The sequence below is a fragment of the Hoplias malabaricus genome, chromosome 3, assembly GCF_029633855.1.
Source record: "Hoplias malabaricus isolate fHopMal1 chromosome 3, fHopMal1.hap1, whole genome shotgun sequence".
Taxonomy (NCBI): Eukaryota; Metazoa; Chordata; class Actinopteri; order Characiformes; family Erythrinidae; genus Hoplias; species Hoplias malabaricus.
This window is the reverse complement of record NC_089802.1, coordinates 37,667,698-37,731,494: the sequence shown is the minus strand read 5'-3', so window position 1 is coordinate 37,731,494 and position 63,797 is coordinate 37,667,698. Positions and strand designations below refer to the sequence as shown.

The following is a 63,797-nucleotide window of genomic DNA, read 5'->3' as shown; positions in this document are numbered from 1 at the left end:
ATTGCTTGAACTTTTCAAATATTTTACCCTGTATTTATAAATGGTTTTATCAATAGTGTAATACAATAACTTTGTAGTAAGTAAATACTTTGTAGTGATCAAATAGTGATCAAATAATCAAAAAATAAAAATTTCATTGGATAGTTACCACTGTGTTATTTTTTTTTTAATGCAATGTACAGAAAGCCGTTACAACACAACCATGAAGTATCTGTGGCATTATAGACATGGACCTTTTTAATAGCTTACATAACCTATCATGTAATTTCATGGACAAGTTTTGCATTTCGCAAAACACAAACTATTCAAACAGTTAAAACTAATCTTCTTAGTTGAAAATGAACTAAGAAAATAATTTTGTAGGGGCTTAAGTAAACATACACCTCATACTGTTAAGTTAATCAATATAAATAGAATATATCAACTGCACAAAACACAGTGATAGGAGTTAACACTAAAGTGCAGTTTTACTGTAGTTCTGAAAAAATTATGCAGTTCTGCTCACACATGCAGTTCCTTGGAAACCTAATATTGCAGTATTTTCAGTAGTGCAGTATACAAACTGCATGATAACTATGTTTTGCCCATGTGGTACTTCACTGAAACTGCTTTATACTGCAAAATATTGCAGTATAATTGTAGTTAATTGCAAAGTAACTGTAGTTCTTTTTTGTAAGGGTTACTTCATATTTATGAGGGTAATGAAACATGCTCAACCAGTCACTCACCACTCATTACACCTGTGGACAGATTCATTCAGACTCACAGAACTATGGACATTTTCACACACTTCAGGACAGTTTCACACATTCACACACGTACACACATGGACATATTCACATAAACATGGATAGTTTGACAGATTCACCCAGTCACTCAAACACATCTGAGTGTGTGGAGATTTTCACACACTCACATTAAACATTTTTTAACTTCCATTGCTGTGTTTATGGATCCAGTCAGATCGCACTAGCACTAACTAGCTACAGACTGTCTGTGAGGTGCAGGAGTGGAATATAACAGAGCAGCAGGGGTGTTTCTTAATGCCTCTTCAATTAAAATTGCAACCTCCCTTAAGAGTTCAGGAAAGCTTTTTGACAGTTTGCCCTCATAAAACTATTATTTGTAGACGGACATATTAATCGAACGTAAATGATCGATCTGTCTTGTCTTGCTGCACAATCTAGCCAATCAATCTGATGGGATCAGAGTTAGGCCTTCCCACTGATGGATGATGTTGACAGATTTCAGTATTTCATAGTGTAAAATGCATAGAAATATATATATATATATTAATAGTTAAATAATTAATTAAATGATTTAAATAATAAAATGTAAATGCGGTATGGTGGTGCAGCAGGTAGTGTCACAGTCAAACAGCTCCAGGGACCTGGAGGTTGTGGGTTCAAGTCCTGCTTCTGATGACTGTCTGTGAGAATTTGGTGTGTTCTCCCTGTGTCTGTGTGAGTGCTCTGTCCAAAAACACACGTTGGTAGGTGGATACTCAAAAAGTGTCTGAATGTGTGAGTGTGTGTTGCCCTGTAAAGGACTGGCGCCCCCTCCAGAGTGTGTTCCTGCCTTGCACCCAGTGATTCTGGGTAGGCTCCGGACCCTCCGCCACCATGAACTGGATAAGGGTTACAGACCATGAATGAATTTATAAATAATATTTAAAATGCACATTTAAAAAACAGTTAAATAAATCACATTTATTATTTAAGCTTTTATTTCAAAGTTTAACAATGAAATGAAACATTGTAATATTGGAATATTTATGTAATTACATAATATTTTAAAAAAAAACTCCATAATTGTTTCAGCATAATGGTGTCACAAACAGCTTTACAAAAATTGAGACATAAAACAAAATTTAAATGAATAACCCCAGGGGAGCAGCCAAAGGCCACAGCAGCAGGAAAAACTCAGGAAAAAAGCAGGAAAGCTGGAGGAAGAAATTAAGTCGTAAATTGACATATCTTGCATTTAGTTTCATAGGTTCATGGCAATATTTTTTTTCTTGATATCAGCAACTCAATTTACATTGGTGACTTTTCAATTCTTACTACTAAAAAGTAATATTCTCAGATTCTTGATATCAAGAAAAAAGATTAAAAGCTAAAACTGCTTGCCATACTACGGAGCCCCTAAAGCAGGGGTTGGCAACCTGCAGTTCCAGAGCTGCAAAGCTCTTTGATCCCTCAGCTTTTGAAAATAATTAATGAGTATTTAATTAAAATGGATTTTATTTTGGTTCATTCATTTTCAAAATGTAATTCTATGAAGATTATGGCGATCTTGTAACATCTAAAATATTTTAATATTTAAAATATTTTGTCGTTCTTAATACACGTCACAACTTCCAACGTGCGACACCCGCCAGTGTGCGGTTTCTTGAACGTCTTGACAGTTGACTGAACGGCGCCAGTAAGTGGATAACGGCATGCAGAGAGAGGACAGCATTTTTGTTTGCTGCCAGTGGATAATTAAAATTCGGCATTTTTTTTTTCATTACTACAAGGGCTCAAATAGACATTGAGTAGTTTACTTAACCGTCAACACGTCGTCTTTTTTTCGGAGTTAAAATGTTTTGTTGCATGCAGAAATGTTATTTCATTTTCATGGACTAAAATATAAAGACAAAGCATCTCTTCTCAGCAGAAAACATGGATGTGTTATTGGGGAGCGCCAACTGAAACGTTTGTTGCTGTGTTGTTAATTGCTCTGAAATGAGGATGAGAGAATTTAAAGTGCAAGCGCATGGACAAAGGTTATTTGAACAGTACAGAGACACAGACAATGAACACAGTTTCCAAACAGTGGGAGAGAATGGAGAGTGAACACCTGAATAAATGTGTAGCTATCGGTAGTGTATTGGAGTAATGTGTGTAAAAGTCAGTTCTGGCAGAATTGCCAAATAAAACGAAATGCATGGTGTAGTGACCGGCTCGAGCTCCACAGCCGTGTCTGGAGTCATCGCTCTGAGCCATGTCTCTGTAAAAATCAGTCCGCTGCGTGCCCTGAGATCTGTGTGTTGCGCCACTACCTTACACCCTCCATCTTGTTATTGATTGACCGGATTTTTTGCTTGGTAAAGGTTTTTCGTTAAGATTCTTATCATGACTCCTACCCCAGTTAATAATAAAAAAAAAACCCAGCCGTCCACACTTTTACTTTCTTTCACGAAGCCGCCTACGTCTTATACACCTTTTACTGTGGAGATACGTGGAGCTACGGCGTTCTGACTGCACTTTCAGGATGCTACCGAATGTATATAAACTTGTGGTTCACAACTTCCTCTGATGTGAGGCAGTTCCTTACAGATGTATGAACGATTCGCACTGACGACACTGTGTGTTAGTAGAGATAAATAAATACATATACATTCTCTATTTCAAGTGGCTGGATTTCCCTGGAAACTGCAGTGTCCTGATGTGTTGACTGAGCCACAAAGACAATTAGGTATCATAAAACAATTGCAAAGGAGCACAATGTATTTGCGAGGAAACGCAAAATCAATAGTCTTTAAGGGGCACCGTACCATACAGGTTAGTCAAAATTCTAATTAAAAATATCCAAAATTCCCTTGAAATTAAAGACTTTAAGATAACTGAAAATAAGTTTTCGCTAGTGACAATTAAAGATATCATGAATAATCTTTTTTGATTAGCAACAGTACAGCAGACATACACTGTAGAAAAAATTCCTTTGTTTTTATGGAAAAAAAAAACTGGCAGCTGTGGTTACCGGAATAATTTTGTTAAAAATACAGTACAAACGTAAAACATTTTACAGAGCAAACTGTATATTTTACTGTTTTAAACTTTTAAAAAAAGTTTAAAAAATACATTTTAAATTGGCAAACCCAACAGCAGTTTTCTGCTAAATTAGCATAATCATAAACTAATACATTCAGTAAAATGTACATGCTGTTGTTGCTTATTTTACAATGAATCCCTTTCAAATACATGGAAAAATACCAAAATAACATTGTTTTACTGTAAAAGTCTCATTATACAACTGTCATTTCACAAAATATTTGTGCAAATTTTACTTATTTTATATTTTTTATCGTCTTTTACAGTATTAATAAACACATTTACAGTAAAACAAATAATTTAAATACTGCAACTGAATTTCTTATATTCTTTAGCATTTAAAAGCATATAACCTGTTTTGTGACTCTATTGACAAATATCAATTTCATTTAAACTGCAATAGCTCCGTATATTTCCTGACCAGAAATGCTAAAGCATTTATAATTGGAAAAAAGCAAATACTAAATAAACTGTACAGTAAGAAAAAGAAAATCCAATAATATGCCTTTCCAAGGCTTTATTAACCTAAAAGTCAATAACAAAAAAACACATACATACTTAATAAACATTAGAATACAGAGCATGTGACATTATGATCATCTTACTGGAACAAAATGACAAAAGGATAAAGAATGAAAGAAAGAAATATAAAGCAGGAAATGAATTTACTGCACTTTAAGGATTGCTGTATTTTTGTAATAGACTAGACAGTACAAAATGTACCATTAACTTAAAACCAGCATACTAAATTGAGCCATGTAAATAAAAATGAATACAAAAGCAACTACAGAAAAGAATTTTGTAAAAAGTGTTTGAAACAGAGTTTGAAAGCCAAGGTTTTGCTAAGGTATCGTAGGGCTAAATGCAAGGATAAGGCTGTTGCTAGTGTATTGAAGCTGTTTTCTAAGGTATTGCTGTGCCTGTTAAGGAATTCCTGGTTGTTGGTGGTTCATAGTTGCTTATTTTGGTACTCATCTTTGTTACTATGGTATTGTGGGAGAGTCTGAATGTGGGGTCGGAGTGTTAGTGCAGTATGTGATAATCTGTGTAGTATAGAAGTCAGTGTCTGTGTAGTTTGAGAAACCTATGAGAATCTGTGTAGTGTTTGTGGTGTTGGGTATGTGAGTGTGTGTTTATGTGTGTGGTGTGGAGTGTGTCTGTGGATAAGTGCATGTGTGTGGCATATGTGTGGTGTGAGAAATATGTGAGTGTACGTAGTGTGTATCTGTGTGTGAGAATATATTTGTGTTATGGGTTGTATGCATTTTGTGGTGCAAGTGTGTTTCATTTAAGCTGTATATGTGTAGTGTCTCTGGATAAGTGTATGTGTGGCATGTAAATGGTGTGAGAAATAAGTGAGAGTCTGGTGTATGTAGTATGTGTGTGGTGTAAGCTGTATGCATTTTGTTCTGTGAGTGTTTTTAATTTAATGCGTGTGGTGTGAATTTATGTAAAGGCCTGTCTGTAGTGTTTGTTGTCTATATGTGTTTGCCAAAGCATATGTGTGGCTTGTGAGATGAGTGTGTGGTGTACATGGTGTGAGATGAATGCGAGAGTCTGGCTGTACTTTATGTGGTGTGTGAGAATGTGTTATGTGGTTCGAGTTTCTTTAAGGGGGGCTTGAGGTGTGCGAATGCCTGTGTTGTGTCTGTCTGTCTGATTTGGAATGCTCTTGAATGTGTGTGGTTTGTGCAGTGCGTGTGAGTGTCTGTTGCGAGTGGCCTAAATCTGTGTGTGTATTTATATGAGGTAAGTTTGAAATCTGTTTGTAGTATATAACTAGAAATAGCTAACTAAAATAAAACCTAAAAAGGAGCAGTGTTCAGGATTTTAAGTATAATACTTATACTAACAAATTACTGTTTGCAAAGTTAATAAAACCGAGAAACAATTTCAGAAGAGTTAAGCAGATAATCAGCAGAAACTATGGGTAGAGCACATCAATTGCCATAAACCTTACAGAGTTTAGTCCATAATCGGACATCAAGCCACTCCTGGCTCCCTCCTGGATCAAGGTAAAGACTCTACGGTTCACAAGACGACGAGATGTATTCGTCTTCTCCACTTTAGTGCCCATTTCTGGGTTAATGGAGAAAAAAACCCTTTTGATATAGAAGAAAAACAATGGAATTAATAAAAGGTGAAAAAAAATTAGGAAAATGAAAAACCAAGTATGAAAATAAACACTACTGTCACGGGGACGTGAAGGGTGGACTAACGGAGGCGAGACACACTCGCTACAACACAGAATTTATTATAGAAATAACAAAACAAACGAACTTGAGGAGAAACACGAAATAACACGGCTTAGAATATAGGAAAAGAACACAAAACAACGCTACAGGACTGGGGCATGAAACAGGCAAGAGACCGAACGAGAAACGAGCTAGAGAAACAAAACAATAACAACAATACGAACAAATGACCGGCGACAGGAAGTGACAACAACGGAACTTAAATACATCAACAAACAAGACACACCTGACACAGATAACGAGGGAAAATAACCAGGAGGCGGAACAAAGGCGGAGACATGGACAATAACAGACAGACAGAGCCACATGGCGGGGGAAAACTAACAAGAAAGGGCCAGGATGTGACAACTACAGAAAAAAATGAAAGAGCAAGAAAGTTAACTTAGGAACGTGGTCCATCTGTACTTCTCCAGCAAGGCACGTGTCCTCCACATAACAGAACATCACGTCTTCCTTCTCATCAAAGTAGGACAATAGAAGCAACACCATCTCTTTGATGTCTTCTGAGCATCCACTCACCTCTCCCACTGTTGCTTTATGCTTTAACAGCCTGTAGGAACTTTTTTTCTTGTTGACACAAAGTCTTCATGTAGTTGAGAAGCCGTTTCCCCTTCATATCCACAATATGTGTAAAAGTCTCTTTAAGTCCAATTCCAGTGAGCTCCTTGAAGTGAACCACCATGCCAAGCTCACTGAACAAAAATGGCCATTCCTCCAGTAGATATTTTATATCTTTCCCTGGTTGATTTCCTGTGTGTAGAAAGTGACCTTCATAATTAGTTTGACCTCCTCTGGATTTGCTTCAGTTTGCTGAGACATCGTTTCAGTTTTTCTTTCTTTTCTTCCTGGCTCTCAGGTGTCTCTCCAACACTCTCAGAAAAAAAGGTACTGTTCAGGTCCCTTTTTGTTCCTTAAGGTACAAACAATGTAACTGTACCCTCCCAAGTACAATGGTGGTCTTTAAGGTCTAATTGTGTACTTTTGAAAAATAAGAAAGGTACATTTATAAAAATTTCAAGTGCTAGTGCATAATTGTACCTTTCTATTGCAAATTTTCATCTTTAAACAAATAACTGCAATACATATTTTAAAATATTCATATACATAAAACTTTGAATAGCACTCCAAAATTATATTATTTAATATATTTTATTTATTTAATGAAGTTTGTTATTATTTATGTGCTTTTACATTACATTCAATATACATTCAGAGATAAATGTGAATACATACATATATATATATATATATATATATATATATATATATATATATATATATATATATATACGTGTGGGTGTGGGTGTGTGTGTTGGCATTCATAACATCACAAAAACATTTAATTCAACAAGGATTGTTTTTCTGCTTAATTTTTCATTTATGGAGAGTATGTGAACAGTAGAGATGCTTACTTAGATTATGTTTCTATACTACATTCATCTTTAAGGTGTGAGGATTTCCCTTTAATTCCCTTTCCCTTTATATGGGCACTTAATTCACATCATTTGAATTAGTTATTAATAAATAAATTAACATATGGTGAAATAGAAAAATCTCATTTTAAAAATATTCTAAACAAAAATCTATTAGCTAATCATTGACACAAATAACAGAATGGACCTATATAAAAATCAGCAGTTTTGGCGGATAGACATTCTAACCTATTCACTCCCGCTTTGCGGAGGGATATGAAAGGTAATAGTGATTCGCCATATAGCACTGCGAGATCACTTTTTGGAATATTCTGGAAATGGAGCTCAGGACGCTGACAACTGGAGATCTTATTAAGGAGCTTATTCAGTTTGGCATCGATGTTACTGAAGAGGAGGCAAATAAATTCAAAGGTGAGTGTATTTTGTGCAATGTTCATGGTGCTAATGTAACCATATTATATTTTTTATATTACTTCAAAGTGTTCTAGAATTTGAGAATTAAGGTAGTAATAGTTAATTTAATTGGCGAATGAGCCAAACTTAGCGGTAAAAATGTCGGTGGATTGTTTGGTTTTTGCCACGCGGTCTTTGGTTGGTTCTCTTACATTATCCACCCGAAGTGGAGCCATGCTATCACTAGCTAAGGTAGCGCTAGATAGCGATAGCAAGTTAACTTCGTGATAACAGATACCGTTCCCGTTCTATGTTAGCACACATCATTTCAGTTGATATAAGATTAAATAACAGTCAGTTTTATCAAAAATAAAGCTTTGTACTTTAAAATTATCTTTAAAAATAACTTTGCTGTTTTCAGTGTTTAACTGAGCTTTGAAATATTTTTGGCGGCAACAAACGTTACTGAGGGGAGAGCGTTCAGGGGCGGGGGAGGGGGAGCTACATTTATTTAGACCAGTAAACTGAGGTACAAGAAGCAGCAAGAGGTTGTACGCCAGATAACCTAGAAAATGTTGTAATTAAGGAATTGATAACTGAAAAGGTCTCACGAGTAAATGATGTCTACTCAAGATGTTTCTTGAGTTTTTATTAAAATGTTTTTCTTTTACAATATGTAACGGGCTACACATACGCCGTCTGCAAGGGAAGGTGGCGAAAGGGAGAAGGACTGGGTTCCACCGCGGTGTTCAACCGACAGAGGGAATTCCATCTCCCAGTCTTTTGTGAAATCAATGTAATGAAAGCCTAGTTTCAGCTGCTTACTGGACGTAAGCAGTGGCTAGAGATAGACGCGAGCAATTTGGCTTTATTACAAAACGTGCAAAGCGGAAACGCGATAAAACAAGCCGAGACCAACCCCAAGAAATATAAATCGAGAAGCATAAAGAGAGAAACAGCGAGAATTCCGGACACGGGAAGACGAAATGGAAGAAAAACATCATGGCCGTTCCTCACATCAGCAGAGTTGTTAAAAAATACAGTTTAACACTGCGCTATCCTGAAACAAACGCCGAGAGCTGCTGTAAGCACCTGCCCCCAGCGCTGCGCCTTTTCAAATACAGCCTATTAAAGCACATACCTAATATTGAACTGAGCATTTGTCTCGCTTTTATTTTTTTAAAAACGTACTAGTAAAAAGATAATTGCAGATATCTCTAATTGGAGTTTTTACTAGTAAGAATGTAATTACGGATATGAGAGTGTGAAATTCAATGTAAGTGAATGGAGAATTATGACTAGACAGATTTACATTAAAGATATGTCCTCCTGTTAAGGTGACTAGTCAGAATTTAATTATGGATACATAGGTCGGTATTCTTACTAGTAAAAAATGTTGTAATTGATATCTGAAATGGGAGTTGTTACTAGTAATCTACATTAGAGGGATCTTGAATTAGAGTTCTTACTAGTAAAAATGGAGTTAGGACTTTTATCGCAGGTGTCATTTTAGGCTAAATTGGCTTGCCATAGGTCTGTCAATAGCAAATAGGATAGCCAACTTAAATATACGAATGTGGCTAACCAAGGGGTAATTTACATAGAACTATGATTATATTAATTATTTACTCACTTAATAAATTGCACAATAGGCTTTCTTCTGTAGCTTGCTTAAGCTGCATTTTAGCCTAAATGCTATGTGTCAGTCAAATTTTGATTTTAGTTCTATAGATGTTAGCAGATACCCAGAAATATCATTTTGATCCGTCTGTTTGTGTTGTTTACCCATGGTATCATAAATATCGTTTATGTTTAAACGTTTGAGGATTTCTGTTTGTTTAATTTCTTTTTTTCTTTCCCCATGATAGACAATGACGTAGATGGAGAAGCAGTTGACTGTGGTCTCACGGAGTCGATGATTTCATATCTCTTCGAGGGCTCTTTCAAAAAACAAGCCAAATTTCACCGTTTTGTAAAAGAGTCAAAGGAAATAGTAACTTTAACCATTGAACCAGTGTCATTAGAGAGTCATTTGCAGTCCTCAGTTGGACCAAGGCATGTGTTTGTAAGTTTATTTGTATTTATGAACCACAAATATTGGTTGATGGGGTGGGAAAAATGGTAAAAATACATCTATCAGCAAAATGTGGAAACAACAAAGTAGTGTTACTAAAAAAAAAAATGAATACACAAATTTCACATATCACAGCTTGCAGTTGGGATTTGTTTTTAAAGACTGACATACCTATTGTGTGTTTCCATGTACAGAGTGTGATTTATCTGTTATTTTCTTGTTTATTACAGGCCATCAGCCACTTTTCCTGCCATTTTTGTTGTTCCAAAATTCCCTAGATTTCTTCAGACAAAACTGGACAAAAAAGAGGCTTGGAATATTGTGTCTTCGGATCGCCACAAAATTATAAGAACTCTGTATGAGAGCATGGCTCAATACAGCATGTAGGTATTTTAGCATACACTAAGTAGTCTAAGGTCTTATTGTTATTAGTTCACTACAGTTTATAAACTTGAATAGTTTTAAATTATGCTTCACAGGTATCCATCTACAAATGAGTATGTGCAAGTATGTAAAGCTCTGATTTTGAAGTACCCTTTTCTGAAGGACAAAGAGGGGAATGGATATGTGAGTCTAATAGTGGATTTAATTTTGTACTTGTATTTTTTTTATACTTGTTTTTGAGTAATTCAGTTTGGAAGCACATTTTTCTTTTCTTACAGCACACGTGGCACATGTCTCTGAAACGGAAGTTCAAATTTGAGCGGGTTCCACTGGTAGATGATGAAGAAGTTAAAATAATTAAACAGAGGTTTGGCCGTTCAAAGAAACCCCACCAACCTGAAGCAAGCAATTGCGAACGAACTGATGGTGAGAGACGCATGTTCTCTAATTTCTTGAACAGAGACAATTAATTGTAGTGAAAGGTGGAGACAAGTAAAGTCAGTGTCTTGGATATGGGCTTTGTGTGGACTAATTTACAACTTGTCTATAAATGACTTGGATGATTGTCAAAAAATGAAATACTACAAGCAGTAATAAGTGCTTGATGAAAAAATGAAAAACATCTTCAGGTTGTCAGATCTAGCTTTAGTTTTAGTATTTTATGGATCACACTTCTTTTGCAATTTATGTACGGTTTAATTGGGTTAGCTATTTTGATGTGCAACTGGCTTATGACCTTGATAAACTACCAACTAACCAACCATTACAAGTTGGTGTGTTCTGTTTCGTTTAAAACGCTGCTTTTACTTCATGCAGGGATACAGACTTAAGGGTATTTTATGGCTGGTTACCTACTAAAGACTCAAGGCTTCTCTCAGGCTTGCTCCCTAGTGACTCAAGTTTCAACTCAGACTCAGATGAACCAGTTGTTGAACTATGCAAGAGATGAAAATATGAAACTGAAAGGGCTTAGAAAATAGGTCAGTGACATTGCATTTTTGTTGTCAGTTCACTTATTTCTCTCTGTGTATACCAGGATATTAATGCTATTGGGGAGGATGAAACCTCAATAGACAGACATGTGAAAGTCCTGCAGGACCAATACAGAAGGACACAGCCAGATGCTCACATTGTAGAAGAGCGAATGAGAAGGACATTTGTCTGGAGAAGGAATGAGATTGCTGGTGGGATGACTGTGAAGGATGCCGTCAACAAATACCCATTTCTTAGAAGTCCACATGGAGTCAGTATAAACTTAGATAAACATTAAATAAATGTTTAGTTGCTCATAAAGCACTTTGAAAATGTATATTAAAATATATGATTAACTTCTGATTTAGTTTTCTTTTGTTTGTCTAATTATAGTTGCATCAGGAAATGGGTCGCCTTCATAAAGCAATGAATGTGTGCCGCCGTTTTCAAGTTGGCTTTGACCATATTGTGTCCAGTGTGCTTAGACTGGCTCAAGGGAAATCACCCTTAGCAAAACTGCACAAAGAAGCTAGAGAAGATGCACTCACTGAGGATCTTCCGGGTAAGGGCTCTTTAAATGTAGTTTTTATCTCAATTTTTTTAAGATACCTAATTTATTTACTTATCATTTGTTTTAATTGATGCACTTTTTTAGGGATTGATTTCCGAGCTGCCCTTCTGATGTTGCCGGCCTTGTTTAGGGAGAAACTTGACAGTTACATCATGCTTGGAGAGGTGAGGTGGTTTCTTTTCTTTTATGACATTGTATATGATGTTATGCTTTGTAAATTCAGGTAATGTTATTACACTGTTTTACTGGTGGTTGATATGAATATCAAATTGTTAGAATTTCCAAGCTTTGTGTCAAGGATTTTTTATTTACCTCCAGTTTTGTCTGATCTATCATTCTATATCAGTAAAATAATAGCTTAATCTGTGCAATCACTAAGTTTTTCTTCAGGAAATGCATGTTCCTAAGTCAAATACAGATTGTGATCTCCATGCTTAAAAGTTTACAAAACCAAAATTAACTTTTAATAATTACAAAATTATAAAACACATTTATGTTCCCCCTTCCTCTTTACTTTTTATAAAGAAGTTAAAAGAATATAATTTTAATAATCTCTCAATTTCATAGCTTTGTCTGTTCCATGTTTTGGGAAGGTGTAAAAGCCTCCTAGGAGCATTTGTTGACCAAACATATAGTTGGTATTGTGAAAAATAAATTGCAGAGTTATTTTTTATGTATAATTTTGACTGAAAAACAATGACAGTGTTTGTACTCTTTTAGGGTGAGCCATCATCACCATATCCAACAGTTCAGGTACCAGACGTCGCTGAGTGGACATCTGTCTTCACTAGAAGAGTCACTGCAGTGGTCAAAGTTGATGGTTTGGAGGTCTGCCGAGCTAGCGGTGTGGATGAAGGCGCTCTTTCAGCATTTTGTGCTTATTATGTGTTCAACATGGCATACCCTTCTCATTTGAAGAATACTCTGGTGTTCATTCAGAAGTATGTCCTGAAAATATCTGAGAATGGGGACAAGCCTCTGCCTACAACAGTGACTAGACTAATCAACCTTTTAGAGTAATCCCTGCCAACCATTCCTCGTCCGTTTTGCTGTCCCAAATGCTCTCGGAGAGTGTTTACGCTTGTTAAATTAATTCAGCATATTGGTCTTATTCATGCGCATGAAGCAAATTTTACAATAACTTGTGGCATTAATGACTGTCCAAGAATACTTTCAAAGTATGAGTCTTTTAGACGACATGTGTACCGCAACCATAAGCACACAGTATTACCATTAGATACGGAAGATGAGTCACAGGTTCCAGTTAATGAGGAGGAAAGATCTAAAGGTGTTGCAAGTCCTTCTCCAGCTCCAAATATGAATGCACTGTTGTTGCAGTTTAGAGAGAACCTTATTTCATTCATTTTGAAATGCAGAGAGAAGAATCTTCCAGGAATTACTTGAGGATGTTAATTTTTTGTTTACTTTTTTTTAAGGAGAACTATGATGCATTTCTCACATATCACCTTGAGAAAAATGGCTTTAATATTGCAGCATGTTCTGAACTCCAGGAAGTTCTACAGTCCCCTGACTTTTTTTCAGAGGCTTCGAAACATATTAGGTCACCATATATGTTTAAAGAGTATTGTAAATCAAAATGTGAGATGACTGAACCTGTAGAGTACATGCTAAGAGACTCAAGTGGTCATAAGGTTGGAAGTTATTCCTATGTTCCTATTTGTGATGTGCTGAGTAAATACTGCTCTCATGAAGATGTTTGGGACTGTCTGCAAACTGAGCTAAAAAGTAAAAAGGATGAATATGTTCTGACAGATTATCGGGATGGCATTTATTTTAGGGAACACAAATTCTTTGCAGACCACACCCAAGCTCTTAGGTTACATTTTTATGAAGATGAATTTGAAGTGTGTAATCCACTAGGCTCCAAGCGCAATAAGCACAAACTTTGTGCAATTTATTATACTGTTGGGAATATGGGTCCAAAGTATTGCTCACAGGTTAAACATATTCATTTAGCTTTACTTGTTCGCTATTGCCATGTTAAACAGTTTGGGTTAGAAGATATTTTAAAACCGTTATTAAATGATCTTAAAAAGCTTGCAATTGAAGGGTTTAGTGTAAGTGTTAATGGGGTGGATAAAGCTGTTCATGCAGCAGTGGCTGTTATATCTGCTGATAACCTTTCGTCACACATGATAGGTGGGTTTAGCATGTCCTTTAATGTGGGAAGAATATGTCGGTACTGTATGGCTACTCATTCTGACATTAAATGTAAATTCAATGAATCTGAATTTGTTCTGAGAAACACTGATGTCCACAGATACCATTTAGAGTGCATAGAACAAAATCCAGAAGACAAAGCAACATATGGAGTTCAAGGTGCCTGTCCTTTTGACCAGTTGGCCTACTTTGATGTTACAAGATCACTACCACCAGATGTTATGCATGATTTTTTAGAAGGTATAATACCATTGGTGTTACGGCTTGTTTTAAGTAAAGCTAATGAGGAAAAGCACATAACTATCAAAGAATTTAATGAAGAGCTGATGAAAATGTCGTTTGAACAAAATGATAGAACCAACAAACCTGTACCTCTCTCAGAAAAGCTGCTTCAGGGTTCTGGTTTTGTAGGATCTGCTTCACAGAAATGGTGTTTATTCCGTTTGATTCCTTTCTTAGTAGCACACAGGATCCCTGAAGATAGTAGCTATTGGCGCATCTATTTGTTATGTCGTGAGATTGCTGACATTGTCATGGCCCCATCTGTTAAAAAAGAATGTCTTCTATTTCTTGACCAGTTAGTTTCTGAGTTTTTGTTAGGCATGAAAGAACAGTTTGGTAATGTTATAACGCCAAAATGTCATTATTTGATTCATTACTCTCGCCTGATGTTGTCATGGGCCCTTGCGATCCTTGTGGTGTATGAGATTTTAAGGCAAGCATCAGTATTTTAAACAAGTAGCTAGTAATTGTAGGAATTTTGTCAACATTTCCTCCACTTTAAGTAATCGTCATCAGTATAAGCAGTGCTGGGAGTTTTCTTCTGTTAATATGTTAGGAGAGTACGAGAAAGTTACTGGAAATAGTGTGAGCATACCGTTTAGAGCTCTGCCTTCAGCTCTACAGGAGTCCCTCAGTATGTGTGAGAAGTATAGTGATGTGAATTTTGAAGATATAACACTCCAGCGTGTAACAGAAGTTGTGATTAACAATGTAAAGTACTGTGTAAAAGATGTTTGCTGTTGGCCATATGCACTCAGAAGAAATTCCGTTGTTTTTTCAAATTAAGTATATTGTTAACATTGACACAGACTGGGCGTTGTTAATTCCAGTTTCCTTCTGTTATCACTATTATTCATACTGGGTGAAATGTGATGCTGACTGGACTGTCCTTTCCCCAGGTGATGAGGTTGACTACCAGGCACTTGATACATACATTGTTGAGGACAGATTATATGTGAACCCTAGATACTCCTGCTGAAAAAAAAAATGTTCAAACCTTGTGAACTGATAAAACAATGTTAGAGTTTGCCGTGTTGTGTTGCAATATTTTACTGTTTCTGAGCTATGTTTAAAGGACACTTTAATGAATGATATATGAATAAAAATGATGGTCCTATGTTTCTTTAGCAAAGAAAATGGTTATTTTATAGAACCCTGAACATTGAAGAACATTTAGTGTGATTCAAGTGTTCTTTCTATCTATCACACATTCTCCATCTATCTGAAGAACCCTCTCATGATGCAAAGAAACCTTGAATCATGCTAAAGGTTCTTCAAATGTTCAGGGTTCTATATAGAACCATTTGCTTCAGTAAAGGGCCTATTAGAACTGCTATTTTAGTGTTAATTTAAAACAAAGTGTTATATTGGTGTTTCAACAAATATATTTACCATAGCTCCTGTTTAATGGAAACTTTTACTGCAGTGACTGGTTTTATCTGATTTACTAAAACCAATACAATGTTTGTGTAGTTGGTTTTATTAGTTTTTTGTCTTTACTGCATACAAATGAAATGATTCTCTTGGCCATATGGCCAATAATTTGTGATTTTTAAAAAATTATTAATATTGTATTCTGTAATGAAACAAAAACAATAGATAAGTATGGAATAAGTTATTAAAACGTATTGTTGAATCAATAAAAATTGCAAGTTTATCTTCTGTAATTTTAATGCCTAAAAGAAAATGGTGTATTGTGAAAGTACAGTTTTGACCCCTAAAGGAACAAAATGGCTTTGTCACTGGAGTTGTACGCTAATGAGTCAAATTTGTAACTTTTCTTGGGGGTACATTTTTGTACCATTACTGTAGGGTACATGTTTGTTCTTTAAGGTACATTTTTGCCTCTTAAAAGGTACAATATTATATGGTACAATTAAGTTCCTCTACTCAAGGTACAGAAGATGTCCACTTGAGGGTACCACCCCAGTGACAAGTGTATGTACCCTGAAAGGTACAATTTGGTATCTTTTTTTCTGAGAGTGAAGGGGCAGGAATTTGAAATCCCAGTTTATGCACCCACGTGTCAGTGCCAACACATTTGATAAAACAATGAGGTTCGTTCCTATGAACTGTACAATGCAACACATACCCCCTCAAAGAGTCAAGTGATTTTCTACAAAAACGGCAGGTAATCATTTTAGCAAACTAACAATAACACCCGTTTTATAGTTTCTTTCTCGCATAACGGTGGGAGTCGGGGTTATTTTTATGAATAAAAATTAAACACTGGTTCATCAAATATCCGCTAGTACGCTCCTGAGAACAAACGGTCAAAGCAACAAGAGTAAGAATAAGTGAACTATTCGTCTACCAGTGCAACATACCCTGATTCACAATGTCAAAACATTCACACTCCACTCACTGACGAAATGGGCGCGCTTTCAGCAACAACGGGTGAACTTCGCCGAGTTTAGTTATCCCGCGATTTACTTGTTACGCGATAACTAGTAATCCAATGAAAGAACAGCAGCAAACACTACGGCACAGTGATTTGAAGAGAGGGATTTCTTCTTGTTTGAAATCCAAACAGACATTTATTTTCGCGGGAATGTAAACTTTATAGTAAAAGTCATTATAATTACTTTTATAACATTATATACATCATAAACAAAATTTAATATTCTGTAATAACAATACAAATCTCATACTTTACAAATAAAAATGTACAGGTGATGCAAAATAATATACAGGAGCAGATGATCAGTAACTGTAACAGTAACATAATCATAATATTTGTAATTACCCTCAAAATAAGAATTAAATTAAAAATAAAATTGCAATGGTCTAACAGGAAGGAAATGTGTTTTATACTGGTGAAGTCCTAATATTTATGGACCTAATTAAATCTGTAATTATCTCTTTTTCATCTATCTATCTATCTATTTTTTTTATTTTTTATTTAAACACATTAAAGCTACCTGCTTTTGTTTGTACACATTGTCCACTTGATCATTTCCATTGAAAATATGTATTTTGTTTGTTGCTTTGCATACCTCCACCCACTTTTTCAATGTTCAGAACCCACTCACAACATGACTTGGGTGGTGGATCATTCTGAGCGCTGCAGTGACACTGGTGGTGTGTTGCTGGAGTTATTAAACACTGTGTCCACTCTGTTAGGCATGCCTACCTTGTCTGGCCACCTTGTAAATGTAAAATCAGAGATCGTAATTATCTTGCTCCTTGGTTTGTTTTGGCTCTCCTCCAGTCCATTCATTACTGCCTGTATGATGCTTTTGGCTGGTTATTTGTTGGTGGACTATGCTAGCAGCACTGCTTTTTCTGATCCACATTAAGACACCACCACCACCACCACACTGTACTGTTATGATCCACCTGATCTGTTATGGTCCTGAGCATTGAAGAACATGGTGAAAGGAAGCAGAAAAAAAATTATACAGAGCAAAAAAATGATGGCTTTAATGTTATGGCAGATCAGTGTAAATCATTGTTTTGAGAAGTAGATTTTGATTAACCCATGTGTAAGATTGTAACATGGTGTATAAAGTTGTGTGCTGCTCAGACCAGGCCAGACCATATTCCAGATCAGACTACATTCTGGACCTCAGTCTGAAACAATTCAGACCAGTGTACAACATTACTGAGACAGGAAATTTGATATTCCTTGAACAGCTCTAATGGAATGAAGCTGCCATTCTCTGCATATTCCACTCTGTTTCTCTTTGAGGTCTGTGGCAGTTTATGACTATAATTTTCAAGTAAAACCAGTATATTTCAAGTATAACACTATATGGTCCTAAAATAATATCACGATATTTCAGGGTACAGTGGAACCTCTACTAACGAACGCCTATACTAACAAACATTTAAAGATACGAAGCAGGCATTAGAATATTTTTTGCCTCCACCAACGAACCATGACTCTAGAAAGGAACCAGAGGCTCTGCCGAGCCGGCGACTGGAAATGGCCACTGAAAACGCATTAATTGCTTTTCCATTATTTTAAATGGGGAAAATTGACTCGAGAAACAAACTTTTCCACTTACGAACCGGGTCACGGAACGGATCAAGTTAGAGGTAGAGGTTCCACTGTATTTTGGTGACAATGGTATATTTACAGATAAGAACAAACCACTAAATTTTTTTTATTTATATATTTTACGAATACACTATTTCAACAAAATATATGTTTAAATAAAAAATAATTTTAATGATATTAAATTACAGTTTCTACATTAATAACATTAAATAGATTAATTAAAAAGTTTTATTTTACTACAAATGTAACAATTTCAAATATTCAGAAGTGACCAAAATATCTGTAATCATTTCCTTGTGTTACTAACAGTAAAATACCAAGATTCTGATTTTGTATAAAAAAAATAACGTAGCTTATAAATCAATATTATAGGGATATGGCACTGCCCTAACTAGTATTTTAGTTTACAAAAACTGCAGGCTACTGCCACCCAGTGGTGAAAATGGGGCTAAATATCATTTAAAAAATCATTATTTATTTGCCTATCGCATCCTCCAACAACTCTTTGAACTTAACAAACATCAAGTAAAAAAAGAGAAGAAAATGTAATATACATCAAAATAAACATAATCATAAAAAAAATAAATGGAAATAAAAAATAGAACAGATTGAGAAAATAAAAACATGGGAGATAAATAGCAAAACAAGGAAGTGTGCCTAAAGCAAGAGGCGTGCAAAGACATAGAGGCGTATAAAACTAATAGATAAGAAAATGTAAGTAGCACACAGTAAAAGTATGGAATTGAGATAAAGGCAGATTAGCCCAGAATATCCCTGAAAATATACACGTCATTTGATTAGTCATAATTGAATTAGAGATTAATTTAATTATAATTATGGAATTATGATGCTATAAATGATGAAGCCCAGTGACATTATTTGAGAAATCTTAAAGGAAATGTCTTAGATTCTGGATGTTTGCTGTTCTCTGATTTGTTTACTATCAGGTGCTCCATGTTTTTAAGGTGAAACAGTGTGTTTGAGGTGAAAAATAACTCTTGTATCTGGCAGAAGTTTATTTTTTCTAAATTTCTACTTTTAAACTCTCTCTCTCTGTGTTTACTTTCATGCAGTTAGTGATCTCCTGAATTTAGAGTGGATTCTGAACTAAGTGATTCAAAACAGCAAAATAAGTCAATATTACCCACCTCTGAAGCAACAATTGAACAGCATCCTCACCTCTTTTCATGATTTTCTACATTTGGAGTCATTTGGAGAAAGCTTAGCACCGGACCCAGACACTTTGTTTTTTTACCCATTTACAGACACTGGGGCTTCGTAAACACATTAGAGCGGTTTCCAGAGCAAACTCAGAGAACATTGCCTTTAAAAGGCATTCAGACTAGTCAAAATGTGATTAGAAATATCTGGAATATAAGTGTGTTTTATGTGAGCCATACACACTCACCCAGTCACACACACACACACACCTGTGGGCAGTTTTACACTCTCCCAGTTACAGTATTATGCCTCATAAGCACATTTATGAAGCCTTATGAACACTGGATTCAGGAACCAGAGAAAGATTGTGCTGAATGTCCCATCATGCAGTGCAGCATAGCCAGGGTTAAGCGTAGCTGAAAGCCCTAGCTAAACACAGCCAGTATTTTATCTTTACACATTTTTGCAAAACAGCAGCATTCAATGGTAGTGATTAAAACAACCACAACTGTCAACAAACAACTGATTTAATATATTCTTCAACTATTTTTTGGAAGGCAGATCGGCATTCAGGAAAACCAAGTGTCTCAGCTTGGAGGGTTGGAACTTGCTTGTTCTCTGATTGGTTGAATGACAAGCCTTAGAAAAAAATGGCTCGGTCTTAGACGGTCACTTACAAGAGCCGGCTCTTTGAACCGGTTTGTTCGCGACCGACACATCACTAGTGTCTGATCCACTTGTACCAGCAACACACCACCAGTGTCACTGCAGCGCTCAGAATGATCCACCACCCAAGTCATGTTGTGAGTGGGTTCTGAACATTGAAAAAGTGGGTGGAGGTATGCAAAGCAACAAACAAAATACATATTTTCAATGGAAATGATCAAGTGGACAATGTGTACAAACAAAAGCAGGTAGCTTTAATGTGTTTAAATAAAAAATAAAAAAAATAGATAGATAGATAGGGTGGTGGTGTTTTCAGAATCACTCGTCGCAAGGCAGGAACACATCCTGGAGGGGGCGCCCGTCCCTCACAGGGCAACACACTTTTGAGTCACCAATCCACCAACCAATGTGTGTTATTGGAGCGTGGGAGGAAACCAGACCACCCGGAAGAAGCCCATGCAGACACGGGGAGAACACACCACACTCCTCACAGACAGTCACCCGGAGGAAACCCACACAGACACAGGGAGAACACACCACACTCCTCAGTCTTATTGACACTAACTTTTATTAAAAAATAAATATGTTCTTGCTGTCTCCTGCAAAGTCATCATTTTTAAGGATGGGTTTTTCTGGAAAGTGATGATATGAAAACTACTCCTTGCCATCTACTGGTGGAAAGGTGTGGACCGCTGAACACAGTCAGTCAAAGCTGCTGTGGTAGAACACCATTCTCCAGAAGCTGTATCCATCTCCAAGCTACAGGAAATAAAGCATCATCCTCAGAAAGTCTCATATTTGTCACAGTCCAAGCCTAAAATTGTTCTAGGATTAAAACTAGTGTTTAAGGCGTAAAGAGTCTTCTTCTCCCATCAAAGGTCCATGAGCATGCGAGCTTTGAGGTGTTTGATTTTGAGGGAGTAATACTCCTCCTGGAGCTGGAGGACCCGTTCCTGACGCCGGAGAACTGAGATTTCCAGGTCTCTCTTCTCAGTAGAGGGCGCTGGCGAGGAGGGAGTACTGATGGGAGCATTTTCCAGACAGAGCGACATCTCATTCCTGTGACCGACAGGAAAATCTATGTCTATGACGGGAGTAATCGCAGTCGGGACAAACTTCACATCCATCTGAGAGTCCTCCTCGACAGTTGTGTTTTCTTCTTCAATTCTGGGAAAATAAAACACGCACAAAGTTTTAAAAACTTACAATCCAAGGACTAGTTTGAAGTAGGTTTTGCATATTATGCAAAATAGCAAAAATCAAAGTAGGTGGGTCTTATAGGTTCTTAAGACATTTTTTGTAGGAACTCACAAAATACTCACACACACTCATGTTTCTCCAATTCACCTACGAACGTGTGTTTTTGGTGCGTGGGAGGAAACCGGAGCACCCGGAGGAAACCCACGCAGACACTGAGAGAACACACCACACTCCTCACAGACAGTCACCTGGAGGAAACCCACGCGGACACGGGGAGAACACACCATACTCCTCACAGACAGTCACCCGGAGGAAACCCACGCGGACACGGGGAGAACACACCACACTCCTCACAGACAGTCACCCGGAGGAAACCCACGCGGACACGGGGAGAACACACCATACTCCTCACAGACAGTCACCCGGAGGAAACCCACGCAGTCACGGAGAACACACCACACTCCTCACAGACAGTCACCCGGAGGAAACCCACGCGGACACGGGGAGAACACACCACACTCTTCACAGACAGTCACCCGGAGGAAACCCACGCGGACACAGGGAGAACACACCACACTCCTCACAGACAGTCACCCGGAGGAAACCCACGCAGACACAGGGAGAACACAGCACACTCCTCACAGACATTCACCCGGAGGAAACCCACGCAGACACAGGGAGAACAGACCACACTCCTCACAGACAGTCACCCGGAGCGGGACTCGAATCCACAACCTCCAGGTCCCTGGAGTTGTGACAGAGACACTACCTGCTGCTCCACGCGATCACCCACAGTGCAGTTTATGATGATGTTTTATATACAATACTGTACATTTATTTAGTGCCATGCTCTTTGCACAGTACAGCAGCAATGTACCAGCATGTCTATTTTTTCACTTGCTCATAGTTTACTTTAGTTATTTTTCTAGTTTACGCATGCATAAATTACTTTACTGTGTTTTGAAATGTTTAGTACTTGTGTGTTAGAGGAGGACAAGTAAAGTAAGAACTCCATTGTACAGTGTAATTCACTCAACCATGCAGTGGGACAGAGGCATGTTTACCACTGGGTCACATTTCCTGGAACACTTTTTAAATGTTTGGGGACTGAAGATCCTAATTGTTGCAAATCTTTGCTCATTCTTGCTGTAAACAAGACTCGGACTGCTCAACAATCTGTCATTCCCTCCAATGATTCTTCTTCAATCAATCAATCAATCAATCAACTGTTCCAACTAATTTTATTCATATAGCTATTTTCAAGCAAATTAAACTGAAGCTCGCACTTCTTTACATGTGATTGACAAAGCATTAAAATAAATTATTCAAACAAATTACAACTAAAATGACAAAATGTATAGTACAAATGAGGAAATAATAAACGATAAAATATTAAAATGATGGTTTAAATGAATCTATCCATCCATCCATCCATTATCCACCGCTTATCTGGGTCCAGGTCGCAGGGGAAGCAGTCAGAGCAAAGAAACACAGACCTCACTCTCCCCAGCCACCGCTTCAAGCTCCTCCAGGGGTATACCGAGGTGTTCCCAGGCCAGTCAAGACAAGTAATCTCTCCAGCGTGTTCTTGGTCTGCCCCGGGGCCTCCTCCCTGTTGGACATGCCCGAAACACCTCACCAAGAAGGCGTCCAGGAGACATCCGAACCAGATACCCAAACCACCTGAACTGGCTCCTCTCTACATGGAGGAGCAGTGGCTCCACTCCGAGTCTCTCCCGGATGTCCGAGCTCTTAACCCTATCTCTAAGGGAGAGTCCAGACACTCTGTGGAGAAAACTGATATCAGCCGCTTGTACCCGCAATCTCGTTCTTTTGGTCACTACCCAAAGCTCGTGACCATAAGTGAGGGTTGGGACATAGATTGAACGGCAAATCGAGAGCTTTGCTTTTCTGCTCAGCTCTCTTTTCACCACAATGAACCGGTACAGAGCCCGCATTACTGCTGTCGCTGCACTGATCCGCCTGTCAATCTCCCGCTTCATTTTCCCTCACTCGTGAACAAGACCCCAAGGTATTTAAACTCCTCCACTTGAGGCAGGATCTCACTTCCAACCTGGAGAGAGCACTCCACACTTTTCCGACTGAGTACCATGGACTCGGACTTGGAGGTGCTGCTCCTCAGCCCTACCGCTGCACACTCGGCTGCAAACTGGCCCAGAAAGAGCTGGAGGTCCCAGCTCGATGAAGCCAACGAGACCACATAATCCGCAAAAAGCAGACATGGAATCCTGAGACCACCAAACCGGACACCTTCCGCCACTTGGCTACGCCGAGAAATTCTGCCGAGAAATTCATAAAAGCTGAGAACAGAGCCGGTGACATCGAGCAGCCCTGACGGAGTCCAACTCCGACTGGAAACCAGTCAGACTTACTGCCATCTATAAGAACCAGACTGCTCTGTTTATACAGGGACTGGATGGCTCGTAGCAAAGAGCCCGGTCCCCAAACTCTACTTCCTCTGCGGAAGACGTGCTGGTGGGATTGAAAAGATCCTCTAAGTATTCCTTCTACCGCCTAATGACGTCCCCAGTCAAGGTCAACCATTCCCCACCCCCACCATATACAGTGTTGGTGGAAAACTGCTTTCCCCTCCTGAGTCGCCTGATGGTTTGCCAGAATCTTCTAGGAGCTGACCGAAAGTCGTTTTCCATGTTCTTACCCAACTCCTCCAACACCAGAGTTTTTGCCTCAGCGACAGCCAAAGATACGAGCCGCTTGACTCCTCTGTACCTGTCAGCTTCCTCCGGAGTCCCCCGAGCCAGCCAGGCTCGAAAGGAGTTTATCTTCTGCTTGACAGCCTCCCTCACCCAGGGTGTTCACCACTGAGTGCGGGGATTGCCACCCCGACAGGCACCGACAACCTTGCAGCCACAGCTTCGTTCAGCCGCCTCAACAATGGAGGTCCGGAACATGACCCATTCGGACTCAATGTCACCGGCCTCCCCCGGGATGCAGTCGAAGCTCTGCCAGATGTGGGAGTTGAAGATCTTTCTGACAGGTTTTTCTGCCAAACTTTCCCAGCAAACCCTCAGCACACGTTTAGCCTGCCAGGTATGTCCGGCATCCTCCCCCGCCATCTGATCCAACTCACCACCAGGTGGTGATCAGTTGACAGCTCAGCACCTCTCTTCACCCGAGTGTCCAGAACATATGACAACAGGTCCGATGATATGACTATAAAGTCGATCATCGAAATGCGGCCTAGGGTATCCTGATGCCAGGTGTACTTGTGGACACCCTTATGCTCGAACATGGTGTTCGTAATGGACAAACTGTGACGGGCACAGAAATCCAATAACTGAACACCACTTGGGTTCAGATCAACAGGGCCATTCCTCCCAATTACACCCCTCCAGGTCTCACTGTCATTACTGACATGAGCTAAATTCCCCCAGCAGAACAATAGAGACACCAGAATGAGTGTTCTCCAGCACCCCCTCTAGGGTCCCCAAGAAGGCATGGTACTCTGAACTGTTGTTCGGTGCATAAGCACAAACAACAGTCAGAGCACTTTCCCTAGTAAGGACCCATATATCATTCGTAAAAGTTGCGTGCAATCGATTTTTTTTTTTTAATACAGTGTGTTTCTATGGGGCCTGGGGGCCTATTAAAACTTACCCGCCCTAGGGGACCCCAAGACCGGGTAAAAAACTACCTTAGGGACAACTGGGGACCCTAAGACCCCGGAGCTTAAGGTAGAACTGAGGAATTCCACATTAAAAAAGTTAGGAGTTAGGGGAAAATATGTCGTAAGCGGATGGGCCTTCCTCAGATGTCATTTAATGGATTTCTATGAAGCCTGGGGGCCTTGTTAAACTTACCCGGCCTAGGGGACCTCAAACCCACTTAAAAAACTGCCTTGGGGACCCTGAGAACCGGGGCTTAAGGTGTATCTACGGAATTCCCCCTTAAATAGTGAAGAGTTAGGGGAAAGTATGTAGTAAGTGGAAGCTACTTCCACATTGTTTGATATAGTGACCAATTAACAAAATAGAGTGACCAATTGATAAGATACTGTATGTGGGGTGGGGGTCAAGGGGGTCGACTGGACACTCTGAGTGACCAGAAGTGACCGGTGCAAATGGTGTTAGGAGTTAGGGGCAATATGTTGTTTGTGGAATCAGCTTCCAAATTGCTAATATACCTGTTTCCATGGGGCTAATTAATGTGTTTTTTTGGAGCCATGCTTTGAGCGAATGGCTGTCACATGGCATGGTTTAATTTCCTGTGCTTGCCTCTTGCTCCCTCTTTCTGATGTTAGTAAGCCATTTTGGTGTGTAGGTGTGCAGCAGAGAGTTAGGCAGAGAGAGAGAGAAAAGATTTAATTCCAACTTCAGCCGGAAGTAAACAGTGTTATTCAGCATTATTCAAGTAAGTTATTCAAGTAAGTTTATGTTGCTTTGTACAGTATAAATGTTTAATCTTAGTTTGTTGTAAGTTAAAAAACGTTTTTAAGCGTTTTCTATGGTCTTTTTGCTTACATGCATGTGTAGGTAGTTTTGAAAAAAGTCAGTGAAGTAAGTTTATGTTGCCTTGCACAGTATAAACATGTTTAATTTTAGTTTATCATGTTTAAAAAACGTTTTTAAGCGTTCTCTCGGGTCTTTTTGTTTAAATGCATGTGTAGGTAGGTTTGAAAAATGTGAGTGAAGTACGTTTTTTGCCTTGCACAGTATAAGCATGTTTAATTTTAGTTTATCATATGTTTAAAAAACGTTTTTAAGTTTTTTTTGTTTGTTTGTTTAAATGCATGTGTAGGTACTATGAAAAATGTGTTTTTATCGGGGCCTTTAAGGTGGATCTATGAAATTCTACCTTAAAAGAGGTATTACCGTGTTAATAACTGGATTTGTAGTTAGGGTGTTAGGGGAAAGTATGTTATTAGTGGAATCTTCTTCCACGTTGGTACTTTAATTGGTTTTTATGGGGTAGTTAAGTGGGAAAAAAATAGTTTTTTTTTTGGAGTCATGCTATTGGTCGACTGGCAGTCAATTGGTCTCTATTGCCTGTCTTTGTCTCTCTCCCCTGTTAGTCGGCCATTTTTGTTTGTAGTGAGAGCGGAGAGAGAGAATGGATCTATCAATGTCTTCTGCAGGAGAGAACAGTGAGTCAAGTAAGTTTATGCTGCTTTGTGCAATTTAAACATGCTTAATCTTAGTTTGTTATGTGTTTAAAAAACGTTTTTAAGCGTTTTCTGGGGTATTTTTGTTCAAATGCATGTGTAGGTAGGTTTGAAAAAAGTGAGTGAAGTAAGTTTGTTGCCTTGTGCAGTATAAACATGTTTAATTGTAGTTTACTATATGTTTAGAAAACGTTTTTAAGTGTTTTCTAGGGTCTTTCTGCTTAAATGCATGTGTAGTTACTATGAACAATGTGTTTCTATGGGGGCTTTTAAGGTGGATCTACAAAATTCCACCTTAAGAGGTATTACAGTGTTAATAACGTGTTAAAAATTGTTTAATAAGTGGATTTATAATATGACACAGAGTTAGGGGTTAGGGTAAAGTATATCTTTGTGTAATTAGCTTCCACATTGGTAAAATATTTAAAATAAAAATGATTATGTGTGACTTGTGCTTTGTCTCAGGTGTCTTTTAGTGCATCTCGGAGCCAGGTGTGTAAAAATGTCCCAAATATGGTAGGCTATGAGTTATTTAACTTTTAATAATAATGTATTTTAAACTTTACACTAAAGTATTTTTTTTTTGTTTTAGAAGCTATACTCCAGAAGTATTCGGAGAATCTCGTAGGGAGTGAGTCGGGGAAAAAATTAGAAAATGGAAAGACTGCCATCTCCCAGATCCGTAGATTTCTCATCTTTGCTGGGGAGGGCCGTCTTCTCAAAGGAAATTTTGCTTTCTTGAGAGATCATGAAAGCATTAGGAGGTAAGCTAAGATTTTATTTACAAAATTCTATTTATATAAGTATATTCTCAGTGACTCATTTCTTCTTTGTCATTTATTTTATTGTTTTTCAGATGGGTGGTGCCGCTTAAAAGAGATGAGTTCAAAGTCACAACTGTCAGGATAATGCTGTTGAACTTAAAACAGTTTTTTGTTTACATCTGCAACTTTCCAGGCAGAATCACACAGCTTAGCAGTGGGGATATTCGGTGGCTTGTGATGTCTGTTGAGCAACAACTCCATGAGCTGCGGTCTGGGCTCACGGTTCACAGACAAAGTGTGAGAAAGCTGTTGTCAAGCAAGTGTTGTGGAATACTTTAATTTCTAAAAAAAAAGTCACATATTACGAATTTGGAAGGCCTTCCACAAACCACATGGTTTCCCCTAACCCCCTAACTTATTTCATATTGGTTGATGCATAACTTGTATGACTGTTTTTTTTGTTCCAGAAAAACTAGTCAGAAAAGAAGATCTGGTAGCATTCAGGGCGGAGGCCCGCAAAATTATCCCCAAGAAGCTAAGTAAGTGTCATCCTATAAACAAATACTTCTCTGCTTTTGTAACAACTTATGTTGGAATGTTTTTTTATTGTTATTTTTATTTTATGTGTAGAACGCCTTTGTGAGTCCCCCAATCATTTCACTCTCCAGATCTTTGGTCTGCTGGCTGGATATTTTATTGTCGGTACGGGTCACCGTACAGGTGTCCTGACAAACATGACAGTGGATGAGGTAATGGCTGCGGAATCGTCAAACGGCAACATCTTGATTGAAGTAAGATTTTACATTGAAGTTATTCACCATGTTGACTTGTGACTTGAGTTAATGCCAATAACAATGTAATAATGCAATACTTTTATATTGTATCCAAAGGTGACTCACCACAAGTCTGCAGGAACGTACGGGTATGCGCAGCTCTCTATGCCAAAAGAAGAATATGAATGGTTCACTACATTGCTCGAATTGAGGAGTAGATTTGAGGGAGCAAACTCTCCTTTCTTCTTTTTCACGGCCTCCGGTGGGAAGCTGGTTAAGATCCTCCTCCTCTTCCAGCAGGAGTGGCGGCGGATGGGGTTTCCGCCAATTGAGAACCAGCATGGTCCATCATGTAAGTATGCATTTATTTGTCTGATAAAAAGAGAACCCTGTTAAGTATATTGTGGTTTGTAACTTGTTATTTCTGATTTAGACAAAGAACCTGCCGATAGCGAAGAGGAGGAAGATCCAGAAAGCAATGTGCCACTCAGAAGAAGTTGCAAACAAATTCTATGTGCCTTTCAACGACCCACTGGAGGCTGCAGAGGTGGCCGCTCTGCAGCTCTCTGCAATTGTGGAGTTGCATAGTCCAATAATCCACTCGTCACCAATTTCTCAGTCATCACCAGACCTAGCCACATTGACGAAAAATAAATTTATTTGACACAGAGTTGTCAGCCACAGACCAAGAAAAGGCCTGCGATTCATCTTAAAATAACTGACTCTGGCTCAGATGAGAACACTGTTGGGTTGTTGGATGCAGCCTCAGCCTCGGCATCTGGTACCGCTGGGGGCAGTAATTGAATATTTGGCTTTTTTTGTTTCTAAAATGTAAATAATTCACACACACACACTACTTGTAAATAATCTAATAGTAATAATTGCATAGTATTTTATAAATCTTAATATAATAGCTGTACAATTTTTACTTTTTTTTACAGCTGTTGTTGTTATTAGTAATATTGCACAGTGTTTTAAAAATCTTAAAGTAATATAAAAGATATTTACTTTTTTTTTACAGCTGTTGTTGCTGTGAAATAGAAGTGTGTTTTGTACTTCATAAGTTGTCATTATTTTTTTAGTAGTTCTACCTTAAGCCCCGGTTCTCAGGTTCCCCAAGGCAGTATTTTTTAACTGGGCTTGGTGTCCCCTAGGCCGGGTAAGTTTGTTATGTTCCCAAGCCAGGGGTCCCCAAGGTAGATTTGTACAAAGGCTTGTGGTCCCCTAGGGCGGGTTGAGTTTCACGAGGTCCCCAGGCTTGATATGACAAATGTGGAAGGCCATTCCGTTTATGACATATTTTCCCCTAACTCCTTACTTCTTTAAGGGGGAATTCTGTAGTTCTACCTTAAGCCCCGGTTCTCAGGGTCCCCATGGAAGTATTTTTACCCGGGTTTGGGTTCCCCTAGGTCGGGCGAGGGAAACTATGTCCCTGTTCTTGATCTCTTCATCTCTGTCTTTATGGATCACTCTTTGTCTGGCCCATCACCTAGGACCAATTTGCCTTGGGAGACCCTACCAGGGGTATTGTCCCTGACAACATAGATCCTAGGCTCACACAAGAAAGCAAACCCCTCCATCACGTTAAGGTGGTGATCCGGGGAGGGGTAAATGAAATGAAGCCATTTAATAATAATAAAAAAGATAGACAGACACTTTTTTGATCCCAGAGGGAAATGCATCCAATAGCTATTCCACATAAAATAATAAAATATAAATTAACAAGTAGAAATATAAAATATGAAAATAGAAGTATCTCACAGTGTGATGGAGGTAGTGCAGTTAACCAGTGTAAACTGTGTAAACCAGTTCAGTACAATACAGTTATAACATCAGCAGTGAAAATACTCAAATATATAGAGAGGTATAACAGCCTATAGCAGAGTCACAGGATTATTACTCGATGAGATGTGTTATAACAGGTATACAATATTATATAAATTAATAAAAAGGTTTAGTAGAATAAAAAAGTAATTAAATTGTCATTACATTGACACCTAGTGGCCCGCATGTTTCAGAGAATCCATCCAAAACCTAATTTAATCATGGCCAAGTAGAGGACCCACTCTTTGGAGCATAAACTGCTTCATTCAGGCACGACAGAGCAGTTGGGGTTTTCATCTCCTGTGGATGGGACTTTAGATTAAGTTTAAATTTCCAGCAATGCGTGGAGCTCTCCTTTAATCATCTCCAACACAAATAATGTGATTTAAAATGAATAAATGAAGAAGTAAGAAGGGCAAGAACAGTAAACAATGTACCTGTCGTTAAGCTCCGCCTCCTTTTTTTGTAATTTGAGAATTTCCAGCACAACTTTAGTGACTGGACTGATGTGACCTGCAGTGAACAACAAACACACATACACACGCTTAATGGATGTCTGACATTGCCTAACAATACACAAAGCATTTTCACACACACAAAATGTTTGAACACATCTGTTCAGATGTACATGCTGATTTTTCTAATGTAAATAATTGTATTTTTTCCCACTGATCAGTATGGTCCGACAGGAAAAACGTACAGGAAAAACCGAGCTGGATCTGGCCCCACTTTTTGTTGGGTTGGAAAGTTGAGGCGGAGCTAGAATCAGTGCCCATCACTGATTGGTTAAACACAGTTCAGTCACAATAACACAAGCTGTCATTTATAAACCCCACTGACAACAGTCTTTGTTTATCGCTTCTGTGGAAAGAGACACAGGTTTGAGTCGCTAACAACTGAGAATAACAGACTGCTTTGATTGTTTGCCTGAGGAGGACACACCCCTTATCTGTGTATGGTCAGAGGAGCAGGTCCAGATTTGTGTGCCATAATTATTAATTATTTCAATCGGCAACACCAAAGCACTCACCAAGTAAATCCTAGCAACCACTAGGAACCATGCTAACAACCTGGAAACAGCTCAGCAGCCAAACCCACTGTAACACCATAACAACCACCTGGGAAACTACAGCAGCTTCCTATCACACTTTTAGAACCACCTAGGATACCTTGAATGTTATCATGGAAACACCCTAGCAACCACTAGACATACCAAAGTAATTGCCTAGCAATCACCTTGGATACCAAAAAACACCTAGCTACACTGTCCAATGGGAAAGTCTTTTTTGTAAGACACATTTTACTTGAGCCTAAAATGAGAAATCCTGTTATGTGGAAAAACAAAGCAGGGATATTTCACAAAGTAGGATTTCTCCCATAACCAGATATAGTTAGCCAAGGGCTGGACAATAATTCAATCAATATATATTGCAAAATAAAATTTTTTAATAACAATGATATGAATTTTAAACACATTTTCAATAAATCCGTACACATTACTTACAGCATCTGTCACTGACGGTCATTAGAGGGTACTGTTATCAGTCTAGCAGTCAGGTTTAAAGTTAGTTTAAAAAATATTTGTCACGCCCTTGTCCTGTCGCGTCTGTTTTCCCCGCTATGTGCTCACTTAGCACATGGCTCTGTTTGTTATTGTTCATGTCCCCGCCCTTGTCCCACCTCCTTGTCAGTGTCCTCATCAGTGTTATTTGTATCCGTCCCCCTCGTTATCTGTCTCAGGTGTGTCTTGTCTGTGTTATGTATTTAAGTTCCCTTGTTTCACTACATGTTTGTCGGTCACTTGTTTCATTTCATTCCCTTCGTCTTGTCCTGTCTTGTCTGTGCTGCTTCTTGTTTCACTTCCCAGGTCATGTTGTTTCTCTTTCATTGTTGCCATGTCATGTTACTCAGTCTGGTCTGTTTGTCTCTGTCGTTTCCTATGTCATGTTATTAAGTCTGTCTGTCGTGTTTGCTCTAGCCCTCTGTTTAGTTTCGGATTTAGCACTGTGTTTATGTTTAGCTTTAGCTATCTGTGTTTATTTAGCTGTCTAGGTCTCTGTTAAGTATCTCTGTCTAGGTCTGTCTGTCTTTCCCGTTTGCTTTAGTTCTCGGTTTTATGTTTAGTCTGTCTAGCTCTTTGTATTTTAGTTTAGTCTGCTTAGCTCCCTTTGTCTGTCTCTGTTAGCTCCCCGTGTGTTGCCTTTCTGTTGAAGTCCTTTTGTTATTTTGGTAAAATAAATATAACTTTCTATAAGTTTTAGCCTCCGTCAGTCCACCCCTCGTTCCTGACAATATTAATATTGACAAAAGATCTGGCTAACACACCAAGGGTATCTTTTTAACCACTGAAAAAAAAAAAAAAAGATACATAAATAAATAAACCCCAGATGTTGAGAGAGGAAGTTGTTGTGGGTGTAAATGTAATCCCTTGTGTGTACTTCCTGACCTGTGTGTGTCTTCTGTGTTAGCATAGCCTCTTTAGCCTTGGCGAGCTCCACGAACCAATGTCTCTCACACTCCTTGCCGGTTCGGGGGACGTCCGGGTGGGCGGTGGAGATCTCCTCTGCTATCTCGTCCCACGCCCAGCGGCGAGTGGAGGCGACCTCTCTGCATGAGTGTCTCCCGGTCAGCAGGTCCTCCCTCCTCGCCTTCACCAGCTGCACCAGCAGCAGCTTCTGTTCTGTTGACCAGTTCGGCTTCCGAGGCCTCATCAGGGCTCAGCAATCAGCTGAAGAACAGAAGAGGCTGATCAGTAATCAATTACAATCTATAGATGATAAGTTTGGATATCCCCTGCCCTTTTTTTTTACAGGTTTAGATCACTTTTAAAGCAGACATAATTAAAAATAATTTAACTGAACTCTACACAATAATAAATAATTAATTAATTCCTATTCTTTACTGGTCCATCACACATTCACACCCGAGTGTGTGTGTGTTTTATTTATATATATATAATTTCCACAAAATAGAGGAAAGATTTATTTATTTATTTTAATGTATTTAATGAGTATTTGGACTTTTAAAACCCTCCCTGTGCTGTTAAAAACCCACCCTTTGCATTAGACAGTCATTCTATAATGTTTTTCAGCTGGAACTACATGTGATATCCTACCAGTTTCTTTAATAGAGTCATTCCTAAGCTGTGATTTAGCGTAAGTAAATTTCACTCAGATGTGGACATGAACAATACATGTACTGTACATAAGAAATACTTATAAATGATATATTTTGTCACCTACAGACCTAGTCTAATACATGTAAATAATAATAAAAAATACTTTTAATTTACACACCATAAGAAAATTATATTTTTAGGCACCTAGACTGCGATATAGCGGCCATAAGCCCCTTGAAAGAACCCGTGAAAGATGAACTGCGAAGTAGCAAGGGATTACTTAGGGTGACCAGACTTCCTCCTTTACCCGGACATGTCCTATTTTTTAAACTTAAATGTCCGGGCGGAATTTCACAAACGTCCGGGATTTCGTTTTTCTAGAGCTTACATAGAACTTCGAGAAGTTTTGTTCACAAACTAGTCCTGCCCTCCTCTACTCCGATTGGTTCGCTTGAGTGAGAAGGGGGCGTGGTACAGTAGCCTAAAATCTTCTGATTGGACAGTCTGACTGTAGAGCTACCGTTATTGGTCGATAACCTTCTCTGTAAACATTTAATTGGTCAGTCTGCACGTCAGTAGTCCTTGTCTACGTCAGGCAAAGCTCATGTACCTACCCTCCTCTCGAGCAGCTATGCCTAAACGTAAATGTAAGTTCTCAGATGAATTAAAAAAGAAATTCACATGTTTTCCCATGTGTAGCAAATAAAGGTGTAAAGGACCTAAAAGCACACAGGTTCAGCTAAGAATACAACAACAGGGACAGCTCATCACTTAAATATATATATATATATATATATATATATATATATATATATTTATTTTTGTGAATAATGCTTAAATGGAAATTTAAGAAAATTGCCTCCAATTAAAATGTGCATCTTTTTTCCCTTCAAAGATTCACTGAATTTTTATCTATAACTTTAGAAATAAAGCAGCATAATAAATAGCAAAATAAAGTAGAAATAACGTAGCAAAACATTGCTGTAAAAATCCCATATTTATTAGTAATACATGCATTAATGCACTTGCTGTTTTTCTGCTTTTCAGAATTATTCCTCAAAATAAAAACAGTAGTTCGTTACTGGTGTGTCCTTTTATTTTTATTTGTTCACAGCGTCTGCAGCAATGCAGCACAAGGTGTGCCCTATTTTTAATAAAACATTAAAGGGAATGCATGCTCTTAAGCCAACATGCATGCTTAAAAATGGAACATGTAAAAAACAAAGACTTAAAACATAAAAATAATTGCTAGAGGCTGCCATGTACCGTTGTCAGTGTTTAGGAATAACTCCTAAGGGGTTAAAATCAATCCTATGTTCATTTTTTGCAGGGTTTTCAGAGTCTGAATGTAGTTTTAAAGACTAGAGACTCACCTTGGCGGTTAGAGCAGATAAAAAGGGTTGTAAAATCTATTTTTTAAAAGAATATAATATCTTTTTCCAGCCTACATCCGCTGAGGAAGGCGAGGGTGAAGTATGCGTCTTTATTCTCCCGCTTATTGGAACTCTCCGTTCCACCTTAAATGGTGCAGGCGCCCGAAAGCAATGGTAGCATCATTTAAGGTGGAACGAAGAGTTCCAACAAGAATCGGGCGAATAAAGAAGCCGACTTCGAGCATCGTCACGGGAAGTGGAGATTTTATGTCTTTTAAACCGTTTTTTAAGGCATTTGTAGTTCTTTGGCGCTATAGAAACGCTGCGGCGCCCTTACGATGAATACTACATTTCCCATATTGCACCAGTCACCCCGCCAAAATGGCCGCTCCCTTAACGCTTGTGCTACTTCTGTCTGTAACAATTAGAGCGGTTTTATTTCGCTCCAGTTTGGCTGAACTTATTTCTGAACGCGTGGAAGTCGTGTCGCCACTCAATGCGTGGAAAAGAGGTTTGATCTTGTCTTTTTAAACGTGTCTTTGTGGTTGAAAATCGTGTTTGTTTTGACAGTAGCTACAAAGCTAAAGCAGGAAGCTATTAAAAGCTAATATTTGTGTTTTTAATTATATTATCCTCACGACCTAACTATGTTTTTGTGCTTATAATGTTAAGCAACAGCATTAAATGTTAAGTAGTCTGTGTAAAACCGCTGTCTTTTGTTGAAATTTCAAATTAATGTGATTAAGTGCTTGCCAATATGGATTAGTGACTTTTAGTATCACAATATTTTACACAATGCCAGACAATATTTAAAGTTTATGCAATCGCTTATATGACAGTGTCAAACATGTCAAATACAGAGAGAGTGGGATTCTAATATTTGATTTGCGATAGGGAAAAAACATTTCTGTAAATTCCAGAAATATGTTTCTGTCAGAAAAGCCACATATTTGAAGAAGATGGGGGACAACAGCCCTCCACTGTGGACATTGCATTTGTGTGTAAACAATTCAGGTGGAGGATATTTGGAGTTCTCATCTTTAACTCATCTTTAATCTCATCTTTAATCATAATTCATGTTAGTAACCCTTTACTGTCAGGATCAGTGTTCACTGCGAATACATCCTCATCCACAGATTCAACAATCACTTCAGAATCTGAAGAACTAGTGCTGAAATGTTCAGCATCATGTCGGTCAGAACAGAGTGTGGTCACTGCTGTCCTGTCAATTGTCACACAGGACGTCGTGGAGTTTATGAAAAGTTGGAGTATTTTCCCCCTAGTTTACTTTTAATTAGTTTAGTTTACTTTTAATTTTTCAGCAAAATAACGTTTCATTTGAGCTTATTTAACCACATTTAGCCACATCTCTTCACCTGCTACAGCAGTGGTTCCCAAACTTTTTCTGTCACACCTACTTGTGTAGAGAAGAATATTTTTGAGCCCCCTGCTCCAAAACACACGTACATGTCTTTTGCTTACAGCCACCAATGGAATTTATTTTAAACATTTTTGCCTAATTCATAAAACAACCCTTCAATGTATTGAACAAAACAAAAATAACAAGTCAATGAACAAGTCAAAAATAACATTTACAGTAGAATTATTACAAATACTATGCATCTCATTTATTTGCCTTGTTACACATGCCCTATTTGATGAACCCAAAAGGAAGGAGCTTGTTTTCAAAGACTGGCTTGAATATCACTTGTGTTTTCTTGTAAACAGCCCATTCAGGTGATGTCACTGCTGCAGCACTCTGGGCTTAATGGGGTCCTGGGTTTGAGAATTGTTTCTGTATCTCTCTCTCTGTGGAGTTCAGTGTGTTCCTACTGAGGTTCTATTGGAGTTGCTCCTGCTGCTGGTCCCAGACTTGAGTGAAAAAGGAGGATTGCTTTTCTGAAGAGCATCCAGCGTAAAACCTGTGTCTGAGTGGCACATCCACAGAGTTGATGGTGATTTATTGTGGTGACCCCTTGTGGGAGCAGCTGAAGGTTTAACAAAAACAACAACAACAACATGGTTTAGATGCATTTTATCGGCTAAGAGACATTAGGGGTTCAAATTTTACTTCTTCATTTTGGAGCCGGAGCAGGGACACCGAAATTGAATTGTCGTCGACATAGATTTTGTGATAAGGCTGGGCAATTAATCGAAATCGAATATCAGAACTTCTAATCGACATAATCTTGTCTATATCAATTATATTGATTGTTTTAATTCTGTTATGTCCCCACTGTGTGTTGATGTACTGTTCCTTTAAAACCACGCTACCAGGCTGTAGTCATGTGATTCTGCCCTCTATCTGCCACATGGAGGAGAACCTAAACACTGAGGCCGACTGAGAGACTCGAGCTCGTACCAAAGACAAACCCAGTGTCTGTGGTGTGGACGTGTTGTGTTTTGACTTTAATGAAGACAACGCTGAACAAAAAGAAGTAAAATGTAAAGTCTGTTTCGGCCAAAGCACAATCACACACTAAATATAAACAGAGAAAAGAGAAAATAAGAGAGGAACAAGCTCCCAGTGACATTAGAGAAACTATCCCAGCTTTAACTCTGGAGAATATTTACAGCACAAGCCTCGCTACTGAACTGTGAGGGTCACAATCACAACATAATGGTTCATTAATCGTAATCGTGGTAAATGTACAATTAACTGTGATATTGATTTGTGCTCATATCGCCCAGCACTAATAAAGTCAATATATTTGGAAATGTTGATATATTTACTTCAAAACCTTTGTAAGACGTGTTGTAACATTTACATTTTAAGAATAATACTTAATGAAATATCCTAGAATTAATTTAATTTACACATTTAAAAGTTGCATGACCTCCAGTGTCCAAGTAGGTGAACCACAACGTCACAGACAGCTGATCCCCTCCAGAGCACAGTTTCCCAAACAGGGTATTCCCAGAATGGAGGGGTGCTGATGTCTCTGCTGCAATAGCTGTTTTAATTATGCTCTTCATAATTTACTGTCCTTTGAATGAAATGAAGTCGCCAGCACACCTTTAAGATTAAACTTGAGCGACAAGATCAACCCCATTCTTTCTTTCTTTTTTTTTTTCAATTATTTATTTATTGAATTTTGCAAGAATACAAGTATAAAATATAACAAAAAAAAAAAAAAAAAAAAAAAAATATATATATATATATATATATATACACACACACACGTATAAATATACACATATACACTTACACATACAAAAGTCAAAATAGAATCTTGATGCGGCTGTAACAACAGAAGATTGATTCACTGTATAGATTCTTATAGAAAATTAAAATAAATAAATAAGCAAATAAAACTTAAATTGTAGATATAAAAGGGCTAGATAATATGTAAGGCAGCATAACAATAATGTAGGGGAAAAAATCATTTATCACCCAACAATTTCAAACTGATGACCAGGTTTCACCGAATGTTTGATGTCTGTTATGGATTTCAAAAGTGAGCTTTTCTAAAGGGAGAAAATCTGAGATTTGTGACAGCCACATTTTAAATGAGGGAACATCCGGTGAAATCCACCCATTCTTTCTTATAATTATTCCTTCTTCTGTGGCAGACTGTAGTGCAGGGGTGTGTTGTAAAGCATCATGTGTAAAAAAAAAAAAAATAAAAACAAATAAATAATACTGGAACTGTTTGGTTTACCACATAGTTGCATTAATTTCTGCCAGTAACTCCTGATGTGGCCAGGACTCAGTTGACTAAACTGTTCATGAAATGATTAACATTATTGTGTGTGTGTTTCTCCTCACAGTTGTGGAAGGCTTGGCTCTGCTGGACCTCGGCGTCTCGCCGTACTCGGGAGACGTATTTCATGAAGTGAGTTCTTTACTTTAACACTTTATTAAGTAGAGACAATGCAGGCAGATTGTTGGGTAAACTGCATCTTTTAAACGAGCACACATTTTACCACCACACTGTAATAATATGCCGATTGGCCATAGCATTATAACATTATAATCACTCCCTCTCTCCGTTTTTAAAATATCCCGTGAGAACAGAGACCACTGCATCTCCACAGACCTCCACCTTGGAGAGAGAAACCCTCTGCTGTCAGTCAGTAACGTACAGCGCCGTGTTCCCGTGACGGGAGGCTGAAACACAGACAAAGACCTCAGCTTCTAAAACTAAAAGGATCTGTGTGGACAGGGCCTTATTGTCCGTTTGATCAGATCTACAGACCATTCAGTGTCCCCCATTACAGTAAAGAGTTTAGCATTGTGTGAGAAAACAGTCCCCAAGTTGATGTTGTAATTATTATTATTATAATTGTGATTATTTTTATCCCTAAAATGGGCCCTTTCTTTTCTTTTCAGACACCCCTCATCATATACCTCTTTCACTTTGTGGTGGATTACGCAGAGATCGTGTTCATGGTGAGTATCTGAACCTGTTTTATGGTCATTAGTTCAAATACATCCGCCATATCGTTAAAATCACAGCCTTTTTTCTACAATCACTGTCTGTTCTCTCACTCTGTAGTTCTACAATGGTCTGTGGCTATGCATACTTTATTAGCTCCCTTTTTCCCGTTCTTCAATGCTGCAGCAGCACTGCTGTGTCTGATCCACTCTACACCAGCACAACACACACTAACACACCACCACCACGTCAGTGTCACTGCAGCGCTGAGAATGATCCACCACCACATCACATCTGCTCTGTGGGGGTCCTGAGCACTGAGGACGCAAAAAGTTAAAGGCAGTGTGTATGATTGTGGGGAACTGCTGTTCTCTCTGGTTTGATCATGTTTAGAATTTTTGCATCTTTTAAGGTGAAGCGGTGTGTTTGAGGAGAAAACCAACTGTTGTTTGTGTGCCACTGAAGTGTAAATCATCTGTAAGTGTTTATTCACTGTTTGAATTCCCACAGAAACTCATGTGTAACTCGAGCTGTTTCATTTTGTCGCACTTTCACTCTGTGTTTACTTTCATGCAGTGAGCGCTCTCCTGAATTTAGAGTCAGTTCCATCTTAAGTAATGTAACTGTAACAGCAAAAATAGTCAGTGTTACCCCCCTATGGAGCAGGAATAGAGCAACATCCTCATCTCGGTTGGTGCTTTTCAGCGTTTGGAGTCTCTCCGTTGTCTAAAAACCTCCAGATGGCGTTTCTCTGCTGTGAGCAGAGAGAGAGAAGCCTAGCACCAGACCCAGACACTGTTTTTTTTTACCCATTTACAGACACTGGGGCTTCGTAAACACATTAGAGCGGTTTCCAGAGCAAATCGACTGCAGAGCAGCACATGGAGAGGAGATACACTCAGATATCTATACACAGGGGTTTTATTGATATGTTACACAGCTCCAGGGTCCTGGAGGTTGTGGGTTTGAGTCCTGCTCCGGGTGACTGTCTGTGAGGAGTTTGGTGTGTTCTCTCTGTGTCTGCGTTGGTTTCCTCCGGGTGACTGTCTGTGAGGAGTGTGGTGTGTTCTCTCTGTGTCTGCGTGGGTTTCCTCTGGGTGACTGTCTGTGAGGAGTGTGGTGTGTTCTCCCTGTGTCTGCGTGGGTTTCTTCTGGGTGACTGTCTGTGAGGAGTGTGGTGTGTTCTCCCTGTAGCTGCGGGTAATATTTGCTGATATCTGAATATGACTGTGTGTAACACACTGGTCTTCCTGTGATTGACATAACTATAATCAATCTGTTCATCATCCCATGTGAGAGAGAAGTGTTAAACTCATATACTCTGTTTTTTTTTTATTGTGCTCTGTCTCTTTCTCTCCCTCTGCAGATAGCTGATGGTATCACAGCGGTGTGTCTGTATCTCTCAGTGCAGCAGTACAACAAGAATGTGGTGAGTATTGGATAGAGCTCCAGGACTCCAGAGAACCCAGTACTGGGAGGATTTATGCCTCTCTGGTGGAATATTGGCATTGGGCATGGTGACTTCAGCCTCATGTGCAGCTGCTCCACAGCATCCTATTTAATTTTTTTAATTAGAGTTAATAGAGAAGGTTAAAGGTTGTATACATGTTCTTAAAAGGCTCTTTCTTTTATTAAAGTACCAATTTAGTTCATTTAAAGGAACCCAAGTGTTAGAAATTCGGCATTGAAGAGTCAGGAGACTTGAGTTCGGCGTTGACTGGAGTTTATTTACACATACACAGGACTATGTATGAGTACAGCTGGATGATCTCAGTCTATCTCAGGATGATCTGAAGTTTAGAAACTGGAGGTTCAGAGGTTTCCTTCACGTGCATGCAGAAAAGCACGGGCACCGCTTGGTCGTCAGTTTAGTCTTTAGCCAGTTCATTCTGTTCCCGATCCAGTCTGATCCCAATCCAGTCTAACACCAAATATTTTAGGAGGGCCTTATATACATTGGAGTAGTGGGGGAAGGGAATTGGAGGAAGAAGAGGAGTGAGAGGAGTGGTATGTAGAATGAGGGTGATGAAGAACATGTGAGACAGAGGAAGGGGGGAAAAGGTGAGAGAAAATGGAAATCAGAGGAGGGATAGGAGGAAGAATAGGGGTGAGAGGACGGGTGGGTGTGATAAGGGTAATGGTCAAGGAAATAAGCTAGAACAAGAGGTGTAAGGGGAGGTGTATGATGAAATAGTTTCTAGATGTGAATAGAAATAGTTACATAGTTTCTCTCACTAGGTAAGATTTGTTGATTTTATTTTATTTTTACACACCTGCGGCTCCTCTTAGTGTCATGTAATTTTTACAGCACTTTACTGAAATAAGTCAAAAATCAATGGAGCAGGGAGGGGTAGTTTCCAACCCTCCTCCAAAATGCACATAGTGCAGTTTCTGGAGTGCTAAGCCCAGAGTAGCAATGACAGAATCACTATTCTCATTCAGTGGAGCATCACAATGATTTTGAAGCTGTATCTTTAAGGTAAAACTATTATGTAGTCTTCCTTTAAAGGAGCAGTAAATAGGTTTTGCCACCAAACATAAGAGAACCACTGCACCTGCATGGCGTTCCAAAACACACAATGCTGAATCCAGGGAAATAGGTGTCAGAAGAGCTTCTGTTTCTTACGACTGATTGCTCCTTTAATGTAAAACATTCTTTTTCTTGGAGGTATTTATGATATTGTTCTTCTATTTCTCTTTGTAATTCATCTTATGTTTTTTCTTTTCATTTTTCTAGTTCAGAAAACAGAAGTATGCTCTGGAGGCTGACCGATATCCACTCGACTGCCTGGAGCTCATGCGTTCTCCTAAAGAAATGCACTACATCCCTCTCAAAGTGGCCATGTTGTGAGTCTGATCCCTTGTTTATATAAACACGTATTCACCTCCTCACACACAGTACCATCAGCACACAAGCGAGATCAAAGTGTTATACACTTGTATGACCTAGGAACAGCCCCAGCAGTTTGCTTTGAAGCCCCAGTAATTACTGAGTAATAAGTCTTAGTGTGTAATAAGCCTGGGGTTTTAAGGGATTAATGTTTTTACTTTTCTTTCTACAACAGTGTAGCTGTGATTAGATGAAGAGTCAGACTGAGCTGTCATCCCTGAATGAAGGAGATGTAGGAGTGGGAGCTTCACATAGAGGCAGCTATAATTAGAAACGTTTTAGTACAGAATCTCTAAACATTCAGAGCACTAGGTGTCAGTGTAGTGGCCATCTCATGATGTGAAGGAGAATCACTGGAGAAAATCAGGACAAATCCTTGCATCTCGGTTTGGGGCTAGGAGCAAGTTTTTTTATTTGCAGTGTTTCCCGAAAAATTATTTCTACCCCCTACTGGCGTAAATTAAAGGAAATAAAGTGTTCAGCTTTACTGATCACGCTTGGTATCAGTTTACTGCCTCTTCACACTCTGTCTTTTTTGGAGCTGAGAGTGGTGAGTTGTTCAGGGTGAGGACGGTAACGTTAACTGAGGAAATTTGGCCGAGTGTTTGTTTTTACCAATGGATTGGCTCTGTCGTTCTGTGTCAACTTCCATTCACAAGTGATTTACTGTGGCTTTCTGTGTCTGAATATGGCTTTAGTGTAATGCAGTACAGTCAGAATACTGCGGGGGCACTGTAGAACACAAAGGAACTGAAATAGAATTTGAATTTTTTGTTTTCAACGCAGCCGGTGTGCGACAGGGTTTACGTTAGCTACTTTAATCTACCTCTTCTGTCCCTGTATCTGTCATTTCAAATTAAAAGTCCCCTGTCGAGGTTTGTAATGACATTGAATACAGTTTCTAAAGAAATGATGGCAGCAATTTTACGGTGTTAGCAGAGACCCTCTAAGGAATTCTGAAACTCAAAACTTATAAACAACTCTTCTGGAGAGGGGAGCCTCTAACCTGCAGGAACAGAGAGGCCTTGCCCTTAAGGGTGGGAATGCCTCGCACCCTGCAGGTCCCAAACATACCATCCAGAGCGACCAACTTCAGTTCCCTGGATGTAGATGTGGTCTACCATCTCAGCAAACCCGCTTCGTATCCCACCTCTGGAGAGGTAGTGGGATTGAGTATTTGAATTATACAGTGTGAGGCATTCCCTCGCTTAAGGGCAAGGCCTCCCTGTTCCTCCAGGCTGGAGTTTCCCTCTCCAGATGTATTCTGTTTGAGAATCAGAGTTCCTCGAGGTCCGAGGTTGGTTCTGTCGTAGCACAGGTTCTCCCTATGACATTATTTTGATTTTGTTGCTACAGTTACCTCCTGAATCCCTTCACTATCCTCTCCTGTGTGGCCAAGTCCACGTGTGGAATAAACAACGCTGTTATTGCACTCTTCATTCTCTCTACGTTAAAAGGTGAGTGAAATTGTCCACAAGTGTGTGTGTGAGACTGAGTGTGAGTGTGATTAGCACCAGACCCTGACCGCACTGATGTTTGTGACTGAACATCAGATGCTCACAGCAATGTTCCACTTGTGTGTAATCCCTCTGAGGAGAGGGTGTCACTGCTGTGAGAGGGACACACTCCTGATTACTGTGCTGTGTAGAGTTGTGTTAATGCGTATGTCGTGCTGTGCGCTGTTTGTGTTGTTTTTAGGAAGTGCCTTGTTGAGTGCGATCTTCTTGTCCTTGGCGACGTATCAGAGTATTTATCCTCTCACTCTCTTTGCTCCCGCTCTTCTCTTCCTCCTACAGGTCAGTATCTCACTCTCTTTATCTTTCCACGACCAACAACAACCCGGACCTTCCTCAGCCGGTCACACTGGGTGTTTGTTTATCGCCTGGCCTTGTGAGATGGGCATTTTGGTTCAGTAGTGTCACACTAGCTGCGTTCCAAACCCTGGGTTATGAGCTCGGCTACGTTTTTTGGTCGCTACGTCACAGAAGGCAGTATAATGTGAAGGACACTTAGTGTACAGCAGAGAAATGTAGCCTACGCTCTGAGACATTTGCGTGTACCGCACGGAAGAAAACTGAGCTTCAGAAGTTTTAGGAGCAGAGTTCTTTACCTTGTAAAGGGTTAAAAAAAGCAGATTCATTAAAATATTTGTTTTTAATCAATAAACATGGGATAAATGCACTGGCATATTATAGTACACTCGAATTTATTTAGTATTTATGACATTGTTAATCTCAGTTGAAATGTAAATGTTTGAGGTTGAGGTTAGCGTGTTCAAGGATGAGGTTGGGCTGACGCAAACTAACTGCAGGTTGTGAATATAAGGTTGCTTAATAATATTTAAAAAATAGTATTTTCTTGCAGGATAATATTAATAAGCAAATACGATCTATTTAAACCTGCCACACGACGCAGCCTCTTCACACCGTGTGTCCTGAAAAACGGGAAAATTGGGTAACAAAGTGTGCAGAGCGACTGGTGGTCTGTAATAGTAGCTCTACAGAGTGCCTCACACCTGCTGAGAGAATCATGGCCATAATGAGATTTCCTGATGTTTACTATGGTTTTAAAGGAAATGTTTAACTTGTTAGACGGTAACTTTGTTTGTTTATTTGTTTGTTTGTTTGTTTAGAGGTTGTATATCCCGGTCAACCCGTGCCGGAGCAGTTTCTGGTTCTTTACACTGCAGTACGTCTTCATGTTTTTGGGAAGCCTAAGCGTCATCGTCTGCCTCTCCTTCTTTCTGCTCGGGTCCTGGGACTTCATTCCCTCAGTTTACGGATTCATGTGCGTTTACTTTTCTCTCTGTGTCTTTGATGCTGATGGAGCACAGCCGTAGTCAGAGTTATGGACGCTAAAGGGATTATTTAATTTAAATTTATAAAGAAATAATGGATGGGGTCTGGAAAAGCCTTGATTCTTCAGATAGGCTGCCTATTTACAGGTGTTTACTGTAGTGTCCCTGTCAAGTAAATAATCCACATTAGAAAGGTTGTGTTTTTCCATAAATACCATGTCTGTTACACAATATAATATAAATAATGCATGCACTGCAGTACAGACAGGAAAATGATATTTTAAAAGATCAGTAAATGTTCTAGTCGTGTTTGAGGCATTATGAATTTGATGAGTTTATGAGGCATTATGATTTATATGTTATATGATCTTTTTTTGTAAACGTAAACACTCCTTATTCTGAGTCTGAGTTTAGAGTAAAACAGTAAAAATAGATCACTATAACTGCGTTATAACGTCACGCTATGAAAGTTATTAGAATTGCATTAAGGTTACAATTTATAATGCATGATTAGAAAGTGTATTACACGTGTGGACGTGTTTCTATAAATATAAAGAGCTGTGTTACTGACTACGACATATTTGATAAGGGTTTTTTGGGTTGGTCTCTGAAAACTTTATAACTTTACTCTTATTTTTTAAATGTGTATTCGATCTGCAGCCTCTCAGTTCCAGACCTCACTCCAAACATTGGACTCTTCTGGTACTTCTTCGCCGAGATGTTCGAACACTTTCGGCTCTTTTTCATCTGCGTCTTCCAGATCAACATATTTTTCTACACCATCCCTCTCTCCATCAAACTGAAGTAAGACTGCCTCCGGAGCCTAGCCCCGATCTGTTGATATTTTAAATCACTAAATCACAAACAAGAATGTGCGTGCTAAAAAAGATTTGAGATATTTTAGATGTTTTAAATTCTGTTCAGCTTAGTTTAGTCCAGAGAATCCAGCATCGTTTACATTCCAAATACTTTCACGCAGTTGAAAACATGCAGGAGACTCAGAAGTCAGCACCAAACGAGTTCAACCAGCTCAGATCAACAGCTGTGTTTACACGGGACGCTCATCTATCGCAGGAGTTTAAAGAAGGATATTACAGTCTTGGAAGACTTTTCCGTATTAACGCACCCCTTTACCATCCCCAAACACTCTCCTCAAAAACATCCTCAAAACTCATCCTTAATCTTTACTGAGGGGTTTAATCTATTTATCCGATTGGTCTGGTTTTGGATCTATAACTGAGACGTCCTCAGATGAACCAGTCATCAAAAACAAACTGGAAACCACTAAACGCTGAGGAGGACAGGTCTGTTTACAATGTCTTTATTTTCAGTGGAGCTTGTCAATCAGCTAAGTGTTTTGTTTCCTAACAACACAAGCATAAAAGCATGTCCTTATCAACACAGCCCTCACAGTGCAGTCCTGAAAAAACTTGTTTCTCATGTTTCTGTGGAAACATTCTCAATAACACTTCCTCAGCAACTTCCTCATCACATTTCTCAAAAAACTCCCTTAAACTCCCTCATATGTCAGTTATACTCAACACCATCCTCAACAACACGTCTGTAATAATCCGTTCTCAATGACTCACCCCTGTCTTTAGCAGCTCGTTCTCAACACATCTTTGGACATGTGTCGATTGCAAACCCCTCTTTAAAAATCATGATTAGCCATTACAGGCAAATTTGATAATTAATGTTTCACAGCATTAATCAGTTAATTATTTTAAGAATGGGCAGCACAGTGGAGCAGCAGGTAGCGTCTCTGTCACAGCTCCAGGATCCTAGAGGGTGTGGGTTCGAGGCCCACTCCAGGTGACTGTCTGTGAGGAGTGTGGTGTGTTCTCTCTGTGTCTGCGTGGGTTTCCTCCGGGTGACTGTCTGTGAGGAGTGTGGTGTGTTCTCCCTGTGTCTGTGTGGGCTTCCTCCGGGTGACTGTCTGTGAGGAGTGTGGTGTGTTCTCCCTGTGTCTGCGTGGGTTTCCTCCGGGTGACTGTCTGTGAGGAGTGTGGTGTGTTCTCCCTGTGTCTGTGTGGGCTTCCTCCGGGTGACTGTCTGTGAGGAGTGTGGTGTGTTCTCCCTGTGTCTGCGTGGGTTTCCTCCGGGTGACTGTCTGTGAGGAGTGTGGTGTGTTCTCCCTGTGTCTGCGTGGGTTTCCTCTGGGCGACTGTCTGTGAGGAGTGTGGTGTGTTCTCTCTGTGTCTGTGTGGGTTTCCTCCGGGTGCTGCAGTTTCCATCCACGCTCCAAAAACACACGTTGGTAGGTGGATTGAAGACGCAAAAGTGTCTGTAGGTGCGAGTGTGTGAGTAAATGTCAGTGTGTGTCACCCTATGCAGGACTGGCGCCCCCTCCAGGGTGTGTTCCTGCATTTTGCGCCCAGTGATTCCGGGTAGGCTCCGGACCCACCGCCGCCCTGAACTAGATAAGGGCTACAGACAATGAATGAATGAATGAATGAATAATCTTAAAAACACATTTCTGTAAACATTTCCTCCAGAACTTGTTTAACCTCATGTCTCGTGTGTGTGTGTGTGTGTGTGTGTGTGTATACTGGCTGAGAAAATATACACACACCCCTTCACACTTTGAGAATTTTTAAATTAAAGTGTATTTCTCTGAATAGTTGTGAAGTGATGAAATGTTACATCAGTCTGAACAGGGATTACAGTGTTGAATACTGTCAGCCCAGGACTCCTTCATTACCGGTTTTTATTCTTTCTTTCTTTCGTTCTTTCTCTCTCTCTCTCTCTCTCTCTCTCTCTCTCTCTCTCCCCAGGGAACATCCAGTGTTTCTGATCTTCATGCAGATTGCCATCATCTCCATCTTTAAGTCCTACCCCACTGTGGGGGATATTGCTCTGTACATGGCCTTCCTCCCGGCCTGGAGTCATCTCTACAGATGTGAGTAAACCTATGCTTCTGGAACATCTAACCCCCACTGATCCAGCTCAGCAGAAATAAAAACAGTCCGTGGAGCACCGATTGTGGACTGAGGAGCGATGTTAAAGGATCCATAAGTAATTTTTACAACCAGAAAATAGCAAGCAATATTTATGAAGTGGTTATTTAGGGTTTTTTTCCCTAAAAAATAACTCCCATCATGTGAAGTATCACTGTCCTGTTGTCCCTCAACAACACGGTTTATGTTCCATGAGGCAGGTCCAATACAAAGAAGACAGAAATGAGACAGCACCTGTATAATATCCAGTGTTTTTATTAGTGTGTCTCCCAGGTTTCAGCACTTAGGCCTTCCTCAGCACACTGTGATATACCGACACTGCCAAATTGATGTTGATTGACTGCTGTGTAGATAAACAACTTTAAGACTAATTCCAATGCTATCAGTTAAAAACAGCTTGGAAGAAAAAAAACTTTCTTATATATATTAAAGGAAACAAGTCAAGGAGAGGTATTCATTCACACCTTTTGAGCCCCTTTTACACCTGGACCTTAACCTAGAAATGTCCCGGAGTTCACCCAGAGGAGCTGTGTGTGTGTGAACGCAAACACCTGCAACATTTGTCACAGACTTTACCCAGACATTGTCCCTCTTTGTCCCCCACACCTAAAGCACACAGCACATTTCCTGCTGCGAGAATGCGTCTGACGTGGAAAATCTGCCGAGCGCTGCATGTGTGAAAGGAAAACTCCAGGACATCTCCAGACCTGAGTTCATGTGTGAAAGAGGCATTGGATTCACTGTATTGAGAATAGAGCGAGACCCCCACATGGAGAGGGCAGACACGTTTGAAAAGGGCTTAAGAACAGAACCTCTGACACATCCAGGCCTCTAGGTGTCAGTGGAAGCACTTTTACATACCATGAAGGAGATGCTTTAGTGTTGATACCATGTTGTTTCTCTGTGTTTGACTCCAGTCCTGAGGAATATTTTCCTGGTGTCCTGTGTGCTGCTGGCTTGTTCAGCTCTGTTTCCTGTCCTCTGGCATCTGTGGATCTACGCTGGCAGCGCCAACTCCAACTTCTACTACGCCATCACACTGCTCTTTAACGTCGGGCAGGTGGGACACAGTCAGAATTACATCTGATATTTAGCACAGATCTGATATTTCACACAGCAGCAGCACGCTGAGTGTTTACTGTGGTCAAGAACACAACACGCTGGCCTCAGTTGCTAATTTTCATATATAAGTTAGAGGTAGAATTGGGGAGGTGGCAGAGAGAGATAATCCATGACCCCTTGTACAGTGTGTGTGTGTGTGTGTGAGAGAGACCTAGGTCGTGTCTCTAGTTGAGCTGTTTACTTGTTTAACAGGAAGAGGCTCTGTGTTTCCTGGTGTGTGGTTACTACAGCGTGAGATGTTTAGTGCAGGCAGTCAAGCATTAAACCAGAAACGAAAGTGTCTCTGACCTCCGAGTGCCTCCAGAGAGCACTGTTCTATAGCCCAGTGCTCTGGGCTTTACACCCCTCTGACACACACTTGGCGCTGAGCATTTTGACTTACACAGTCAATATACTTATTATAAGGTGGTGTCTGCACTTTTACACGAGTCTGAAAATGAGAATTTTACAGGTGTAAACGATGCTGTGTGGAACCGGGTTTTCTGGTAATGCATCAGGGTTTGAGATTTGAAAAACGCAGAACATGCTGCACGTCATTAATTTGCTTTATTTAAAATGTCAGAAATTGTAACGATGTTTTTGTTTTAGATCCTGCTGGTTTCTGATTATTTCTATGCGTACCTGCGGCGGGAGCATCACCTGAACCAGGGGCTGTACCTGCGGAGGAAAGACGGCAGCGAGGCCACACTGGTCTTAAAATGACCGTCACCAGCCATGGCCTTTTTTCTTTTTTCATCCCTTTCGTTCCCATTTTCCCTTTCTCTCTGTGTGTTCACATTCTTCAGTTTCTACTTCTTCATTTTCTTATATTTAGCCCTTACCCACAGTCTATAGTTCAACTGCAGCCGCGGTGACACACTGTATTATTCAGGGTTGTGCCCATTATATAGAGTTGAGGGTTTGAGCTGGATGCCCATATATGGAGTTGTGGGTGTGGCTGGATGCCCATATAAGGACAAATGAATTTAAATGTTTGAAAATCTCTACCTGCGTGTTCTGCTGGAAACGGTACGCTTCCAAACCAAATCTGTTCTGTTCGTTTCCCCACTGTACACCGTGCGCTGAATGACAGCCCCTTATATGGACGTACAGCCACACACACAACTCCTTACATGGACATCCAGCCACACCCACAACTCCTTACATGGACATCCAGCCACACCCACAACTCCTTAATATGGACACCCAGCCACACCCACAACTCTTTTAATGGACATCCAGCCACACCCACAACTCTTTATAAGGACATTCATCTGGTCTTGACCACACATCGCTGTATTATTTCTGCAGCTCTTCTTTTTCCTCTCCCCTTTTAATGATGCGGTACCTCCTCCTTTTGGACTAAAACTGCGGTGAGGGACTTTATCTGAAGGTAACCGAACAGCTAAAGGACACTGAGCATGCCTTGGAGTTTACTTTACACTTTAAACGGAGGAGAGGGCAGACGTGGGCTGATATTGAGACTGATTACACGTTTTAGTTTTTTTTCTAAATGGGAACGTAAATGAACACATCCTCCTCCATCAGAGTACTTTTTAATTTAAAACACTATAAATGTTTGTTTGCTGAATGTAACGTAGTGGGGACTGTGATGGACCGGTGCTCTGTCCCTGCCTTTCACCCTGCGATTCCCGGTTGGATTTGGACCCACTGTGAACCTGGAAGCGATCACAGAAATTGAATGAATGAATGAACATATTCAGAGATAAAAAAATAAAGCATGAAATATAAAGTTTACCATAAATGTTGCCTCCTCCCCCTCCCGGTGAGTTTAATCCAGCAAATAAACAGTATTCGCTCATTAGAATGAAAGTGTTCTCTCCACGTAGAGGGTTTTCATTTATTTTCACTTAGAAAACCAGAAAATTACATGTGTTCATTTGACTTTTGCACATGGACTGCAGTGTGTCAGCTCTTTCCCAGGACACAGTTATGTTGTTATTATTTTTATTTTTATGTTTAATATTTTCAGCATCTTCAAAATCTGGTCTTTCACTGAGATGCAGTTGTGAGGTCAGTCGGTAGAGGGCACATGTTAACACTGTCCTAACTCCATCCTCCACAGCACTGTAAAATACAAGCAGCTTAAGTTTCAGAAAGAAGAAAGAATGGAAACAATAAGAAAAAGAAAGACAAAGGGAAAGAGTGCCCCATAGAGGGATATATAAAGAAGGGAAGAAAACAGGAGCATGAATTGGTGAAGGTGGAGAGGAGGAGGAACACAGAAGTAGAGAAGAAAAGAAAACAGGGAAGAGAATGGGGAACGGGCAGAATGTAACACAGTAAAAGAAAGATGAGGGTGAAATTCAGAGATGTGGGAATAAGAGATGTGGGAAACGAATAAAAAAAGAAAGAAGAGAGTGAAAGAAGGAAGAAACTAGAACTAGAACAGAGTTAAAAGAGGTGGAGTACAGGGCTGGGTAAACTAGAACTTGAACTGAGAAAATGTAAGATTCTCTGAGGATCTCTGTACTCTCAAATGGAGCTTTTCCACTGTATGGTACCTGCTCTACGCGGCTGTAACCCCTATTCCCCCGAAATGTACCAGGTGTTGTCCCTAACCCCGTCTCTAAGGGGAGCAGTGGACTTTGGAAACACAACATCGCCAGTGGTAACTTTAAGCGGTGTTTACTCATGGTGTATTGGCGTGTTGTTGTTGTTTGGGACTGAACACAGCTCCGTCATCAGTTCAGACAGATCAGTAGAGTTTGTTCCTTCCTTGTTGCAGCGTCCAGCTCTCGCTGGATTCTTTCGTCGGCCACTGATCCAAGGAGCGTTTGAACCTCTTCAAAAGACCACGGCGTAATTTTACAAGCTGCCATCGTGAGTCGGATAAAAACAAACATGATCTCTGCTGCAGCTGGAGATTTTACAGATGGAGAGTTAGTGCTGGTCGTCTGCGTTGCGTGGTGTAGAGTGACGACTCTCTCTAGACAATCAGCGCTCTGCAAGGTTTACACACCACGGTTTAGTCCCTACTCGACTCACTCTGAACCACGAGAGAACAGCCACTAAACTAGAACCCGCTTCCAGAACCAGGACCTGATTCACCTGGTGGAGGAGCGGGAAAGTGCAGTCGAGTCGAGTAGAGAACATGCAGTAGAAAAGCACCAAAAAGTTTTTTGTTAAAAAAAAGATTTTATTTGAGGAATGTGAATGAAATATTGATTTTTTTTTATGATGGATTAACTCACACTGCATTTTATTTATTTGTGTATTTCAAATTAATTTCATTTTGTATAAATTATATGTTGATGAAAAAGGAAGTTTGTCTCTTTGTTTCTGTTTTTGTTGTTTGTTTGTTTGGCGAAATCAGCTGCCTTATGATCAGTGTAATCTCAAAATTAAAGCACTGAATAGTGATAAGGTCACCAGATGCGTACAGTTCTGGTGTGTGGAACTGTGTTCTCTGGAGTGATGGAGTTCCTCTGGTGTGTGGAACAGTGGAACTGTGTTCTCTGGAGTGATGGAGTTCCTCTGGAGTGGAGGAGTTCCTCTGGTGTGTGGAACAGTATGTACTACACAGACACTTATTCCTTCCTATCTAAAACCTATCTAAAAACAGTCTTAATACTGTTTATAAACCCTTTTTAATATATACATTTTACAGTGTTGGCTAGAATTTTTTTGTAATATCTAGAACCCATTTTCATTTCTGTGTAGAAACATTTACATTTAATTTTATGCATTTGGCAGATGCTTTTATCCAAAGCGACTTACAAAAGAGGATCTAACATATGAACTACAGCACAAATTATACAAAATACCTTACATTAAGTGCAATATGCCAGGAAGTAATAAGTGCATTAAAGAAAGATATTCAGTGCAAAAGATACTCTCGGAAGAGCTGGGTTTTCAATGATTTCTTGAATGCAGAGAGGGTTTCTGTTGCTCTGATAGTGCTTGGAAGCTCGTTCCACCAGCGTGGTACCAAAGATGAGAATAGCCTCAACTGACCTGTACGGGGGTTGGTCGTGTTAGTAGGCGCTCCTTTGAGGAACGGAGAGGGCGGGTGCTAACGTATGGTTTTAAGAGTCTATTGAGGTAGATGGGAGCAGAACCAGTGAATACTCTGAAGGCCATCATTAGTGATTTGAATTTGATGCGAGCAGCTAAGGGTAGCCAATGCAGCTCAACTAATAGGGGTGTGACATGTGCTCTTTTTGGTTGGTTGAAGACCAGGCGTGCTGCTGCATTCTGGATCATCTGTAGCGGTCTCACAGCACAGGCCGGAAGACCTGTCAGGAGGGCATTGCAATAGTCAAGACGGGAGATTACTAACGTCTGAACGAGGAGCTGTGTTGTATGTTAAGTTAGGTATGGCCTAATCTTCCTTATGTTGAATAGGGAGAAGCGGCACGACTCAGCGGTGAGGTTGGTTGCAGGGGGTGGAGGTGGAGGGTTCAGCAGAGACTTGAAGGTTGAAAACAGCTTCCGGGTGTCAGTAGCATTGTTGATTTTGTCTTGGTAGAATTTCTTTTTTGCAATGGTGACATTTGTTGAGAAGGCTGAGAGCAGGGATTGTTGTTGTGTCAGGTGTGATGGGTCTTTTGTTTTTCGCCATCTCCTCTCAGCAGCTCTGAGGTTAGTGCGCATTGATCAAAGGGAGTCAGTAAGCCACGGGTGGGGCTGCATGGGTCTTGCGGGTCTGGTAGTCAGAGGGCACAGGCGATCTAAGCAGGAGCTCAGTGTTGTGCAGAGTGACTCTGTGGCGTCATTGACCTCAAGAGATGAGAAGGTGCTGGGGGGTGGGAGAGCAGAAGTCACAAGGGCAGAGAAGTGGGTGGGAGATAGGTTGTGGAGATTGCGCCGGAAGGGGACAGGGGGAGCGGATACAGTGGGTTGCTGAGGGAGACAAGCATTGAGCTGAATAAAGTAATGGTCAGAGAGATGTAGAGGAGTAACATTTACAGAGTTATAAATGTTAGGCAGTGTTTGGTGTAAACGAGATCAAGTGCATTACCTGCTTTGTGAGTTGAGGGGGTGCATACCTGCTGTAGCTCAAAGGAGTGGGTCAGAGAAAAGAAGTCAGCAGCAGCCGGAGTGTCAAGGTGGATGTTCAGGGATGGATGAAAGCAGGGTGTCTAGTTCTTCTAGGAAATCACCCAGTTGCCCTGGGGGACGGTATACAACGACCACATACATTTTTACTGGTGCAGTCATCAGGATGGCATGGAATTCGAAGGAGCTGTATGAGACTGATGATTCGAATTGGGTATATTTCCATGTGTTGGAAATCAACAGCCCCGTACCACCACCTCGTTTACCAGGCCGTGGCGTATGGGAGAATCTGTAGTTGATGGAGAGAGCAGTGGGGGTAGCGCTGTTTTCCGGTTTGATCCAAGTCTCAGTGAGGGCTAGGATGTCTAGTGAAAGATGGTTTGCATAGGCGGAGATGAAGTCTGCTTTGTTTACTGCAGACTGACAGTTCCATAGACCTATTGAGAAGGAATTGGTTATGGGTGTGGATGTGTGATATAGAGAGCGAAGGTTATCAAGGTTTCGTTTCCGTCTGTGGAAGTAGAAGCGCCTGCGAGTTCCAGAGAGAGGAGAGATGGGGTAGGGACACATTGTGGAAAGAGGAAAATTAGGTTTAGTTTGTTGGTTTGGTGGCCTCGCTTGGGGGACACGATTGGGAGACACGTTATGTCTTTACCCTAGAATGTCTTCACACCAGAAAGGCTGAACACAAAGGCTGACGCTTCAGAGGGATCATTCATTTTTTGTAATGGAGATCTCACACAGCTGTCCTGTGTGAGAACATTACATGATCCAAACCTATTTTCAGTATTTTTTCAGATCATTTTACAGCTAGAAGCCTTTTTGTTCTAACTAGAACCCATTTCCAACTCTATGTAGAACCTTTATAATACAATCTAGACCTGATTCATTATATGGAACCTATTACAGTATTGGCTAGAAGTACTCTTTACTATCTAGAGCTCATTTTTATTTTGTCATTTTCAATATTACATTGAAATTATTACAGTATTAGTACCACTCCTTTTACTACACAGAGCCCATTTTAATGCCATGTAGAACCTTTGCAGTACAATTTAGAACCACAGCTAGTACCCAGTCAGTTTAATTTTCCAGTGCTCTTCTGTTAGAATTTTAATGTCCCGCCGTGAGATGGTAAACCAGAGCGTGTCTAAGATCATCAGCTTCAAAGTCCACTGTCCTGAAAAAGACAGGCCATAAAGTCCAGTAATCACCGCACTGCCCTGCATCCAGCACAGAGCCTGCTCTCACTCCACTGGACACCAGGGGGCGCTCCACACAGCAGGGTTCCTCAGGACAGTTTCTCTCTCACACACACCCACCCCTTTACACAGTTTCACACACTCGCCCAGTCTCTCTCACACATGCTCTCTCTCTCGCGTTCTCCCTCTCTATCTATCACAATAATATCAATAATTTAATAATGTTCTGAAAACAATCACATGCTACAGATAGACTGTAAATAAGGACTAGATTAAAAATCATTTCACTGAATAATGTCATTACTGCAGTGTTTTTTCCAAAGCTCAGGCACTGAATGATGGAATTTTGAAAAACGGGTGGCGTTGCCCTGTCAGTAACACATGCAGTGTGTAAATTCTGCCACATGTTCCCCTCGTGTTAACAGCTGAGGAACACGTCGTGCATGGTCCTGAATGAAAAGATTAATGGTGTTTGGAAGTGTACAGTGACCTTCTAGACCTTTTACTGAAGGAGGACTTTTATTCGTCTGTAGATCATTTATTCAGGAAATGACCTCGGGCTACACTTTTCCGGAATGTTTTCTTGTATTTAGTCATTAAAGGCATACAGTGGACTCTAGGTCAACAACAATCAAGACTTTTGAGTCTGCGTCAATTTAAGTTAGCACTGGATTTAATGTGGCAGAAGATTTAAGGTGTCCATATATTTAATGAAATTGGGTTAAAAAAATCAATAAATGCAATGCATTTATTGTATCATTGTATTTAATGTAGCAGGGAATTTAATGTTCTACGGCTTTACCATCACAGCTGTCAGTGTGTGGCCCTTTCCAGAATTGTGGGTAGATTCCAAGTATAGAAAGAGAACAATATATATATATTTTATTAAACCTTTTTAATTTTCAGAGAACACACTTTAAATGTAATGTCTGCAGTATTTTCTGATCTTAAACTTGTAATATTTAAAACATTTATTCTGAAAAACATAGTGAAAAGTCTGTCAACTCTGTTACAATGTGACATATACACAGTCAACATATAATATACATTTTAAAACCCTGTCTTCCTAAGAGAACTTTTGTCTCTATATTGATTTATTCACATTTTTTATATTTTGGATTAAAACAGAGATTATAGAGAGAAATAGAAACTGAGTTATTGCTGAGTTCAGACTGAGACAGAAGTGAAATCTGCACTGTCATCTTTTGTGCTTAGAGTATCACATGCTTCACGTTCGAGTTTCTCACGAGGTCAAAGCCTGAGACAGGGTCATAAACCCTCACAAAACAATAGAGGAGGAGGAATGTGTAAAAGTTGAGAGAGTTAAAAGTTGAGAAAAAGAGATTTGGAAAATGTTGTCAGTGGGCCTGTTTTATATTTGTGTGCACTAAGGGGTAATATGTGACCTCCTGATTATTAACAAAGAGGTTACTCCACAGTTACTCAGTCCCTTAGTAGTTTTTTCACTCAGTCATTTTTACTCTCTCTCGAGTAATTAATGGGCATCTACTTTCTACTTGAATCATATTCTAAAGTAATAATGCTCTTACTTCAGGACAGTTTTTGGCTGCTCTACCCTCCTCTGCAAATAAATAACTGAGTGCCCTCTTTGGTGCCTTTTCTTGTAATAAATTATGATGATGTGCCTCTAGAGCAAGAAAAGTCTATAATGTGTTTAAGGAAGTGCCCTTATATCACATATATATCACAGGCTGTGGTGCGATAGTGGGGCACCATGTCGTGTCAAAGGAGTCCACCACTGTTTACTCTCTTCCTTTAGGACATGTCCTGATTATATAAATGTGAAATAAAGCCTAGAAAACAACTGTATGATGTTTCTCCTCAGTGCTGTGTCTGACTTTATCACAGTGTTATGATCGTCATAAATCTCAGTGAATCTGCACTTTTACACTGATATTTTTCAGGCAGGGTGTCCACAGCCTTTATCCTCTTCACCTTCACCTTCATTCATCTATTCATCATCATCATCATGACTGTCTGTGAGGAGTGTGGTGTGTTCTCTCTGTGTCTGTGTGGGTTTCCTCCGGGTGACTGTCTGTGAAAAGTGTGGTGTGTTCTCTCTGTGTCTGTGTGGGTTTCCTCAGGGTGACTGTCTGTGAAAAGTGTGGTGTGTTCTCTCTGTGTCTGTGTGGGTTTCCTCCGGGTGACTGTCTGTGAAAAGTGTGGTGTGTTCTCTCTGTGTCTGTGTGGGTTTCCTCCGAGTGACTGTCTCTGAGGAGTGTGGTGTGTTCTCCCTGTGTCTGCATGGGTTTCCTCCGGGTGACTGTCTGTGAGAAGTGTGGTGTGTTCTCCCTGTGTCTGCGTGGGTTTCCTCTGGGTGACTGTCTGTGAGGAGTGTGGTGTGTTCTCCCTGTGTCTGCGTGGGTTTCCTCCAGGTGACTGTCTGTGAGGAGTGTGGTTTGTTCTCCCTATGTCTGCGTGGGTTTCCTCTGGGTGACTGTCTCTGAGGAGTGTGGTTTGTTCTCCCTATGTCTGCGTGGGTTTCCTCCAGGTGATTGTCTGTGAGGAGTGTGGTGTGTTCTCCCTGTGTCTGCGTGGGTTTCCTCCAGGTGACTGTCTGTGAGAAGTGTGGTGTGTTCTCACTGTGTCTGCGTGGGTTTCCTCCGGGTGACTGTCTCTGAGGAGTGTGGTGTGTTCTCCCTTTGTCTGCGTGGGTTTCCTCCGGGTGACTGTCTGTGAGTAGTGTGGTGTGTTCTCTCTGTGTCTGTGTGGGTTTCCTCTGGGTGACTGTCTGTGAGGAGTGTGGTGTGTTCTCCCTGTGTCTGCGTGGGTTTCCTCCAGGTGACTGTCTCTGAGGAGTGTGGTTTGTTCTCCCTATGTCTGCGTGGGTTTCCTCCAGGTGATTGTCTGTGAGTAGTGTGGTGTGTTCTCTCTGTGTCTGTGTGGGTTTCCTCTGGGTGACTGTCTGTGAGGAGTGTGGTGTGTTCTCCCTGTGTCTGCGTGGGTTTCCTCCAGGTGACTGTCTCTGAGGAGTGTGGTTTGTTCTCCCTATGTCTGCGTGGGTTTCCTCCAGGTGATTGTCTGTGAGGAGTGTGGTGTGTTCTCCCTGTGTCTGCGTGGGTTTCCTCCAGGTGACTGTTTGTGAGAAGTGTGGTGTGTTCTCTCTGTGTCTGTGTGGGTTTCCTCCGAGTGACTGTCTCTGAGGAGTGTAGTGTGTTCTCCCTGTGTCTGCATGGGTTTCCTCCGGGTGACTGTCTGTGAGGAGTGTGGTGTGTTCTCCCTGTGTCTGCGTGGGTTTCCTCCGGGTGACTGTCTGTGAGGAGTGTGGAGTGTTCTCCGTGTCTGCATGGGTTTCCCCCGGGTGACTGTCTGTGAGTAGTGTGGTGTGTTCTCTCTGTGTCTGCGTGGGTTTCCTCCAGGTGACTGTGAGGAGTGTGGTTTGTTCTCCCTGTGTCTGCGTGGGTTTCCTTCGGGAGACTGTCTGTGAGGAGTGTGGTGTGTTCTCTCTGTGCCTGCGTAGGTTTCCTCCGGGTGACTGTCTGTGAGGAGTGTGGTTTGTTCTCTCTGTGTCTGCGTGGGTTTCCTCCGGGTGACTGTGAGGAGTGTGGTGTGTTCTCCCTGTGTCTGCGTGGGTTTCCTCCGGTTGATTGTCTGTGAGGAGTGTAGTGTGTTCTCTCTGTGTCTGGGTGGGCTTCCTCCGGGTGACTGTCTGTGAGGAGTGTGGTGTGTTCTCCGTGTCTGCGTGGGTTTCCCCCGGGTGACTGTCTGTGAGTAGTGTGGTGTGTTCTCTCTGTGTCTGCGTGGGTTTCCTCCAGGTGACTGTGAGGTGTGTGGTTTGTTCTCCCTGTGTCTGCGTGGGTTTCCTTCGGGAGACTGTCTGTGAGGAGTGTGGTGTGTTCTCTCTGTGCCTGCGTGGGTTTCCTCCGGGTGACTGTCTGTGAGGAGTGTGGTGTGTTCTCTTTGTGTCTGCGTGGGTTTCCTCCAGGTGACTGTCTGTGAGGAGTGTGGTGTGTTCTCCCTGTGTCTGCGTGGGTTTCCTCTGGGTGACAGTCTGTGAGGTGTGTGGTGTGTTCTCCCTGTGTCTGCGTGGGTTTCCTCCAGGTGACTGTCTGTGAGAAGTGTGGTGTGTTCTCCCTGTGTCTGCGTGGGTTTCCTCTGGGTGACTGTCTGTGAGGAGTGTGGTGAGTTCTCCCTGTGTCTGCGTGGGTTTCCTCCAGGTGATTGTCTGTGAGTAGTGTGGTGTGTTCTCCCTGTGTCTGCGTGGGTTTCCTCCAGGTGACTGTCTGTGAGAAGTGTGGTGTGTTCTCACTGTGTCTGCGTGGGTTTCCTCCGGGTGACTGTCTCTGAGGAGTGTGGTGTGTTCTCCCTTTGTCTGCGTGGGTTTCCTCCGGGTGACTGTCTGTGAGTAGTGTGGTGTGTTCTCTCTGTGTCTGTGTGGGTTTCCTCTGGGTGACTGTCTGTGAGGAGTGTGGTGTGTTCTCCCTGTGTCTGCGTGGGTTTCCTCCAGGTGACTGTCTCTGAGGAGTGTGGTTTGTTCTCCCTATGTCTGCGTGGGTTTCCTCCAGGTGATTGTCTGTGAGGAGTGTGGAGTGTTCTCCCTGTGTCTGTGTGGGTTTCCTCTGGTTGACTGTCTGTGAGGAGTGTGGTGTGTTCTCCCTGTGTCTGCGTGGGTTTCCTCCAGGTGACTGTTTGTGAGAAGTGTGGTGTGTTCTCTCTGTGTCTGTGTGGGTTTCCTCCGAGTGACTGTCTCTGAGGAGTGTAGTGTGTTCTCCCTGTGTCTGCATGGGTTTCCTCCGGGTGACTGTCTGTGAGGAGTGTGGTGTGTTCTCCCTGTGTCTGCGTGGGTTTCCTCCGGGTGACTGTCTGTGAGGAGTGTGGAGTGTTCTCCGTGTCTGCATGGGTTTCCCCCGGGTGACTGTCTGTGAGTAGTGTGGTGTGTTCTCTCTGTGTCTGCGTGGGTTTCCTCCAGGTGACTGTGAGGAGTGTGGTTTGTTCTCCCTGTGTCTGCGTGGGTTTCCTTCGGGAGACTGTCTGTGAGGAGTGTGGTGTGTTCTCTCTGTGCCTGCGTAGGTTTCCTCCGGGTGACTGTCTGTGAGGAGTGTGGTTTGTTCTCTCTGTGTCTGCGTGGGTTTCCTCCGGGTGACTGTCTGTGAGGAGTGTGGTGTGTTCTCTCTGTGTCTGCGTGGGTTTCCTCCAGGTGACTGTGAGGAGTGTGATTTGTTCTCCCTGTGTCTGCGTGGGTTTCCTTCGGGTGACTGTCTGTGAGGAGTGTGGTGTGTTCTCCCTGTGTCTGTGTGGGTTTCTTCCGGGTGACTGTCTGTGAGGAGTGTGGTGTGTTCTCTCTGTGTCTGCGTAGGTTTCCTCCAGGTGACTGTCTGTGAGGAGTGTGGTGTGTTCTTTCTGTGTCTGTGTGGGTTTCCTCCGGGTGACTGTGAGGAGTGTGGTGTGTTCTCCCCGTGTTTGTGTGGGTTTCCTCCGGGTGACTGTCTGTGAGGAGTGTGGTGTGTTCTCCCTGTGTCTGCGTGGGATTCCTCTGGGTGACTGTGAGGATTGTGGTTTGTTCTCCCTGTGTCTGTGTGGGTTTCCTCCGGGTGACTGTCTGTGAGGTGTGTGGTGTGTTCTCCCTGTGTCTGCGTGGGTTTCCTCCGGGTGACTGTCTGTGAGGAGTGTGGTGTGTTCTCCCTTTGTCTGCGTGGGTTTCCTCCGGGTGACTGTCTGTGAGTAGTGTGGTGTGTTCTTTCTGTGTCTGTGTGGGTTTCCTCTGGGTGACTGTCTGTGAGGAGTGTGGTGTGTTCTCCCTGTGTCTGCGTGGGTTTCCTCCAGGTGACTGTCTCTGAGGAGTGTGGTTTGTTCTCCCTATGTCTGCGTGGGTTTCCTCCAGGTGATTGTCTGTGAGGAGTGTGGAGTGTTCTCCCTGTGTCTGTGTGGGTTTCCTCTGGTTGACTGTCTGTGAGGAGTGTGGTGTGTTCTCCCTGTGTCTGCGTGGGTTTCCTCCAGGTGACTGTTTGTGAGAAGTGTGGTGTGTTCTCTCTGTGTCTGTGTGGGTTTCCTCCGAGTGACTGTCTCTGAGGAGTGTAGTGTGTTCTCCCTGTGTCTGCATGGGTTTCCTCCGGGTGACTGTCTGTGAGGAGTGTGGTGTGTTCTCACTGTGTCTGCGTGGGTTTCCTCCGGGTGACTGTCTCTGAGGAGTGTGGTGTGTTCTCCCTTTGTCTGCGTGGGTTTCCTCCGGGTGACTGTCTGTGAGTAGTGTGGTGTGTTCTTTCTGTGTCTGTGTGGGTTTCCTCTGGGTGACTGTCTGTGAGGAGTGTGGTGTGTTCTCCCTGTGTCTGCGTGGGTTTCCTCCAGGTGACTGTCTCTGAGGAGTGTGGTTTGTTCTCCCTATGTCTGCGTGGGTTTCCTCCAGGTGATTGTCTGTGAGGAGTGTGGAGTGTTCTCCCTGTGTCTGTGTGGGTTTCCTCTGGTTGACTGTCTGTGAGGAGTGTGGTGTGTTCTCCCTGTGTCTGCGTGGGTTTCCTCCAGGTGACTGTTTGTGAGAAGTGTGGTGTGTTCTCTCTGTGTCTGTGTGGGTTTCCTCCAGGTGACTGTCTCTGAGGAGTGTGGTTTGTTCTCCCTATGTCTGCGTGGGTTTCCTCCAGGTGATTGTCTGTGAGGAGTGTGGAGTGTTCTCCCTGTGTCTGTGTGGGTTTCCTCTGGTTGACTGTCTGTGAGGAGTGTGGTGTGTTCTCCCTGTGTCTGCGTGGGTTTCCTCCAGGTGACTGTTTGTGAGAAGTGTGGTGTGTTCTCTCTGTGTCTGTGTGGGTTTCCTCCGAGTGACTGTCTCTGAGGAGTGTAGTGTGTTCTCCCTGTGTCTGCATGGGTTTCCTCCGGGTGACTGTCTGTGAGGAGTGTGGTGTGTTCTCCCTGTGTCTGCGTGGGTTTCCTCCGGGTGACTGTCTGTGAGGAGTGTGGAGTGTTCTCCGTGTCTGCATGGGTTTCCCCCGGGTGACTGTCTGTGAGTAGTGTGGTGTGTTCTCTCTGTGTCTGCGTGGGTTTCCTCCAGGTGACTGTGAGGAGTGTGGTTTGTTCTCCCTGTGTCTGCGTGGGTTTCCTTCGGGAGACTGTCTGTGAGGAGTGTGGTGTGTTCTCTCTGTGCCTGCGTAGGTTTCCTCCGGGTGACTGTCTGTGAGGAGTGTGGTTTGTTCTCTCTGTGTCTGCGTGGGTTTCCTCCGGGTGACTGTCTGTGAGGAGTGTGGTGTGTTCTCTCTGTGTCTGCGTGGGTTTCCTCCAGGTGACTGTGAGGAGTGTGGTTTGTTCTCCCTGTGTCTGCGTGGGTTTCCTTCGGGTGACTGTCTGTGAGGAGTGTGGTGTGTTCTCCCTGTGTCTGTGTGGGTTTCTTCCGGGTGACTGTCTGTGAGGAGTGTGGTGTGTTCTCTCTGTGTCTGCGTAGGTTTCCTCCAGGTGACTGTCTGTGAGGAGTGTGGTGTGTTCTCTCTGTGTCTGTGTGGGTTTCCTCCGGGTGACTGTGAGGAGTGTGGTGTGTTCTCCCCGTGTTTGTGTGGGTTTCCTCCGGGTGACTGTCTGTGAGGAGTGTGGTGTGTTCTCCCTGTGTCTGCGTGGGATTCCTCTGGGTGACTGTGAGGATTGTGGTTTGTTCTCCCTGTGTCTGTGTGGGTTTCCTCCGGGTGACTGTCTGTGAGGTGTGTGGTGTGTTCTCCCTGTGTCTGCGTGGGTTTCCTCCGGGTGACTGTCTGTGAGGAGTGTGGTGTGTTATCCCTGTGTCTGTGTGGGTTTCCTCCAGGTGACTGTCTGTGAAGAGTGTGGTGTGATCTCTCTATGTCTGGGTGGGCTTCCTCTGGGTGACTGTCTTTGAGGAGTGTGGTGTGTTCTCTTTGTGTCTGCGTGGGTTTCCTCCAGGTGACTGTCTGTGAAGAGTGTGGTGTGTTCTCCCTGTGTCTGCGTGGGTTTCCTCCTGGTGATTGTCTGTGAGGATTGGGGTGTGTTCTCTCTGTTTCTGGGTGGGTTTCCTCCGGGTGACTTTCTCTGAGGAGTGTGGTGTGTTCTCCCTGTGTCTGCGTGGGTTTCCTCCGGGTGACTGTTTGTGAGGAGTGTGGTGTGTTCTCTCTGTGTCTGCGTGGGATTCCTCTGGGTGACTGTGAGGATTGTGGTTTGTTCTCCCTGTGTCTGTGTGGGTTTCCTCCGGGTGACTGTCTGTGAGGTGTGTGGTGTGTTCTCCCTGTGTCTGCGTGGGTTTCCTCCGGGTGATTGTCTGTGAGGATTGGGGTGTGTTCTCTCTGTTTCTGGGTGGGTTTCCTCCGGGTGACTTTCTCTGAGGAGTGTGGTGTGTTCTCTCTGTGTCTGCGTGGGTTTCCTCTGGGTGACTGTGAGGATTGTGGTTTGTACTCCCTGTGTCTGTGTGGGTTTCCTCTGGGTGACTGTCTGTGAGGTGTGTGGTGTGTTCTCCCTGTGTCTGCGTGGGTTTCCTCCGGGTGATTGTCTGTGAGGATTGGGGTGTGTTCTCTCTGTTTCTGGGTGGGTTTCCTCCGGGTGACTTTCTCTGAGGAGTGTGGTGTGTTCTCCCTGTGTCTGCGTGGGTTTCCTCCGGGTGACTGTTTTTGAGGAGTGTGGTGTGTTCTCTCTGTGTCTGCGTGGGTTTCCTCTGGGTGACTGTGAGGAGTGTGGTGTGTTCTCCCTGTGTCTGCGTGGGTTTCCTCTGGGTGACTGTCTGTGAGGTGTGTGGTGTGTTCTCCCTGTGTCTGTGTGGGTTTCCTCCGGGTGACTGTCTGTTAAGAGTGTGGTGTGTTCTCTCTATGTCTGGGTGGGCTTCCTCTGGGTGACTGTCTGTGAGCAGTGTGGTGTGTTCTCTTTGTGTCTGCGTGGGTTTCCTCCAGGTGACTGTCTGTGAGGAGTGTGGTGTGTTCTCCCTGTGTCTGCGTGGGTTTCCTCCGGTTGATTGTCTGTGAGGAGTGTAGTGTGTTCTCTCTGTGTCTGGGTGGGCTTCCTCTGGGTGACTGTCTGTGAGGAGTGTGGTGTGTTCTCTCTGTGTCTGCGTAGGTTTCCTCCAGGTGACTGTCTGTGAGGAGTGTGGTGTGTTCTCTCTGTGTCTGTGTGGGTTTCCTCCGGGTGA

At 41.3% G+C, this 63,797-nt stretch overlaps 4 protein-coding genes and 1 long non-coding RNA gene across 6 annotated transcripts; 4 read left to right on the top strand and 1 right to left on the bottom strand.

The window, feature by feature from the left end:
- Positions 1-7,814: 7,814 nt before the first annotated feature.
- On the top strand, positions 7,815-15,972 carry LOC136692610 (sterile alpha motif domain-containing protein 3-like). The gene is made up of 9 exons (XM_066666161.1): positions 7,815-7,914; positions 9,765-9,961; positions 10,201-10,353; positions 10,450-10,537; positions 10,633-10,780; positions 11,391-11,597; positions 11,720-11,888; positions 11,982-12,061; positions 12,618-15,972. The coding sequence occupies exons 5-9, from the start codon at positions 10,778-10,780 to the stop codon at positions 12,915-12,917; spliced, it is 759 nt and encodes a 252-aa protein (XP_066522258.1). The 5' UTR covers positions 7,815-7,914; positions 9,765-9,961; positions 10,201-10,353; positions 10,450-10,537; positions 10,633-10,777; the 3' UTR covers positions 12,918-15,972.
- Positions 15,973-20,506: 4,534 nt separating this feature from the next.
- Positions 20,507-34,629, bottom strand: si:dkey-6e2.2 (uncharacterized). Its single transcript, XM_066665420.1, has 4 exons — positions 34,386-34,629; positions 32,341-32,622; positions 30,332-30,407; positions 20,507-21,357 (listed from the first exon to the last, which is right to left on the bottom strand). Exons 2-4 carry the CDS (start codon positions 32,603-32,605, stop codon positions 21,063-21,065), a joined length of 636 nt encoding a protein of 211 aa, XP_066521517.1. The 5' UTR covers positions 32,606-32,622; positions 34,386-34,629; the 3' UTR covers positions 20,507-21,062.
- Positions 25,661-27,176, top strand: LOC136692213 (uncharacterized). The gene is made up of 4 exons (XR_010801929.1): positions 25,661-25,782; positions 26,444-26,524; positions 26,999-27,049; positions 27,126-27,176. It is a non-coding gene; the product is annotated as an uncharacterized lncRNA (long non-coding RNA).
- On the top strand, positions 27,652-28,917 carry LOC136692211 (uncharacterized). Of its 2 annotated transcripts, XM_066665419.1 has the most exons (5): positions 27,652-27,836; positions 27,928-28,088; positions 28,188-28,219; positions 28,341-28,422; positions 28,504-28,917. In XM_066665419.1, the coding sequence occupies exons 1-5, from the start codon at positions 27,743-27,745 to the stop codon at positions 28,732-28,734; spliced, it is 600 nt and encodes a 199-aa protein (XP_066521516.1). In that variant the 5' UTR covers positions 27,652-27,742; the 3' UTR covers positions 28,735-28,917. The 2 variants fall into 2 exon arrangements, with proteins under 2 accessions (XP_066521516.1, XP_066521515.1); XM_066665418.1 differs by having other exon boundaries at positions 28,188-28,422.
- Positions 34,630-34,755: 126 nt separating the features above from the next.
- pigu (phosphatidylinositol glycan anchor biosynthesis, class U) lies at positions 34,756-51,741 on the top strand. Its single transcript, XM_066666336.1, has 12 exons — positions 34,756-34,896; positions 38,157-38,221; positions 38,719-38,778; positions 40,131-40,193; positions 41,502-41,611; positions 43,011-43,111; positions 43,353-43,450; positions 44,287-44,441; positions 45,112-45,255; positions 47,226-47,350; positions 48,326-48,468; positions 49,119-51,741. The coding sequence occupies exons 1-12, from the start codon at positions 34,767-34,769 to the stop codon at positions 49,230-49,232; spliced, it is 1,308 nt and encodes a 435-aa protein (XP_066522433.1). The 5' UTR covers positions 34,756-34,766; the 3' UTR covers positions 49,233-51,741.
- The last annotated feature ends 12,056 nt before the right edge of the window (positions 51,742-63,797 follow it).

What these genes read in the sequence shown, in the direction of transcription:
- LOC136692610 (XM_066666161.1), top strand. An exon ending in TTCTTAGAAGTCCACATGGA is followed by an intron (nt 11,598 to 11,719) that starts GTCAGTATAAAC and finishes GTCTAATTATAG; the next exon opens with TTGCATCAGGAAATGGGTCG. An exon ending in ACTCACTGAGGATCTTCCGG is followed by an intron (nt 11,889 to 11,981) that starts GTAAGGGCTCTT and finishes GCACTTTTTTAG; the next exon opens with GGATTGATTTCCGAGCTGCC.
- LOC136692211 (XM_066665418.1), top strand. Translation starts at nt 27,743, where the DNA reads ATGACTGTTTTTTTTGTTCCAGAAAAACTAGTCAGAAAAGAAGATCTG. An exon ending in AATTATCCCCAAGAAGCTAA is followed by an intron (nt 27,837 to 27,927) that starts GTAAGTGTCATC and finishes TTTTATGTGTAG; the next exon opens with AACGCCTTTGTGAGTCCCCC. An exon ending in ACGGCAACATCTTGATTGAA is followed by an intron (nt 28,089 to 28,187) that starts GTAAGATTTTAC and finishes TTGTATCCAAAG; the next exon opens with GTGACTCACCACAAGTCTGC.
- si:dkey-6e2.2 (XM_066665420.1), bottom strand. Translation starts at nt 32,605, where the DNA reads ATGAGGCCTCGGAAGCCGAACTGGTCAACAGAACAGAAGCTGCTGCTG. An exon ending in AACACAGAAGACACACACAG is followed by an intron (nt 30,408 to 32,340) that starts GTCAGGAAGTAC and finishes TGTTCACTGCAG; the next exon opens with GTCACATCAGTCCAGTCACT. An exon ending in GAGGCGGAGCTTAACGACAG is followed by an intron (nt 21,358 to 30,331) that starts GTACATTGTTTA and finishes TTATTTTCCCAG; the next exon opens with AATTGAAGAAGAAAACACAA.
- pigu (XM_066666336.1), top strand. Translation starts at nt 34,767, where the DNA reads ATGGCCGCTCCCTTAACGCTTGTGCTACTTCTGTCTGTAACAATTAGA. An exon ending in CGGGAGACGTATTTCATGAA is followed by an intron (nt 38,222 to 38,718) that starts GTGAGTTCTTTA and finishes TTTTCTTTTCAG; the next exon opens with ACACCCCTCATCATATACCT. An exon ending in CCCTCAGTTTACGGATTCAT is followed by an intron (nt 44,442 to 45,111) that starts GTGCGTTTACTT and finishes TTCGATCTGCAG; the next exon opens with CCTCTCAGTTCCAGACCTCA.